The sequence below is a fragment of the Zea mays genome, chromosome 8 (assembly GCF_902167145.1).
Source record: "Zea mays cultivar B73 chromosome 8, Zm-B73-REFERENCE-NAM-5.0, whole genome shotgun sequence".
Lineage (NCBI taxonomy): Eukaryota > Viridiplantae > Streptophyta > Magnoliopsida > Poales > Poaceae > Zea > Zea mays.
In genome coordinates this window covers 142,105,063-142,175,805 of record NC_050103.1, presented here as the reverse complement: position 1 = coordinate 142,175,805, position 70,743 = coordinate 142,105,063, and the positions used below count along the sequence as shown (strand labels likewise).

Here is a 70,743-nt window from a genome sequence, read left to right as displayed (position 1 = left end):
CTTCCGTGATCTTCTCCTTGCCGTTTTGTTCCGACTGCTCTGCTCCTTGGTGTCAGGGGTGGGGCCCATCATTCCGGGGGGCCCGGGGCAACCGCCCCGCGCCCCCCCTCAGGGCTGTCGCTGGACGTGCGCCGTGGTCGGCATACACTAGATAACGCACCAGCTGACTACGTTGACAGGTGGGTCTGCCGATGCGCCATCTGGTGGGCCGACGACGTAACGGGTTGACTTGTAGCTTCCGCCACCTTTGGCGTCTCTACGATGCGGATCCCTTCGCTGCGCCTATAGATGTCCAAACGGGCCACCCGGCACGGACCCGGCCCGAACCCGTTTCGGCCCGGTACGAATAGGGCCAGGCCAGGCACGACCCGTTGATGCTTCGGGCCAGATCGGGCTGGCCCACGTGCCTAGGGACATGCCCAAACCCGGCACGCACAGGAAAAAATCGTGTCGGGCCGACCCGTTGGCCCGGTGGGCCTCAACGGACCGGGCCAGGCACTAGCCCGAACCAACAGTAGAACGGTATATAAATACATATATTTAACAGAATTAATCATATATAATAACATATTATTTATATATATTAAGACAACAAAATATTTATGTATGCATTTTATATTTATGTATGCATTTTATATATGTTTGGCCGCGTATTTAGTATTTACATACTATGAGAGAATTAAATGTATTTACATATTTAGTATTTACATAAATATGTGGGCCGCCGTCGGGTCGACCCATTTATCAGGCTGGGCCGGGCCAAAGCACGCGGGCCGCTGTATCTGCCCATACCCGGCCCGCTAAACGGGCCGTGCCGGCCCGGGCCCGTAACCGACCGTGCCGGGCCGTGTTTGGACCGGGCTAAATTCGTGTCGTGCCACGGGCCAAACGGGCAGCCCGCACTGTTTGGACATCTATAGCTGCGCCTGTACGGATGTGTGGAGCAGAAGGCCCTGAGACGTCTTGACGGTGATGGGCCTTGGTTGCTAACTATTGCATCAAGGCTTTCATTGTTGTTGTTGTTGTTTTTCGCTATGATCGACCGTATAGTTAGCCAACATAAAAGAAAGATTAGAAAGATTAAGCTTTCGTTATATGGTCGAGGTCGCGATATGTCTCCTCCCGATAGTCTCTACCATCATTTCTAAAAAAGGCAAAGACCGGAAATTCCCACGGTAACTTCGTATTTCATTTTGGAATAATTGTCTTTTTTACCATGACGGCAGTGCAAAGTAATAAAAAACAAATTTTCCTTGAACAATTTGTCTTTAAGATGGAACATTTTTCCAGAAATCAAAAGAAGACGAACAGTGCGATCGAGTAAAGCTCGAATGAACCAGAGAGACGAAAAAAAGAAGAAAACGAAATGTTTTTTATCCGGCTCCCTGCAAACAAATCACGAAAATGCCCTTCTCCCACATAGAAAAAAAAAAGGAGAAGGCCACAGTCCCGCAACGGCGACGGCACACGTGTTCTGTCGTCGCCTTCCACCAGTTGTTGACGGATGACGTGGTCGGGGAGCCCAAAACGCCACGCAGCTGCAGCTCTGGCTGAGTTCACACTTCACGGGAAGAAAGACGTAGAATATTGGATGGGTTCAGATTAAAAAGGCAGTTAAGCTCGATGGATGCGTGTGATGATTATATAAAGGACATTATAAATCAACGGGAGCAAAGGAAAGGAAAGGGAGAAAATTTCATATAGCAATTGTTTCGCGTATAGGAGGGAGAACAAAGGTCGCGTCTCGAAAGTTCTTGCCTTGTTGGGAAGGGATGGCGTCGGAGGTGGAGGACGACGCGGCGGTGCCGGGCGCGCCGCTGGTCGCCAATGGTGCAGCCGACGTCCGCCGGAGGGTTCGTCGCCGGGCCGCTGCTGCTCTGTCGTTTAATTTTCTTTTTTTCTTTCTTTCTCGGATTTGCTTCTGGCTACACTTATGAGTGCTGATCTTGTCCTGCGCAGAGGGATCAGGCTAAGGCGATTTTGTCCAAGCAGGCCGTCAAGATCGCCACCAAGGCCGAGCAGCACGAGCGCTTCATCTTTAAGGTCATTTCCCCGACCCTGCCTCCGTTTAATCTCTTTATTACCGCCTTTCTTGTGCAGTTGACGTCCACAAATCTTGCCGCTCCCGTGCTCCCTTTCTTTTGTGGAGGTCATTGTGTGATGTAATAAGTACCTGCACATTTATTGTTCGCACTGTGCTGCAGAGATTGTGGCAATAATTGGATTCGCTGGATTGGGTTTAGGGAATGTTCTCATATGGTGCTGCTGGTTTTAAATGTTCATCAGGTCACACACTTGCTGGGTGTTCTTGGATTTGGGGGATTTTGCTATCTCTTGGGTGCCAGTAAGCTACTGCAACAACATTGATCTTTTGGTTGGGTGTCGCATACTGTACATCATAAGATTCTTGTTGATTCCACCTCTCAATGCTATGGTGTTGCTTGCAGGACCACAGGATGTGCCATATGTGTACTGCCTGTTCTATGTCATATTCGTTCCGCTCCGCTGGATTTACTACCGCTACAAGAAATGGCATTACTATCTCCTGGTGAGTATGTTACTGTCTCACATTTTTTATGTCCTGGAGATGCGTCAATTGTCAGAAATGTGCTTCCACATATTTTTACATCATAAATCATAACTTAGCATTGTTTGTTTCAGTGTCCTACTTTACTCTAAATTTATTTGTTATCCACACCACAAATTCTCCAATAGAAAGCTTTGTTGAAAGGATAAATAGTTGTAGATAGCACATACTAGTATGATGAGTGGATGATGGGCTGTTTTATGACATTGTGCCAACATCTTGCAGTTGCACAATGTGTGTAAGTGGTAAACCTATTATCACATTTTTTTTCCACCACGGACAGACCAAATATCGTCACTTAATAAACCTATTGTCACATATCTCATGTATTTATCCTTTATAAAAAATTAAAAAGGAGCCACTCTATTCTAACGATGTGTAATGTTGATGATATTCTTTTATTGTACCGGGAATAGCCTTTTATCTGATTTACCTGATAAACAGTATGCCTACATGTTTGAGATAGAGTTTTACAATATTGGAGTACATGTCAAGTAGTACAACTCTAATACTACATTATATCTTGGTCAATATTCTAGGTTCTGTTTCATTTTACATTTCAAATGTTGTCACAAATATTAGTTTGCTAGACAGCAGCCTTGTGTTCTTTTGATGGGATCTTCTTCATTTCTAAAGCCATCATCTTGTGTGTAAAACCTTGAGGTTTAATTTTTTTTCTTTTTTCTGCAGGACTTCTGCTACTATGCCAACACCTTTCTCCTTGTAATGATTCTCTTCTATCCGAAAGATGAAAAACTTTTCATGGTTTGCTTCTCGTTTGCAGAGGTATGAAAAATACTCCTGTTGATTTCCAGAGCTTGTCCTGGATGTGTTTAATCATTTTAAATCCTCACAGGGTCCACTTGCTTGGGCATTAATTGTGTGGCGTTGCAGCTTAGTTTTTGGTTCATTTGACAAACTTGTTAGTGTCCTGATACATCTCTTACCTGGTAAGTGATCTCAGACATGAATATCTGGATTCAATACATACACAATTTTACTTTTTCATGTAAAACATCATTTTGATATAGTGAAACTATGTAACCGTTTCAGTTTACTGACATTTGAGTAATCTATTGGGACTTTACATTATTTGAATTATAAGTAGTGTTCTCGCTCATCTTTCTTTAACCAGCACATCCCATTTTTGTCTGGCTGAACTTCTTCTTTCTTTATCTCTGAAAGTTCCAAAGAAACTACAAATGGAATGGTGATGCCAAAACATGAAACAATGAGGAACACAAAGTTATGGACACTTAATCTGAGTATTGGAGGAGAATAGAATAGTATTAACCAGAATATGTGTGTAGATACATATAGTAGGACCATAATGGGCTGGATACAAGGCCTAGGCCCAACAGGTAGCACCATAATGGGCTGGATACAAGGCCTAGGCCCAACAGGAAACAACACTGAGGAATTCAACAAAAATGTGCAATTGGGCCCTTAAAGATTCAGTTGAACTACAGAAGGCCTCATCCTGAAGTTTGGTTTTGTATATGCCTTATCAAATTTCCTATAGGTCATTGGTATACTAGGATTATATAGTTCTGTTCTGTAGCAATTACATTTTGTTTCTGAATTTTGGTTCAGCTTCAGACTGATTGAGTGTTTCTGCAGGGATTGTTCTATTCACTATCCGGTGGTGGGATCCACAAACATTTGCTGCCATGCACCCGGAAGGAAGAGATGCCAGAGTCACATGGCCATATGTGGAGGACAAATCATATATGTGGACATGGCTTTTTTTTGTTCCACTAGCTGCTTACACCCTGTGGCAACTTATGTATTTCCTCATAGTTAATGTCCTGCGCCGGCAGAGGTTGTTAAGGGATCCTGAAGTCATGACATCCTACAGGTACATGTTTGCATTTTATTAAGGTTTACCATGCACTATACGTATTGGATTTCTTTGTTTTGCTTGCTATGCATCTGTATTTTCACATGCCGTCTTGCTTTGTACTGAAAGAAATGAACTGAATAGCCAGGGGGGGAGGGGGAGGGTTGAAATAGAAGAGGAGGAAGGATGGGCTTGTGTTTGCCCCTGACACACTTACTGCATTTATCACTTTGTCGCCAATGAATAATGATATTAGAACTAATTAATCTAGTTAATCAAAGGTGAAGCTGTATTTCTTTTTTTCTCAAACATGCGAGAGAGTCGTGTATCATCATTTAAAGAAGGGAAAGGATACAAAGGGAACCATCCAAACACTATGCACATGTACACACACCACAAATTTACGTACGCTAGGTAATTAGAATAAACACGGAAAAGGCATTAAACCAGGGAGGGAGACATAGATGAACCCGGTGACCAAGTTCCTGAGATCCCTGGCCTTGACATCACATAATCACATATGGAGACTGGTATTACTGGATACAAAGTCGTAACAATGCTTACGCTGCTCCCAAGCAACAAGGGTAGTGTTGAGGCCTTCTCTGAGTTGCTTGCTGGGCTCCCAACCAACAAGGAAAAAAAATATAGGTGCCGTTTGGTTCACGAAATGTAACGTAAATTGTAATGGTAATGATTCACACTCGAATACCGGCGATAACAGGTTTAAATAAGCCGGTATCCATTTCTACTGTGGTATCGATTACGATTGGACTTAAACAAACATAATTTAACGTTATGGGTTACCCATTACGTTACCAATATATGAACCAAACGGCACCATAGTTCCTTGCAGTAATGACTGTCTCATTTACATTAATGTACTTTGGATGGTTGAGTTAGACTCTGAATTTGTATACAAAAACTCTTGTCATGCTGTGTGCCTTCTGTTTTTCAATTTGCCCACTTGCATTTCCTGGGTTCATGAGTCCTTGTTTCCTACTGGTTCGAGTAACTGTTGGTATTCCGGAATCCCGAATATCCTTGATCGCAACATAGAACCAAATGTTCCGATGAAAAAACATAAAACTCAATGTTTATCTTATGAACTGTTTGTCAGAGAGCTCTCAAAGAAAGCACAGAAAGCAAACAACATCTGGTGGAGGCTGAGCGGACTGCTGGGTGACCGGAACCGGCAGGTCATGTACATACTGCTCCAGGCGCTGTTCACAGTGGCAACAATGGCCCTGACGGTCCCTATATTCCTGTCCTACCGGATGCACGTGGTGTTCCTGATACTCAAGGTGTGCGCCTCGACATGGAACGGTGGCAGCTTCATCTTGGAGGTGATGCCTCGACAAGTAGAACGGAAGCAGCAGAAGAAACTGGGCATGAAGCCCATCGAACAGGGGAGCTGGACACAAGGGGCGCCGGCTGATGGTACGTACATTGGGTAACCACCACCAAGCACACATCTGAGGAGAAAATCCAGGAGTGAGGAAATCGAAGCTGGATGTAACAATAGATTTTACTGTTTGCAAATGCAACCTTTGTTTTTTTTTTCTGGGTGTTCTTCGTGTTGGAGGTTTTTTTAGCTCTGCCCTAGTTGTGAGTTGTGACATCTTTAGTTTTAGGCTGAAGTCTGAACGATATGGGGTGAGAGATCATGCGTGCCCATGGTTGTCTTGGGATTGGACATGCATAAGTTGAGATGTTCTCCTTTTCTGTAGGAGTTTTCTTTTCGATGTGACCGTTGTGAATTGCGTGAAGCTTTTTTTTCATTGTTCGTTTAATTTTTTTTAGAGAGAGGCCCCGGGGCCTATTCAAGCCCGCGACATTATATTAAGTGGAGTGACATTCTCACAGACACTATACCAACCGCGTTTATGGTGAGATTATCACCGTGTATTAGAGCGAACGAGGCTTACACCAACCATGTTTATGGTGTGATCATCACCGTGTATTAGAGCGAACAAGGTATTAGATGATCATCACCGTGTATTAGAGCGAACAAGGCTTACGACGTTTTAATTGGAAGCTCGATATTGAAGACGACGTTTTAATTGAAAGCTCGATATTGAAGACGGCAGGAGCGTGACGTTTTAATTGGAAGCTCGATATTGAAGACGCTAATTGGAAGCTCGATATTAAAGACGACAGGAGCGTCTGAGAGAAAGCCGCAACTCTCTACGTAGTTATCTGTCCGGGTGCTTTGCCTTGTACTTTCATTTACGTAAGGGCACCAACAAGAATTAGTCAGACATGAGTTTGATTTCTTTACCTTTGTCTTTAAGCTTCCACATTTATATTGATTACTTAAGTTGCAATCTTTTTCATCCTTTGCAATAGAGATAGCAACACTTAAACAAAACATATATTGCACATTATTGCTCAGTTATTTGCATAGGTTTTGTTTAGGAGAATTATTTGTGGCCAAGATTGGCGCGAGAAATAGAAGTCCTAATTCACCTCCCATTTAGGTGTACTTGTTCCTTTCAATTGGTATCAAAGCCTAATTTGGTTTATTTAGAACGTTTTAGCTTAACTGCTAATAGAGCCGACACTTTTGATCGAAAAGATTGTGGCATTTGAAAATGGGTCAAGAAGAACCAACTTCTTCAAAGCCTTATGCTTTCACTTGTGATAAGCATAAAATGATGAAAGATAAGAAGAAGGTGAAAAGCTCAAGTTACTCAAGTGAAGAAGAGGAATATGAAAAAGAAGAGCTAGATGATAATGATGATGATGATGATGATGATGATCAGCCCTCTATATTATCCTTCGAAGACGAAGAAACGGTCTGACGTGTCGGAAAGATAATGAGGATGATTCGTAAGATTAATCTAATGGGTGTGCCCCTGCAGGTAGAGGATCTTCTCTTTAACATTTATAGGAAAAACAAAGAAAGAGATGATGCTTCATATGTGGGGAGAAGGGACACTTTCAAGATAATTGCCCAAATATGATCGAATCCAAGAAAAGAAGGAGCAAAGGCAAGGCACTCACCACTATCAGAACTTGGGATGATTCTCCAAGTGAATATGAACCTCTAAGGAGCCACGACCATCGCTCTTCATCACATAAATGACTTATGACAAGAGATAAAACAAGTATTCCATCCTCTAGTGATGATAGTGATAGTGATAGCAATGATGATAAGCCCTCTTTAAATGACCTTGCGCATGTTGTTAAATTGTTTGAGGATGTATGCACTAAACAAAAAGCTCAATTAAAAGTGCTAAAACCTAAGTTTCTTAGCTCCTAAAATGACTATAAAAGTTTGCTAAAAAGATTAAAACCTTTGCAAATTTGAATTGTGAGCTAACAACTAAAATTGAGTAATTAGTGTCTAAATCTCCATCCTCAACTACCAATGATAACCTTATTAAGAAGAATACAAAACTTAAGGCTGAATTAGCTAGTTCTCAAGATGCTATTGAAAACTTGCTAGAAAAAAATGGAAATTCTTAGCATACATAATAATGAGCTAACTACTAAACTAGAAAGCTTCGATAGCACCCTAGGAGCATCTTTAGTTGAAATTCCTGATATTATTAAAAAGTATGCTTCTACTTCCTGCTTAGACTTAATTGATGTTAATTTTATCCCATGCAATCAAGTTCTTGTTAAGAATGTTAGTGTAGAATCCTGTTCTGATGAGATCGCTATGGAGAATAAATTATTAAAGCAAGAAGTGGCTTACCTTGGTAAGGCTTTATATGATAAGAAAGACAAAGCCAAATAAATCCAACGTCATCAGGATAACACCATTGTGGGAGTGCACAAGTCTGATGAGGGTGAAACTGTGGTTTGTTGGTTGTGTCATAAAGAAGGGCACAAGTCTTACCAATGCAGGCTGAAGACCGAGAGAGATAATAAGAAGAAGCCAACAAGCAAGATCTCCAACACTTACACCAACAAGGTGGACAAAAAGGCGGCTACACCATACTTAATCAAGAAGAACAAAAAAGTGATAGTCATCAAGGCCAACAAGCAAGCCAACAAAGAAAAGAGGCCAAACAAATTTGGGTTCCTAAGGATATTATTTCAACTATGAAAAGCGCCAAGAAAGTTTGAGTCCTGAGAGGGAAGTAAGAAGTCCGAAGAACTTTAGGGAATTTGGAGACTTGTCAAAGTTCAAAATGTATGTCATGGGATACATCATACCAGATCAAGTTTATTTTCATATGGGTTTGTGAATACTTTGGACCCAAATTCCCCACCCATGACTAAGGTAACTATATTTATTGATATTCCTGTTTTTACATATGTGTATCTATTTTCTTGTATCTAGTTTACCATTCATGTCTAGTTTTGCTTTCAATTCTAGAATTTTTCAATTGATATATTTTATGCTTTTATCTTTTCAATTGGTACTTAGTTTTGATTGAATTGTATACATACTAGGTATATCACATGGTAGGATTGCTCTGCTTAAATTCATATCTTTGTTAGCAAACCTACATGGTTTAAAATGTTTAGTAAAGCACGACACATAACTTAATTAAAATTCCTAAATAGATGATACTATTGGTTGTTCTTAAAGTAATATCCTTCAATTGGTGTCATTTTGAATTATATGTGCCAAACTTAGGATTATAGATAATTTCCCAATACTCGATCTCAAAAGTAAAAGTGCATGTCTCCTACAATTATTCAAAACTTGTATGCACAAATTATGGAGAGGTTACTGTAACAACCCAAGTGTTACTCAGGGTTTGTACTCTGCACCCACACCCTTGACCTGTTATCACATGTGGTTTAGTTGAGCCCAAGATAACTAAAACTTAGCAACCAAATTCTAAGTATTTATTATCTTAAAATGCCTACCTTAACCTTATGATGCATATAACAGGGAGAAAAGTTTCTAAAACCTTAAGTCTATTCACATGGAACACTTGAAGCAATGCAGAGATTAGGTAAAGAGAAAATGATGATAACATTATCATGAGTTGAGCTAATTATACAAGTTGTAGATCACCAAAATATCTACCAAAGATAGTAAGAAAGTTTCCCAAAAAGAGTCTAAAACATCCCCAAATTGATCACTCAACTAGAGAACTTAAATGGAGAAATCAACCTTTTCTCTAAGTCTTTTTTAGCCCTTTTTAAAGATCAACCGTGTTCACCTAGTTCCAAAGCTCAAAACCAAATGGTCAAATGGACAAAGTAGCGCCAAAATACCCCAGACACGCCCTGGTAAAATTTGAAACCAAACCAAAACCGTTTGACACGTTTTGGCCTAGTTTTTGTCGTGGTTCGAGCTGAGAGACAAACCCGACTTGACACAAGCTTTTCTCCTCACCCCAAGCGTATAATCATAAAAAAATATTTAGATAATAAAATCCACAAGATGCTAGTATTCCTTCCCCTTCACTTCCACTTAATGTGTAAGTTACACATGAAATCATTCTAAATATACAAGTTTCAACATAATCAATACTTCACTTTATCGTTTTTATATGTGGACTTGAGGTTATTATAGAATTTCTTAGTTTTGGTAATTTATTTGCATTTTTTGGTTGAAACAAGAATCATTTATGAATTAATTGTATTTTGGTGATTTCTACATAAAAAATTAAAAATACACAAATAGCTTTAGAAATTCATGGAATTTTAAGGAGACATAACATATATTCACATATCGTCCTAAAAAACATTTGGACCATAAAATTTACAAGATGTAAGTTTTTATTCCATTTTACTTCCACTTATTATGTGAGTTACACGTGAAATCACTCTATTTATTCAAGTTTCAACATAATCGATACTTCACTTTATCTTTTTCATGTGGGGACTTAAGGTTATATGCGAACTAAAATATAGTGAATGATAAGCAATTCATACATTATCTTGATATCCGACCAAATAACACTTATCCCACGAATAAATATCTGATCCTTGTATTCGTATCTGTCCCCTTTCTAACTATTCGTATCTGATCATGTATCCGATTAGAATCCATTAGGATAGGATAGAGGATGGCCTACTATTTATCTGTTTTCGTCCATTTTCACCCCTACTCTAAGATCAGGGGTTATCAATCCATTTTCATCCCTACTCTAAGATCAGGGGTTATGTAAACTTATTCTCATTCATCAATTCATACTGTACTCTACAACGAAGTCAGAACTTTATGAGAATAATAACTTTAGCACACATCATGTGACACTGCCCCGCAGCACAGAACACTTAAACGTTGTACAGTGCTACCCATTAATTAATCCTTGACACAATCGTTTGTTTGTACAATTGTAGAGCACACAGTGAAAGAACACGAGACGAGAGACGGGTGTGCCAATGTGTGGTCATCTAAGAATCTGATAACATGCATACGGTACATGTATGTCGCACAGTTTCGTATGCGACAATGATACAATGTAAATCTCCACAAAGAATATGATAGTCATCAAAATCGCAGTTGGGAAGCCTTATTGTGGATGCTCATCACCCTAACTAACATTACAGAGTACAACTACATTCGCCCAATACCAATTCTGTCTAGCTATGCTTGTCACCGATACGATCTGGATGCCTGTCCTTGCGCCATGCATGCTGCAGGTGCAACCGTAAACAAAATAATTCATATGGGATGTTGTTTTGGCTCGAGCTAGGATCACAGTACATGGAAAAGGAAGACAGCACTAAGGGGTGGTCTGTGCCGCTGCTTGTAAATCTGCCGAAGCATCGGCAGTCTGGAAGTAATCTTGCAAGGCGAGGATCTCAATCGACTTGTCCTTCAAGCTCTTGATGGCATCTATGGAGGCACGTGCGCCGTCGACGGTTGTGATAATTGGCACCTTGTAGGCGAGGGCAAGCCTACGAAGCTGGAGACCGTCTTTGGAGTCAAGAGCATCACCAGAGCTTGTTATCACCATGATCTGTATCTGACCATTCTTCAGCATATCCCTGGCATTCGGTCGCCCCTCATGTATTTTTAGCACCGGCTCCACTGGAACGCCCTCGAGCTGGAGAACTTTGGCTGTTCCAGATGTGGCAATGATGCTGAAGCCAAGCTCCCGGAATCCACTCCCAATCTCAGCAAGATGTCGTTTCGTCAAATCGTTCAGGCTAAGGAACACAGTGCCACTTAAGGGGAGCTTCTGCCCAGCGGCAATCTGTGCTTTTGCAAAGGCACCGGAGAACTCATAGTCGATGCCCATCACCTCTCCAGTGCTGCGCATCTCTGGTCCAAGAAGAATGTCGCACCCTTGGAATTTCTCGAATGGAAGAACAGCCTCCTTAACAGACACATGCTTAGGAATCACTTCTTTAGTGAACCCGAGCTCCGGCAAGGTCACACCAGACATGATCAATGATGCATATTTAGCTAGCGGATGGCCAATCGCCTTGGATACAAAAGGGACTGTGCGTGAAGCACGAGGGTTCGCCTCAAGTAGGAACACATCACCAGAAGTAGATATAGCATACTGACAGTTCATTAGTCCACAAACATTCAGACGCTTAGCGAGCTTTGTGGTCCATGAACGGATAACTTCCAGGCATTGGGCTGAGACTGTTCTAGTAGGAAGAGAACATGCTGAATCACCGGAATGTATACCAGCCTGCTCAATATGCTCCATAATTCCACCAATCACAACATTCCCAGCTGTGTCAGCCAATGCATCAACATCAATCTCAACTGCATCAATTAGATATTTGTCCACTAAAACAGGCCTTTCTGGATCTACTTGCACCGCGGTTGCGAGGTACTTGATCAGTTTTTCGTCGTTGTACACAATCTCCATTGCCCGTCCACCAAGAACATATGATGGACGGACCACAACAGGGTAACCTACTTCTGAGGCGATTGCCAAGGCATCAGACTCACTTCTTGCAATCCCTCCCTTTGGCTGTTCAATTTGAAGCTCCTCGAGAATTGCATTAAATCTTTTTCTGTCCTCAGAAGCATCAATGGAATCTGGTGATGTTCCCCATATCTTAACATTCCCAGTGCCTGAAGCAGACACCATTTTGTTCTCCTCTATGTACTGTTGAATAGGTAGCGCAAGCTTTAGAGGAGTTTGCCCTCCAAATTGCACGATTATACCATCTGGGCGCTCTAAATCAAGGACATTTGATACATCCTCAACTGTCAGTGGCTCAAAGTACAAACGATCACTGGTATCATAGTCAGTTGAGACTGTCTCAGGATTGGAGTTCATCATAATAGTCTCGTATCCAGCCTGTAAATAGATATGAAAACATTTATATAAGGTCATACGATAGAATGCAGTTGACTAAGAAAACTCACAATGTCACAAACAACCCAGAACTGAGGAAAAAGAAAAAAAATACTGGAATAAGATGAAATAAATGATGCAAAAACAAACCTCTCGAAGTGCAAATGATGCATGGCAACAACAGTAATCAAACTCAATGCCCTGGCCTATGCGATTTGGCCCACCACCCAATATCAGCACCTTCTTCCTATTGGTTGGAGATGATTCACATTCGTACTCATAGGAAGAGTACATGTAGGGGGTGTTGGCTTCAAATTCAGCAGCGCAAGTATCAACACGTTTATATGTCGGAGTGACGCCTAATGTCAAACGCCTTGATCTCACATCACTTTCTGATGAAGAAGTTGCAAATGCAATCTGCTTGTCGCTAAACCCCCTCTTCTTCACTTGGTAAAAGTCATCCTTTGACAACTGATCTAGGCTCTTTGATAAAAGGAACTGCTCTACATCCACTAGCCCCTTGAGCTCTGTAAGAAACCATTTGTCAATGAAGCTAATTTCATGGATATCTTCGACCCTCATGCCTTTCTTGAAAGCTGCATAGATAGCATGGATACGATCTGGATTAGGTACCCGCAAGCTATATTTTATCTTTTCCCAGTCCCAATCAAGTTCCTTGATAGGGCCACAACCCCATCCCGCAAAACCAGTCTCCAGTGAGCGGACAGCTTTCTGGAAGGATTCCTGGAAGGTACGCCCCAATGCCATCGCCTCACCAACAGACTTCATCTGTGTGGTTAATATTGGCTCAGAGCCAGGGAATTTCTCAAAAGCAAAACGTGGTATCTGCATAGTAAATGCCAGGTAGATTAGAAAAGCATGTCAAATTAGCTCTGCTAGAAGTGTAAGTGCAAATTCCAAATGAAAAAAAAAAACACAAAGATATAAGTATGGGTTTGTAACAGAACAAAGAATGTGTCTAGACTGGATTGTAAGTGATTAAAAAATCATTTTATTGTGCTAGAGCATATTCGAACTTTAAATGTCTAGGTGGAAACTGAGTAGCAGAGTAATGTGCTGCAGATAATGTATGATGATGTCTAAGAAGACAGCAAAGAGATCTAGAGAAATTCACAGGTAGAGACAATGTGACAAGTCTCAGGTATACTTTAAAGAGAGAAAGGTAGGAAATAGTCAACATACAAATCTTCACACAAGCTCATAACAATAGAAAAAACTATTTATTGTGATGCTTATGCCCCTTCTATTAACAAATACATGAAGAAAATGTTGCTCTGCTTTAACATGATGAGAATGAAGCAAAGGTGGGAAAAATAGCATGCAAAACAAATTATAACTGGACAAATGCTACTGCATTTGCCTTTAATTATACATGATATAAACAACCACTGTTGTATAAACTAGTATGCATATATTATATACCAGAGCATAAACCAGTATACCACAGTTTCAGTCTACCAACATATACAACAGTCAGACAACGTATGAAGAACAGGATAGGCAATTGGACAGACTTATCCTGTTCAATTACCACAAATTGAACAGGATAGGCTATTATACTTGCAAAAACAACAATTACCAGTATATGGCTGACAACTAACAAGTGAGAAAAGGAATATAGAGAAGTTAAATATGTACTGCAGATGCATATTTGCAGGAAAAACTTCATTCACACAATTAAGAAAGCTAAGAGACAGATTGGAATAATACCTTTGTAACCACATAATCAATGGAAGGCTCGAAGCTAGCTGGAGTCTTCTTGGTAATATCATTGGGAATCTGATCTAGAGTGTAGCCTACTGAGAGCTTCGCAGCCATCTTGGCTATGGGGAACCCTGTCGCCTTTGAGGCAAGTGCAGACGACCTGGACACCCTGGGATTCATCTCGATGACCATCACCTCCCCATCAGCAGGATTGACTGCAAATTGCACATTGGAACCACCACACTCCACACCAATCTCCCTAATGATGGCCACCGAGTAGTCCCTGAGCCTCTGGTACTCCTTGTCAGTGAGTGTCTGCGCAGGAGCCACGGTAATGGAGTCCCCCGTGTGCACTCCCATGGGATCGATGTTCTCGATGGAGCAGATGATGACGACATTGTCAGCCATGTCGCGCATGACCTCCAGCTCGTACTCCTTCCAGCCCAGGAGCGACTTCTCGACGAGCACCTGCTGAGTGTGCGACGCGGCGAGGCCGGCCCTGCAGATGTCCTCAAACTCGGCCTTGTTGTAAGCGATGCCACCGCCCGTGCCCCCGAGAGTGAAGGCCGGGCGCACAATGAGCGGTAGCTCCCCGATGTCCTCGGCGATGGCGAGGCACTCCTCAAGCGTGGTGCCGATGCCGGAGGGCGGCGTTTTGAGGCCGATGCGGTCCATGGCCTGCTTGAAGAGCTGCCTGTCCTCGGCGGCGCGGATGGCGGGGAGGGATGCCCCGATGAGGCGCACCCCGAGGCGGTCGAGCGCGCCCGAGTCCGCGAGCGAGACCGCGAGGTTGAGCGCGGTCTGGCCGCCCATGGTGGGGAGCAGCGCGTCGGGGCGCTCGGCGTCGATGATGCGCTCGACGAGCGGCGGCGTCATGGGCCCGATGTAGGTGCGGTGGGCGAGTCCCGGGTCGGTCATGATGGTTGCCGGGTTGGAGTTGACGAGCACCACCTCGTAGCCCTCCTCGGCAAGCGCTTTGCACGCCTGCGTGCCGGAGTAGTCGAACTCGCACGCCTGACCGATGACGATGGGCCCCGCGCCGAGGATCATGATCTTCTTGACGCCCGCGAGCCGCCCAGCCTTGGTCGGCGCGGCCGGGAAGCGGCGCACCGTGACGGCAGCGTCGCCATCAGTCGAGGCGGCGTTGGCGCGCACGGAGAGGGCGGCGGCGCGGCGGGGAGCCGGGCAGCGCGCGCAGGAGACGCGCGGGTGGAGGCCGAGGAGGCGGCCGTAGCGGCGGGCGTGGCAGTGTGAGGTGCGGAGCTGCGACGGGGTGGAGAGCGAGGTGGCCATGGCGGCGCGAGAGGGGCAGAGGAGGCGGCGGCAAGGGGAGTGTCTGGATGAGGAAGGTAGGGTTTTTAGTAGCCCGGCGGATTAGGGGATAACTCAGCGAGCGAGCACTAAAAAATTTGTTCCCAAAATGTTTTATCAGAACTGCTGTAAAAAATCTAAACCCACATCAGATCGCTAATAACTAATCTCAAAAAAAATTTGAAATAAATCACGTATCTTTGCAGTTGGCGTGAGAAATTGGAATTGTTTGGGATCAAAACCGTGAATTCTTTTCTTCTTTGTCCTCAATTTGGTTACCTCAAATAGCCTGTGTGTATGCTATGCGCAGCAAAAGTGTCCCAGACATTTGCAGTATTGATATCTTGTTGCCTCATGGAACAGCACAGTTGAGCGTGGCTCACTCTCTAGCAAAGCTGACGCTAGAAAAAAAAATATTCGCATGGGTAAAATTTGACGCGGGCAACAGGTCGACTGACGCGTGATAGGGAACTGGGGAGATCTCAGCTCACACAAATATACAGTAGGCAACGACCAATGTGATGCCTAAAAATTGGGTGAGCTGTTGCAACCAGAAAAAACTCGCTTTTTCCCTAAAATCACTTTTCCGGGTTCTTTTAGCAGTGTTGTTGGAGTTGCTATTAGAGCATCTCCAACAGCTTAGGTATATCATATCTAAATTTAGAGTTTAGATGACTGTGAAAAAAAATAGATAAGGACTAAATGGAAGGATCTATCCAACAAACTCTTTAAATATAGATGTTGACTGGTTCAAATCTCAACAAACCAATAAAATTTGGCCTCTGGACGTTGCTCGCGCAGCCTCTGGACGTTGCTCGCGGGAGCCGAAGCCCACGCCGCCATTGCAGGGCCATCGCAGGACACTATATTGTTTCCTTCCATTGTTGCAGCTGATTTCCGAAGCCGCCATCGCAGTCAAATCCGGCACCGACGTCACAGTCATTCCATCCGCCGCTGTCGCGAGCAACTCTAGCCGCCGCCGAGGCAGGCACAAGAACGCCTGGCCGCCGTCGTTGCAGGTACATCATGCCGCCTCCATTTGTTGAGCTAGTCTGCCAGGCAGCCAGGACATGTAAGCTGTAGCGCGTGACCTGTAAGTCTTCATGCTGAAAGGCACGACGTGGAAGCTGAAAGCCAGGCACAGATCAGGACGTCTACTGTCTTGGCTCGTATTTGCTCCAAAAATCTTAAGGCAAAGCTGCAAACGGGACATCACCGTCGTGGTTAGTTGTCGCCGCAACGGTATGGACTCAGATGAAGAATTCAATCATTTTGTAATGAACGAGGTGATTGATCCCTCCTCTTCGGATGATGACAATGATCTGTTTTTTGGAGCCGCTCACATAATCGTTGATGATTTGGTTAATCATCCGGGTCGAATTGGTTCTGTTGTGGGACATGACGTAGTAGATCGTGAAAGACTACTACACCATACGCTTCTTTACAAAGACTATTTCTCAGCTAATCCTACATTCAAATCAAAGACTTTTAGACGCAGGTTCGCATGCTTTATATATTTGTTTTCTAATCTTAATTTAATGTAAATGTAGTCTTGCTAATTTTTTAATTGTGTCGTGACATAGGTTTCGGATGAGGCATTTGTGGCAACACCATCCTGATTTATACAATATTACTTAGTGTTTTCTTTATTTTTAATATTCCATTAAATAAATTAGTTGTAAAGCATTGGCACACTGCAGTTTTTTTTGAAATAAATTATGGTTGAATGTCACAACTGTCTCGAATGTGTTGTTTAAATTATGGTTGAATATCACAATTGTCTCTGAGTTCAATGGGAGGTTAGTATATCATATGATTGTTTATCTGGTACCAACAACGATGTGTGCTTTTGTCGGCGTTTCGAGACCGGGGGGTCCCTGGGCCGACGAGTGAAATGTCGCCGCGTGCCCCAGCCCAGATGGGTCGGCGCGAGGCCGAGCGCGAAGGGGGGAAGTGAGGTGGCCGGAGACGGGCGTGAGAGAGGTGGAAATCCCGCGACCTTCGTGTTCGTCCCGCGCCCAGGTCGGGTGCGCTTGCAGTAGGGGATTACAAGCGTCCACGCGGGAGAGGGAGCGAGCGGCTTCAAGCGAGCGCCTGTCTCGTCCTCGTCCCCGCGCGGCCAACCCTCTGTAAGAGGGCCCTGGTCCTTCCTTTTATAGGCGTAAGGAGAGGATCCAGGTGTACAATGGGGGGTGTAGCAGAGTGCTACGTGTCTAGCGGAGGAGAGCTAGCACCCTAAGTACATGCCGTCGTGGCAGCCGGAGAGGTTTTGGCACCCGGTTCGTGTGGTGTCGTGGCCGTCGGAGGAGCGCTGGAGCCTGGCGGAAGGACAGCTGTCGGGGCTGTCGAGTCCTTGCTGACGTCCTCTTGCTTTCGTAAGGGGGCGGAGAGCCGCCGTCGTCACGAAGCGTGCGGGGCGCCATCATTGCCTATCTGGCGGAGCGAGCCAGATGGGACGCCGGTCTTGTTCCCCATAGCCTGAGTCAGCTTGGGGTAGGGTAATGATGGCGCTTCCTATCGACGTGGTCGGTCCGCGCCCTAGGTTGGGCGATGTGGAGGCTCCTCCGAGGTCGAGGTCGAGTCTGTCTTCCGTGGCCGTGGTCGAGTCCGAGCCCCTGGTGTAGGATTACGGGGATGCTACACTAGCGCAAAACAAAAATTTCAACCCCATAATACCAAGAACTACTGCAGTTATAGGTCATGGAATTACCACTAGAAGCGCAGAGCAGCGGAAGACGTATCTATGTAGACGAACGCGTCGAGCAGTGTCGTGCAGTCGCCGGCGTCCTTCACGTCCTCGCACGGTTCGTCCAAGTGCTCCAAATGCAGCACCTCCGAGGTATCCACACGTACAGGGAGGAAGCGCCGCGTACCGAACTGCTAGGTTCGCGACGGCGGCTTGGCGAGGGCGAGAGGCGAGCGGCGGCTACTGATTTGCAGGTGGCGAATTAGGTTATCTCTTAACCGCGCCCTCGCCCCTCATTATATAGGCGTTATGGTGGGCTTCTGACGCCGAGGCCCATCATTAACCCTAAAGCCCAGTCTAATTTCGGATCTAATCCGAATTAGGCTTTCTTCCCCTTAAGTGTGTGACCCTATAGGTTCACGTACAAATAGACATAGCCCGAGTACTCTTACTTGGCCCAGTAATTGACAGCGGCCTCTAGCAAGACATGTCAACTCCTATGTGTACGTAAAGATCATATCAGACGAACCATTGCGACATTAAGTACATGCTGTTCCCTTTGTCTCACGATATTTGGTCTGGCTCTAAGCTGACCTCTCTTTCTCGATACTGTGAATTGGAATCCTTTCAATGGTTAACTCTTAACCCTAGCACGGCCATGCATTTCTTGATCCAATCACTCGAGGGGCCCAGAGATATCTCTCTCACAAAGAGAGGGACAAATTCCATCTTGACTGACCATGCCTCATAGCATGCTTCCTGACAAACCCAAAACTACCTTTATAACTACCCAGTTACGGGATAGCGTTTGATAATCCCTAAGTAAGTCAATTCACATCTTGAGAACATGCAACAATCTCAGGTCTAAGGATACAGTATTCATGTTGCAAGAAGAGAACTATATTACAATATCTCACGTTGGGTCGGTCTAGCCTCATGTCATACATGCGCCCACATTATTAATTTAACATCTCCATGTTCATGACTTGTGAAATGTAGTCATCAACTAATACATGTGCTAGTCATCGACTCTGACTAGGGACATCATTTAGAATAACCATATAAGTAAAGAATCTCACAAACAATTCACATAATTGCTAATCAATACAAGGTGCCTTCCATGGATATTCAATTAAGCAATATATATATCATGGATACAAAGAAATATGCTCATCTCTATGATTATCTCTAGGGCATATTTCTAACACCTGGGTCGGGCGAGGCGGAGACCGTCGGCTGAGGCCAGTGCTGAGTCCGAGCCCTGGGGTCGGGCGAAGCGGAGTTCGTTGTCTTCTTGGGTCTGAGCCCAAGTCCGAGCCCTGGGTCGGGCGGAGCGGAGTTCGCCGTCTTCAGGGGCCTAGCCCGAGTCCGAGCCCTGGGTCGGGCGGAGCGGTGTTCGCCGTCTTCCGGGGCTTAGCCCGAGTCCGAGCCCTGGGTCGGGCGGAGCGGTGTTCGCCGTCTTCTGGGGCTTAGCCCGAGTCCGAGCCCTGGGTCGAGCGGAGCGGAGTTCGCCGTTTTCCGGGGCTTAGCCCGAGTCCGAGCCCTGGGTCGGGCGGAGCGGAGTTTCCAATGGGGCCTGAGGCCGGGCCTGACTGCCTGTTAGCCTCACTCTGTCAAGTGGCACCGCAGTCGGTGCGGCGCAGGCGGCACTGTCCTTCTGTCAGGTCGGTCAGTGGAGCGGCGAAGTGACTGCGGTCACTTCGGCTCTATCGACTGAAGGGCGCGCGTCAGGATAAAGGTGTCAGGCCACCTTTGCATTAAATGCTCCTGCGATTTGGTCGGTCGGTGCGGCGATTCGGTCAAGGTTGCTTCTTGGCGAAGACAGGGCCTCGGGCGAGCCAGAAATGTATTCGTTGCTGGAGGGGGGCCTCGGGCGAGACAGAGATCCTCCGGGGTCGGCTGCCCTTGCCCGAGGCTAGGCTCGGGTGAGGCGTGATCGAGTCCCTCGAATGGACCGATCTCTGACTTAATCGCACCCATCAGGCCTTTGCAGCTTTGTGCTGATGGGGGTTACCAGCTGAGAATTAGGAGCCTTGAGGGTACCCCTAATTATGGTCCTCGACAGTAGCCCCCGAGCCTCGAAGGGAGTGTTAACTCTCGCTTGGAGGCTTTTGCCGCACTTTTTTGCAAGGGGACCAGCCTTTCTCGGTTGCGTTTTGTTCTGGTGGGTGCGCGCGAGCGCACCCGCCGGGTGTAGCCCCCGAGGCCTTGGAGGAGTGGTTTGACTCCTCCGAGGTCTTAATGCCTCGCGCAATGCCTTGGCTGGTCTGGTCGTTCCCTCATGCGAGCTGGCCGTAGCCCGGGTACACGGTCGGGTCCCAAATTCTCGGGCTGGTATGTTGACGCTGTCAACGGTTTGGCCGGAGCCGGGTTTGCGAGAGCAGCCCCCGTGCCTCTGCACAGGGCGAGAGGACGATCAGGGACAGACTCGGCTTCTTTACATACGCCCCTGCGTCGCCTTTCCGCAAGGAGGAGGGGGGAAAGCGCCATGTTGCCCTCGGTGGGCGCCAAACATGGTGTCTCCGGTGAGCTGCTGGCGGGTAATCCGAGCGGACGTCCGTGCCCCATTTGCTAGGGGTCGGCTAGAGGCCCAAAGGCGCGCCCAAAAGTACCTGCGGGTGATCTACCGGACCCGGTCCCCTGTCGAAGGGGTCCAAGGGCTCGATGCCTCCCTCTGATGGGATTCCGTTACAAGATCGTTCCCGCTGGTCTCGGAAATGTCCTAGGGTACCTTGGGAGCGTAGCCCGAGCCTTGGTTATGTATCGAATGTACCCATGGTCATCCCTCGCTCTGCGTCTGAGGCGGTTGTGAACCCTTTGAGGGCTAGCCTTCGAACCCCTGATCAGTAGTGGGCGCGGAGCCCGAGTAGCCTGAGGCGGTCGTTGAACCCTTCCGAGGGGCCGACCTTCGAACCTCTGACCAGTAGTGGGTGTGGAGCCCACGCGCTCTGAGGCGGCTGTCGAACCCCTCCGAGGGGCCAGCCTTCGAACCTCTGATCAGTAGGGAGGCTCGGAGCCTGGTTCCTTCACGGGGAAGGATCCTTTTCGGGGTGTCCCCCTTTCCCGGTCCCTGTTGTAAGAGAGAGAAAGAGGAAAAGGAAAAGGATGCGGAATTTGAACAACGTGGCGTACCTTTTTCGACGCGGTCATTATGGCGAAGGCGAAGCATCGCTCGCTTCCCCTGCCAGAGGCGCCGCCTGTCCCGCCGCGGAGTTAATGCGACGGGGCGAGTGGTTCGCAGGGCGACCGTTGCGCGTGCGCGGGCCGTTCGAGGAACGGAACACGGGCGCATCATCTTCACGCCGTGAGAGAGGGTTCTCTCGCTGCCCCCGGATGGGACGTAAGCTTGGCTGACGACGTGACCGCTGCTCCTGCCCGCCTGCCACCGCCATTACTGCCGGCCCATTTTTGGCCGCATTGACCGTCGCGCCAGGCTGGCGCTGCTGGGTCGTGCGCTGGGTCGCCTCGAGTCGCGGTATTGGTTCCACAGTTGAGGAGGCGCGGTAGTGGCGCGGGCGACGGTGCACTTGCTCGCACGCAGCATCCGGCACGCCGGTTGCATGACGCGTGGGCCTGGGCCTCCATACTGGGTGTCTTGGAAGTCGGAGAAGTGCGCCCACTTGGCGTGGTTGCATGCCGCCTGCATGGCTATCCGCCCTTTCGCCCGCTGGTCTGGGCAAAAGTGGAGGGCCACTTGTAACCGCTGGGCGGTTGCATGCACCGCGCGCGGCGGTTTGGCTTCTTCTGCTCTGGGCCGGCTTGCATGACGTGTGGGACCCAGCCCCCCGCGCCGTAGGGGGAGGACCTTGGAGCGTTTTGGAGAAGACTCAGCCCATGACGGCTGGGGACGCAAGTAGGGAGAGTCGCCTTTAAAAGGAGGGTGACCCCCTTGAAAGGCGACCATGTCTTCGTGCTCCCTTATGCATCGTGTCTTTCCACCTTCCGAGCCCCCGAATGGGGGATGCCCGCAGTCCTTTCGCCTTGTCGTTGGGGGAACGCAACTCCGTGGGAGTTGGTACCTTTCAGCCATCGTTCGGCTTCAAGGATTTTCATCAGTCAGCCCGGCTGCATCCCCTCGCCGGTGGTCACCCGAGACGGTGACCACCAGCTCCTGGGTGGGGAGAAGCAAGCCGGGCTGCGATCTTGGTCCCACCCTCAGCTTCAAGGATGTTCATCATCCTCGCTGGGGTGGAGGCCGGACTGAGCCGGAGCTCTACCTCCCGCGCGGTTTCGTGGGTCAGCCTCTCCTTCATCATTCGAGGGAGAGGGCACTCACTGGCCCTGCGAGAGGGGCGGACTTCGACAATGCGGGGCTGGCCGACTGCGGGCGTCGTCAGCCTCGGCGCGTTGGACTCGCCGGCTTGGCTCCTAGTGCCCCCTCCTGCCGCGAAGGCGGTTGTAGCGCCGTGCGCACGGGAGGACCGCCCAAGATGTCGCGCGCTGCCAGGGCGGCGTTCGTGTTCTGGGGCGGTCCTGCCTATGCACCGGTACGACGCCTCCACGCGGAGGTCGGTGCCCCACTCGTCCGGGAGGATCTGAGTGGGGATATGCCGGAGGGCTGACGGCCCCTGTCGTCGGTGCCGAGGTGGAGGCGGCTCGAGAAGTCCCCGTTGCCGACGGGATCACCGCCACCATCCGCGCTTCGGGCCTCCGGCTCTTTGTACTTGTCCTCGCCCCTCGAGCGTCGGCGTAGGCGAGGGCAAGGTTGCAGCAGCATCCGCCCTGAGGCCATCGCTGCTGCAGTTCGGCCACCCGGAGCGGGGGTCGTTGTTGTTGCTGCCGGAGCGGGCGACGGCGAGCCGCCCGTCGGTCTTCTATTGCTCCGCAGGCTCCCCCCTGTCGAGTGGGGTTGTTCGTACCTGCGGAGGTGGAATCGGAGTTCCGTTTGTAATGGCACTTTGAATGCCGGTGTTTTTGTTCATTGTGGCTGTTGAGGCCTGAACATGTATGTAATTTTGGGCACAGAGCCGTGTTTTTCCTCATTTTCGAGCACTAAGACTCGCCTGTTGGTTGTCTGAACCGCTTCACCAAGCGTGAGTTGCCCCGTGTAAAGGTGACGAGTGAGGTATCCGTATCCCGGAGGCGTAGGAGTCCCTCAGCTCGGTCAGCCTTGTCGTCCGAGGCTTCTCTTGCTTAGTTAAAGGAACCCCTCGGCCGCTCTTCGATGAGCCGAGGCCAGGGGTAGCGGTGTCAGCACGAACAGAGGCAGAGTTGGCTCGAAAAGAAGACCTGGTCGGCCGGAGCCTGGCCGGGTCGTCCGTTAGCGGGACCGACGCCGGAGTTGATCTTTCGAGGCCTCGGGCCGGGCTGATGTCTTCGGGGAATAGCTGGCCGAGGCCTCGGGGTGACCAGCCGAGCCACCTGCTCGGGCCGGATTCTCGGAGAAGACCCTGGCGGCGATGGCCCGGGCGTGGTGATGACGTCGTCCTTCAGAGTGGAGATCCTCGGACCGCGTCGCCGTCCGAGGCCTGGTCGGACCTCGCCGAAGGTGTAGTTGACGCCGAGGGTGCTGCTGCTCCCTTCAACCGTCAAGATCCGAGCCTGTGGGATCGGATCATCTTGTAGCGTGTGTTTTCTGCGGCCGCCGAGGCCCAAACACACCCTCGCCGTGTTGTAAAGCTGCGTCTCTTTTCCTCTTGTTTCGAGTATCTGGACTTTTTCGTCGATAACAGAATTGTCTGTGTGAGCGAGAGTTGCTTCTCGCGGAAGGTGATGAGTGAGGTATCTGTATCCCGGAGGCGTAGGAATCCCTCGGCTCGGTCGGCCTTGCCGCTTACGCGCACTCTTGTCCGTCCATAGGGTTCTGCCACCGACACAGTTGAGAAGGCTCGAAGAATCGCTTCGGCAGAGGAGCTTTCGAACGTGGAGACTTTTTCGGTCCGCGGAATCACTTATCCGAACGTGAGTTACTTATCGCAGAAAGGTGATGAGTGAGGTATCCGTATCCCGGAGGCGTAGGAGTCCCTCGGCTCGGTCAGCCTTGGCTGCTTACGTGTACTCCGTCGTTTTCAGGATCCACTTTCGAAGTAGTCGAAAAGCACGAAAGACATTCTGGCAGAAAGGATCTTTTTTCGAGGAAAAAATTCGACGCAGAGGGGGTTCCCCCCTTTTAGCCCCCGAGGGAGGGTCGGGCTTTGCCGAGGCAAGGCTGACCCTTCCTTGATGACTAAACTTTGCGTGGGAGCGAGGTATATGAACAACTTGAAAACATCTTAAGGGTAGAAGCGACATAGCTGTTGGATGTTCCAAGCGTTGTCGTAGACCTCGCCTTGACTGTTGGCCAGCTTGTACGTTCCGGGCTTCAGAACTTTGGCGATGACGAACGGCCCCTCCTAGGGGGGAGTGAGCTTGTGCCGCCCTCGGGCGTCTTGTCGCAGCCGAAGCACCAGGTCGCCCACCTAGAGGTCTCGGGACCGGACCCCTCGGGCGTGGTAGCGTCGCAGGGACTGCTGGTACCACGCCGAGTGTAGCAAGGCCTTATCCCGAGCCTCTTCCAGCTGGTCCAGCGAGTCTTCTCGACTAGCTTGGTTGCTTTGGTCGGCGTAGGCCTTCGTCCTCGGGGAACCGTATTCTAAGTCTGTGGGCAAGATGGCCTCGGCCCCATAGACTAGAAAGAACGGCGTGAAGCCCGTGGCTCGGCTCGGCGTTGTCCTCAGGCTCCAGACTACCGAGGGGAGTTCCTTCATCCATCGCTTGCCGAACTTGTTGAGGTCGTTGTAGATCCGAGGCTTGAGTCCTTGTAGAATCATGCCGTTGGCACGCTCTACTTGCCCATTCAACATGGGGTGAGCCACGGCGGCCCAGTCCACCCGGATGTGGTGATCCTCGCAGAAGTCCAGGAACTTTCTGCCGGTGAACTGGGTGCCGCTGTCGGTGATGATGGAGTTCGGGACCCCGAAGCGATGGATGATGTTGGTGAAGAACGCCACCGCCTGCTCGGACCTGATGCTGTTTAGGGGTCGGACCTCGATCCACTTGGAGAATTTGTCGATGGCGACCAACAGGTGCGTGTAGCCCCCGGGTGCCTTCTGCAAGGGGCCGACGAGGTCCAGACCCCACACAGCAGGCCAGGTGATGGGTATCGTTTGCAGAGCCTGGGCAGGCAGGTGGGTCTGCCTCGCGTAGAACTGACACCCTTCGCAGGTGCGGACAATTCTAGTGGCGTCGGCCACCGCCGTCAGCCAGTAGAATCCTTGCCGGAAAGCGTTTTCGACAAGGGCTCGAGGCGCTGCGTGATGGCCGCAAGCCCCCGAGTGTATCTCTCGTAGGAGTTCCTGACCTTCGGTGACGGAGATGCATCGCTGGAGGATGCCCGAGGGGCTGTGGTGGTAGAGCTCCTTCCCATCTCCCAGCAAGACGAACGACTTGGCGCGTCGCGCCAACCGCCGAGCCTCGGCTCGGTCGAGGGGTAGCTCTCCTCGGTGGAGATATTGTAGGTACGGGGTCTGCCAGTTTTGATTAGGCGTGACCCCGCTTCGCTCCTCCTCGACGCGCAGTGCCTCACCCTCGGGGGCCGTGGGTGCCTCGGGCTGAACCGAGGGCGCCTCGGGCCGAGCTGAGGGTGCCTCGGGCCGTGCCGAGGATGCCTCGGACTGAGCCGAGGGTACCTCGGGCTGGGCCGAGGGTGCCTTGGGCTCGGGCGTGTCGTCGATTTTGATGGAGGGTTGATGCAGGTCTCGGGAGAAGACGTCCGGGGGAACCGTTGTTCGCCCCGAGGCTATTTTAGCCAGCTCATCCGCAGTCTCGTTGTAGCGCCGGGCGATGTGGTTGAGCTCGAGCCCGTAGAACTTGTCTTCCAGGCGCCGAACCTCATCGCAGTAGGCCTCCATCTTCGGGTCGCGTCAGTGGGAGTTCTTCATGACTAGGTCGATGACGAGCTGCGAGTCACCGCGAGCGTCGAGGCGTCGGACCCCTAGCTCTTTGGCGATCCGCAACCCGTTGACCAGAGCCTCGTACTCAGCTACATTGTTGGACGCCGGGAAATGGAGGCGTAGCACGTAGCGTAGGTGCTTCCCGAGGGGCGAGATGAAGAGTAGGCCTGCGTCGGTTCCTGTCTTCATCAATGACCCGTCGAAGAACATGGTCCAGAGCTCCGGTTGGATCGGAGCTGTTGGGAGCTGGGTGTCGACCCATTCAGCCACGAAGTCCGCCAAGACCTGGGACTTGATGGCCTTCCGAGGGGCGAACGAGATTGCTTCACCCATGATTTCCACCGCCCACTTTGCGATTCTACCCGAGGCCTCTCGGCACTGGATGATCTCCCCCAGGGGGAAGGATGACATCACAGTTACCGGATGAGACTCGAAGTAGTGTCACAGCTTCCGTCGCGTCAGGATCACCGTGTACAGCAGCTTCTGAACTTGTGGGTAGCGGATCTTGGTTTCGGACAGTACCTCGCTGACGAAATAGACTGGCCTCTGAACGGGCAATGCATGCCCCTCTTCTTGCCTCTCGACCACAATCGCGGCGCTAACCACCTGAGTGGTTGCGGCGACGTAGATCAAGAGGGCTTCTCCGACAGCTAGGGGCACCAAGATAGGCGCATTCGTGAGGAGCGCCTTCAGGTTCCCGAGGGCTTCCTCGGCCTCAGGGGTCCAAGTGAAGCACTCGGCCTTCCTTAAGAGGCGGTACAGAGGCAGACCTCTTTCGCCGAGGCGTGAGATGAAGCGGCTTAGAGCCGCGAGACATCCCATGACCCTTTGTACGCCTTTTAAGTCTTTGATGGGCCCCATGCTGGTGATGGCTGCGATCTTCTCCGGGTTGGCTTCGATGCCCCGCTCGGAGACGATGAACCCCAAGAGCATGCCTCGGGGCACCCCGAAGACACACTTTTCGGGATTGAGCTTCACGCCTTTCGCCTTGAGACATCGGAATGTCACTTCAAGGTCGGAAAGGAGGTCGAAGGCTTTCCTCGTCTTGACTACGATGTCATCGACGTAGGCCTCGACCGTCCGGCCAATGTGTTCGCCGAACACATGGTTCATGCACCGCTGGTACGTCGCGCCCGCATTCCTCAAGCCGAACGGCATGGTGACATAGCAGTACATGCCGAAGGGCGTGATGAAAGAAGTCGCGAGCTGGTCGGACTCCTTCATCCTGATTTGGTGATACCCAGAGTAGGCATCGAGGAAAGACAGGGTTTCGCACCCAGCAGTGGAATCCACGATTTGATCGATGCGAGGCAGAGGGTAGGGAACCTTCGGACATGCTTTGTTTAGACCAGTGTAGTCTACACACATTCACCATTTCCCTCCTTTCTTTCTCACAAGCACAGGGTTGGCAAGCCATTCGGGATGGAATACCTCTTTGATGAACCCTGCCGCCATTAGCTTGTGGATCTCCTCGCCTATGGCTCTGCGCTTCTCTTCGTCGAATCAGCGCAGAGGCTGCTTGATGGGTCGGGCTCCGGCTCGAATGTCTAGCGAGTGCTCGGCGACATCCCTCGGTATGTCGGGCATGTCCGAGGGACTCCACGCGAAGACGTCGGCGTTCGCGCGGAGAAAGTCGACGAGCACTGCTTCCTATTTGGGATCGAGCTCGGAGCCGATCCGGACTTGCTTGGAGGCGTCGCTGCTGGGGTCGAGGGGGACGGACTTAACCATCTCCACTGGCTCGAAGTTGCCGGCATGACGCTTCACGTCTGGCACCTCCTTAGAGAGGCTCTCCAGGTCGGCGATGAGGGCCTCGGACTCGGCGAGGGCCTCGGCGTACTCCACGCACTCCACGTCGCATTCGAACGCGTGTTTGTACGTGGGGCCGACGGTGATGACCCCATTGGGGCCCGGCATCTTGAGCTTGAGGTAGGTGTAGTTGGGGACGACCATGAACTTCGCGTAGCATGGCCTTCCCAGTACCGCGTGGTAGGTTCCTCGGAACCCGACCACCTCGAACGTCAGGGTCTCCCTTCGGAAGTTGGAGGGCGTTCCGAAGCAGACGGGGAGGTCGAGTTGTCCGAGGGGCTGGACGCGCTTCCCGGGGATGATCCCATGGAAAGGCGCAGTGCCTGCCCGGACCGAGGACAGATCGACACGCAAGAGCCCGAGGGTCTCGGCGTAGATGATGTTGAGGCTGCTGCCTCCGTCCATGAGGACCTTGGTGAGCCTGACGTCGCCGATGACGGGGTCGACAACGAGCGGGTATTTCCCCGGGCTCGGCACGTGGTCGGGGTGGTCGGCTTGGTCGAAGGTGATGGGCTTGTCGGACCAGTCTAGGTAGACTGGCGCCGCCACCTTCACCGAACAGACCTCCCGACGCTCTTGCTTGCGGTGCCGAGCCGAGGCGTTCGCCGCTTGCCCACCGTAGATCATGAAGCAGTCGTGGACCTCGGGTAACTCTCCTGCCTAGTGATCTTCCTTCTTGTCGTCGTCGTGAGCCCTGCCACCCTCCGCGGGTGGCCCGGCCCTGTGGAAGTGACGCCGAAGCATGGCGCACTCCTCAAGGGTGTGCTTGACGGGCCCCTGGTGATAGGGGCATGACTCCTTGAGCATCTTGTCGAAGAGGTTGGCACCTCCGGGGGGTTTCCGAGGGTTCTTGTACTCGGCGGCGGCGACAAGGTCCGCGTCGGCGGCGTCGCGTTTCGCTTGCGACTTCTTCTTGCCCTTCTTCTTGGCGCCGCGCTGAGTTGACGCCTCGGGGGCATCTTCCGGTGGGCGGCCCTGGGGCTGCTTGTCCTTCCGGAAGATAGCCTCGACCGCCTCCTGGCCAGAGGCAAACTTGGTGGCGATGTCCATCAGCTCGCTCACCCTGGTGGGGGTCTTGCGACCCAGCTTGCTCACCAGGTCGCGGCAGGTGGTGCCGGCGAGGAACGCGCCGATGACATCCGAGTCGGTGATGTTGGGCAGCTCGGTGCGCTGCTTCGAGAATCGCCGGATGTAGTCCCGGAGAGACTCTCCCGGCTGCTGTCGGCAGCTTCGGAGGTCCCAGGAATTCCCTGGGCGCACGTACGTGCCCTAGAAATTGCCAGCGAAGGCTTGGACCAGGTCGTCCCAGTTGGAGATCTGCCCCGGAGGCAGGTGCTCCAACCAGGCGCAAGCGGTGTCGGAGAGGAACAGGGGGAGGTTGCGGATGATGAGGTTGTCATCGTCCGTTCCACCCAGTTGGCAGGCCAGCCGGTAGTCCGCGAGCCACAGCTCTGGTCTCGTCTCCCTCGAGTACTTTGTGATAGTAGTTGGGGGTCGGAACCGGGTCGGGAACGACGCCCGTCGTATGGCCCGGCTGAAGGCCTGCGGACCGGGTGGTTCGGGCGAAGGACTCCGATCCTCCCCGCTGTCGTAGCGTCCTCCACGCCTGGGGTGGTAGCCTCGGCGCACCCTCTCGTCGAGGTGGGCCCGACGGTCGCGGTGATGGTGCTCGTTGCCGAGGCGTCCCGGGGCCGCAGGCGCTGTGTTGCGCGTGCGCCCGGTGTAGACCGAGGCTTCCCGCATGAATCGGGAAGTCGCGGCATGATGTTCCGAGGGGTGCCCCTGCCTTCGGGAGGCGGAGCTTTCGGCCCGCCGGACCGCGGCGCCCTCCAGGAGATTCTTGAGTTCTCCCTGGGTTCGCCGCCCCTCGGTGGTTGATGGCTCTGGCATCGCACGGAGAAGCATTGCTGCTGCAGCCAGGTTCTGGCCGACCCCACTGGAAGCGGGTGGCGGCCTCATCCTGACATCGTCGGCGATGCGGTGTTGGAAGCCCTAGGGTAGATGACGCATTTCTCCGGCCGGAGGTTGGCCCGCCCATTCCTGCCCGACGTCCCGGTGGATCGGCTCAAGCGCTCCTGCTCCCTCGTCGAGCCTGGCCCGCACCCTGCGGACTTGCTCGAGCTGTGGGTCATGGCCCCCCGCCTGAACGGGGACCACAACTAGCTCCCGTAGGATGTCAACGCGAGGCACCGGCCTAGGGAGATCATCGTCCTCCGGCATACCGAGATGGTTGCCTTCGGAGGGACCCCCTAGATCGACGTGGAAACATTCACGGCTTGGGCCGCAGTCCTCGTCGCCGAGGCTGCGGCTTCCGTCGGAACAGTCGGAAAGGCAGTAATCGCATGCGGTCATGAAGTCCCGCATGGCACTGGGGTCGCCAAGTCCAGAGAAATCCCAACAGGAGTCGGGCTCGTCATCTTCCTCGGACCCCGAGGGCCCGTAGGTCGAGACGTCCGTCATCCGGTCCCAGGGTGACCGCACACGAAACCCCAGAGGGTTTGGACTCGCCTCTACGAGAGCGTCCGCCGAAGCGAAACCGCTTGGCGGGTCGAGGCTGAATCCAAAGGGCGTGAGATGGGAATCGGTCGGTACCTCTTGGTCGACGGGCGGTGATGAAGTCACGTCGGGAACTGACTGCACCGTCGTCTCAGGTACGAGGGTGACATCCAGCAAGCCTTTCGCGAGCGTGCTGGCGTCGTCCGTTTGCTCGGAATCGGCGTGTTGCGGGGAGACGGCGCTCGTCTTCGTCTTAAACGCGAGGCCGATGCCCGACGCGCCCCCCGTTGGGGCAATGGCACCGTCGACTCGCCCGATAGCCGACGAGGCGCTGCCTCCTGCTTGGCCTTGGTTGCCCCGCCTGCTCCTCCGTCGGTGAGGGAGAGGACGGGGTGAGCTCGAATGTTGTTCTTCCACCACGCGGGGAAGACGTCGTCGATTCCGCCGGCGGCGGGCGGGCTGTCGGCCGCCATTGTCGCTGTCGCACGGCGGGGGAAGGAGTATCATGTCGTAGCTGCCGTCGAGGGACATGAACTCAAGACTCCCAAAACGGTGCACCGTCCCGGGCCGGAGAGGTTGCTGGAGACTGCCCATCTGGAGCTTGACGGGAAGCTGTTCGTCAACATGCAGCAGGCCCCTACCTGGCGCGCCAACTTTCGGCGTTTCGAGACCGGGGGGTCCCTGGGCCGACGAGTGAAATGTCGCCGCGTGCCCCAGCCCAGATGGGTCGGCGCGAGGCCGAGCGCGAAGGGGGGAAGTGAGGTGGCCGGAGACGGGCGTGAGAGAGGTGGAAATCCCGCGGCCTTCGTGTTCGTCCAGCGCCCAGGTCGGGTGCGCTTGCAGTAGGGGATTACAAGCGTCCACGCGGGAGAGGGAGCGAGCGGCTTCAAGCGAGCGCCTGTCTCGTCCTCGTCCCCGCGCGGCCAACCCTCTGTAAGAGGGCCCTGGTCCTTCCTTTTATAGGCGTAAGGAGAGGATCCAGGTGTACAATGGGGGGTGTAGCAGAGTGCTACGTGTCTAGCGGAGGAGAGCTAGCACCCTAAGTACATGCCGTCGTGGCAGCCGGAGAGGTTTTGGCACCCGGTTCGTGTGGTGTCGTGGCCGTCGGAGGAGCGCTGGAGCCTGGCGGAAGGACAGCTGTCGGGGCTGTCGAGTCCTTGCTGACGTCCTCTTGCTTTCGTAAGGGGGCGGAGAGCCGCCGTCGTCACGGAGCGTGCGGGGCGCCATCATTGCCTATCTGGCGGAGCGAGCCAGATGGGACGCCGGTCTTGTTCCCCGTAGCCTGAGTCAGCTTGGGGTAGGGTAATGATGGCGCTTCCTGTCGACGTGGTCGGTCCGTGCCCTAGGTTGGGCGATGTGGAGGCTCCTCCGAGGTCGAGGTCGAGTCTGTCTTCCGTGGCTGTGGTCGAGTCCGAGCCCCTGGGTCGGGCGAGGCGGAGACCGTCGGCTGAGGCCAGGGCTGAGTCCGAGCCCTGGGGTCAGGCGAAGCGGAGTTCGTCGTCTTCTTGGGGCTGAGCCCAAGTCCGAGCCCTGGGTCGGGCGGAGCGGAGTTCGCCGTCTTCAGGGGCCTAGCCCGAGTCCGAGCCCTGGGTCGGGCGGAGCGGTGTTCGCCGTCTTCCGGAGCCTAGCCCGAGTCCGAGCCCTAGGTCGGGCGGAGCGGTGTTCGCCGTCTTCCAGGGCTTAGCCCGAGTCCGAGCCCTGGGTCAGGCGGAGCGGTGTTCGCCGTCTTCCGGGGCTTAGCCCGAGTCCGAGCCCTGGGTCGGGCGGAGCGGAGTTCGCCGTCTTCCGGTGCTTAGCCCGAGTCCGAGCCCTGGGTCGGGCGGAGCGGAGTTCGCCGTCTTCCGGGGCTTAGCCCGAGTCCGAGCCCTGGGTCAGGCGGAGCGGAGTTTCCAATGGGGCCTGAGGCCGGGCCTGACTGCCTGTCAGCCTCACTCTGTCAAGTGGCACCGCAGTCGGTGCGGCGCAGGCGGCGCTGTCCTTCTGTCAGGTCGGTCAATGGAGCGGCAAAGTGACTGCGGTCACTTCGGCTCTGTCGACTGAAGGGCGCGCGTCAGGATAAAGGTGTCAGGCCGCCTTTGCATTAAATGCTCCTGCGATTTGGTCGGTCGGCGCGGCGATTCGGTCAAGGTTGCTTCTTGGCGAAGACAGGGCCTCGGGCGAGCCGGAAATGTATTCGTTGCTGGAGGGGGGCCTCGGGCGAGACGGAGATCCTCCGGGGTCGGCTGCCCTTGCCCGAGGCTAGGCTCGGGTGAGGCGTGATCGAGTCCCTCGAATGGACCGATCCCTGACTTAATCGCACACATCAGGCCTTTGCAGCTTTGTGCTGATGGGGGTTACCAGCTGAGAATTAGGAGCCTTGAGGGTACCCCTAATTATGGTCCCCGACAGCTTTCACAGCCATTGTATATGTCACGGAACCCTTTTTGCCTTATGAAACCAGGGAAAGCATAGAAAGCAGACAGTAGAGATGAATTAAGTAATTTATTTCTAAACTTTCAAAGTGCATTCATGACCAACATACTGACCTTCAACCAGTAAAACATGTATCAAAGAATTATTGTTTAACTAAAAACAAATCTAAAAATAGCATATTGAGCTAAAAACTAGACAATTCTATATATTAAAGCATCTGCCAAGAATCTCATTCTGACGCCTTTCATAATATTGTTGTTGTTTGTAGTTCATGGTGCTCAAATCCAAACCAAGAATTCTCTCCTCTTCCATTTGTCTTTGGAACTCAAACTTTTCTTTCTCTAATTTGATCCTTTCCTCCTGGAGAGCAAAGGCTTTGTTGCACCTCACTTCTTTCTTCAACTCTTTATCGTGATCAGCTTCTTTCTTCTTTTCCATTAAATAGTCCACTGCTTCTATGGTCGAACGTTGTCGTAGCTTCTGTTTCTCTTTCTTCTTACCCTCAGGTTTTGCTGCTTGTTCACCATCCTGATTTATAACAGCAATAGGGCCATCTGGAGCGGCAAATGGTGTAGGAGAAGTAGCCAATGTCTTCTGTTTCTTACAACTTGTCTTCTTTGCATTGCCAATTTCTTTGCGCCTATCCATCCACTTGGGCTTGTCCTTCAGAATCTTCCAGCAATGCAAGTATGAGAACTTCCTCTCCTTCGGGTCTTCGGCCTTGAACATTGCACAAGCATTTGCAATCTGCTCAAATGAAACCAAAATAAACAGTAACATGTTGTGCTCACAAAATATTATACTAGACTAATAATCATTTACCATACACTTGAACTACAACCTTGTCATCAACTGACCAACCACTATGGTTTCGAGCCTCAATCCTGGACAGACAACCACAAAAAACATTGACATCATGTTGTATAACGGACCAACGATTCATCAAAGATCCTTCAGAACGATTCGACTCGAACGTCTTGTTATCATTGAAATACTCATGTATCCTTGTCCAAAGTGTTCCATGACTTTGATCAACTCCTTGAATAGGATCCATGCCCACATTCAGCCAAGCGGACACAAGCAAAATATCCTCCTCGTCTCTAAAATTTTTGCTTCTACCCTGAGTACTCTTGGCTGTTGCACGTCCATGATGGCTTCTTGCATCAATAGGAGGTGTGGGATCTTGAGATTAGGGCTGGAAAAATAGCTCGCGGCTCGCGAGCCAACTCGAGCTCGCCACGGCTCGGCTCGGCTCGTAGTGGCTCGCGAGCTCAGACCGAGCCGAGCCGAGCCTGTTCTGCAGGCTCGCTGTACCATCGAGCCGAGCCGAGCTAGCTCGCCGGGCTCGCGAGCGGCTCGCGAGCTGAGGCAGGGGCAGATTCACGCAGTCGCTCGTAACTGGGCCTGACCGTCAGACCGTGAGTCCGTGAGACCATGACCACCGAGTCACTCGCCCATCGCCCTAAGCCCCTAACCCGACGAGGCGACGACAGCACCGCAGCTAGGCCGCTAGGGTTTGGAGCCGCCACACCGGCGCACGGCGCACCGCAGTCCGCAGCCGCCGGAGGCCCGCCGTGCCGCACTCCCTCCCGTCTTGCGGCCAGTCGCCCTCGCCCCTCGGGCCTCGGCCGTCGGCCCCTCACCCGCTCGCCGAGTCACCGTCCGTCGTAGCCGAGTGCCCGAGTCGCTGTCGTCGCCGAGGTCCAGCGCCCAGCGCCTAGCTCCAGCCATCGGCGCCCGGCCGCCCGCCCTCCTCCGCCGAGACGCCGACTCCGAGTCTCCGACTGCTAAGCACCGTACCCCAGCGCCCAGCAGCCAGCACGCTAGCAGGTATGCGCTTGCGCTCTTTGTTGATGCGTCCTGGACTCCTGGAGTCCTGGTATTGTTTGCACTTTGCAGCCAGCACGCTAGCAGGCTAGCAGCCAGCAGTGACGAGCCTGCGGAACATTTGAAATAAAATGCAAACTGCATCACGATTCTTATGTTTGATAGTTTCTCATATTTAAATTAGTAGAGCCCAGCACGCTCTGTGTTGAACACTTGAACCAAACTCTATCACGATTTGTTATTCACTTTCTTGTATTGTTTGCAGATTGCTAAGTGATGGAATCCTTAACAGTCCATTCAACTGCGCAAGGGAAAGGGAGGAGTGAAAGAGATGAGACTGATTCAGAGAGTAACTCCTTCGACAAGAATGATGAAATGTCTGAGGATGAGATGACGGTGCTAGGTGGGAAAGATGCCGATGTTGTTAGAGTTGATGAATCTGATGGTAGTGGAGATGTGAATAGAGTCAAGAAAAGGCATAAAGGGGTGAATAAACCAGTTAAGGTTGAGGGTGGCAGCAAAGGCAAATCCAAGGTTTGGGAGGTTTTTGATAAGGTGAATGTGCCAAACCCGGCTGATAAGGAGAATCCATTACTAAAGGCAAAGTGCAAATATTGTAAAAAGCTTTATAGTTATGCACAAGGGTCAACAACAACGACATTGTCGAGGCATATGAAGAACTGTGACAAGTATCAAAAGCATATCGAACAGAAGCTTGATCAGTCTCTATTGAACTTTGCTCCTTCAATGACAGGTGAATCTGGATCTGGTCTCCCTACTATCTCATCACCTAAAGATTATAATCATGAGCAAGTAAAAAAACTGATTGCCAAAATGATCATAGTTCATGAATACCCATTTAGAATGGTTGAGCACACATGGTTTAATATTCTCATGAAGTATATGAATCCGTTGTATGAATTTGTTGGTAGGAAGACTATAAGAGTTGAATGTTTAAAGATTTATGAGTCTGAAAAGGAATCATTAGCAAAGGTCCTTAAAGGTGTGGATTTCATTTCCTTAACCACTGATTTGTGGACATCTAATCAAACCTTGTCCTATATGTGTTTGGTTGCACATTACATTGATAAAGATTGGAAAATGCAATATCGTGTGCTGAATTTTTTTGAGTTAGACCCTCCACACAAAGGATATGTGATAGGACAGGCTGCTTATGAATGTGTTACTGCATGGAAAATAGAAGATAAGATTGTTTCCTTCACTCTAGATAATGCTGCAAACAATGATAGTGCTATACGGGGTTTGAGGGCTAGATTTGCAGCTAGACAGGGGAATGCTTTCATTGCAAAATACTTTCATGTCCGTTGTTGTGCACACATAATCAATTTGGTTGTCAATGATGGAATAACTGCATTAGCTTCTTTGATAGAAAACTTAAGGTTAACAGTCAAGTACCTTAAGAAGTCTCCATCTCGCATGCATAAGTTTGTAGAGATATGTAGATCTCTTGCATTGCAAATTGGAGAAGGGATGAGACTTGATGTGTCAACTAGGTGGGGTTCAACATACAAGATGTTGCGCACAAGTATAGCTTACAAAGAAGCTATTAAGACATATGCTGATTCAGATTTGAACTATAAGTGGGAACCTACAACTGAAGAATGGGATTTGTTTGTTGCAATTGAGCCAATTCTAGCCTCTCTAGCTAAAGTAACCACTGCATTGTCAGCTTCTTCTTACCCCACTGCAAACCTATTCTATCCTCACATTGTGGATGTCAAAATTGCATTGAGATCAGCTATGGGTTCTACTAATTTAAATATGAGAAAAATGGGTAATGCAATGATGGAGAAATTCAATAAGTATTGGGAAGAAAAGAACAATGTTATGGTCATTGCTACTATCCTAGATCCAAGGTATAAGATGAGATATATTGAGTGGTGCTTTGGTAAGATTTTTGATACATACCAAGTTGGTATTGAGATAGAAGAAGTTAGAGGTGAATTAGAAAAGTTGTTTGAAGACTATGAGATGCAACATAGAGAGAGAAAAGCTGCTCAAAGCAAGCCTAGTGCATCTTCATCCTTGACCACAGATAGATCATGCAGTTTGCCTTCTGCTTCATGTGAGTTTCAGTCATACTTATCATCTACTGAAGCGAACCCATCAAAGAGTGAGTTGCTCATCTATTTGGATGAAACAAATGTGAGTTTAGCTGACAAGGAGTTTGATTTGCTTAACTGGTGGAAGGTTAACTCACATAGATTTCCAGTGGTGTCGAGGATGGCAAAGAAGTTCTTAACTGTTCCAGCTACATCTGTTTCTTCTGAGTCTACTTTTAGCGCTAGTGGTCGAACTCTAGATGACTATCGTAGCTCTCTAAGCCCTTCTACGGTGGAGGCATTGATATGCTCCTCTAGTTGGATTCGAGGTGCACATGATGGGAGTTTTACATATGTGGTATGTATTGGTACTATGCTATTCTTGTATTGTTTTATTATAGTATGTTTCTTTAAACCACTCAATCAAATTACTCTATTTATTTTTAGGAGCAAGAGGACGATGTTGAAAACATTTCATTTCCAAAAAGTTTGGTGGAGAGCAACTAGATTATCCTTTTGTAAGTTTGTATTATGCTTAGCTAGTTGAGTGGTTTTTTCTTTAAAAGTGTCCATTCAATACTTATTTTAAGTTTACTTTGCATTTGGATCTAACTTGTTATATTTTTTTTCTATTGTGATATCTATATGGCTGCACCTGAACCTGAAGTCCTGAATGGCCTGGACCTGCACGCCTGGACAGCATGGAATCATGGATGAACAATTGAACATGAACTGTTATTTGTATTTATTTATGTTCTATTTCTGGTGGACAGCAACAGCATGGATGAACTATTCTGTAATCTACTTTTTAGTTTTTGGATGAAGAACTATGCAAATGCAACTATGCAAGTATCTGTTCTGTTTAGACTTTAGACAATATATGCTATCATGTTGGCATGCTGGCATGCTGCTTATTCTGGACTTGAGAGTATCTGTTCTGGACAATATATGCTATCATATTGTTTTATCATGGAGATGGAGACTTGAGAGTTTGAGACTTCTTATTCTGTATTGTTGGATGCATCATACATACATATTTCATTAGTTGGATGAATAACTGCAAGTATCAAGTGCAACTGCTGAATTATTAATGTTATATTTCCTATAAATAGTATTCTGGACTGCATTACTATTCTGGCTCGCGAGCCGCTCGAGCTGGCTCGCGAGCCTATAACGAGCCGAGCCGAGCCTCTGTTCCCAGCTCGTTTGATGAACGAGCCGAGCCGAGCCGAGCTCGGCCTCTCACCGAGCCACGCCGAGCCGAGCCGAGCCGAGCTCGGCTCGGCTCGTTTCCAGCCCTACTTGAGATTCCTCAACAACATTCACTAGTAGATCAGTGTAATATCCAGAGTCCAAAACACCTGTGACAAACAAAAAATATAACGAACATAACAATTCTATCGAAATGGGTTCATTCTAGAAGGACATCAGAAAAAACTAAAAATATAAAGTCATGACATATTTGGATGTGTCAACCTGTTGAATGATTATCTGGAACTAAAATCAAACACAATCATTACTTTTGGTTGGTATGCACTATTCCGGATACATGAAAAGATAATGAAAACTCACTTCTCATCTTACAGACAACAACACTCTGAGGAGGACAGTTAGCAGTAAGATACAAACCATCAATCTAAAAATCGTATTGGTTTATGAACAATATAATCCAGTCGGGTATGAACAATACCATTGAGCCCAACAATACAAACCCAAAATTATGTCTGATGTGAAAAATAACAGTCATTCAAATAATACCAACACCTAATTGATTCGGGTATGAACAACCAGTGTTGCAATAGACCATATTTGCAGTCAGATATGTACATTAGAGACCAAAAATTGTAAACTGCACGCACAACTTCAATTGAGATTCATTATTTTCAATCTATACATTCAAACAATGAACATACAGTGTACAAATTGATTACTTGAACGGACTTACTAGTGTAGGGTTGCAATCCATCAAATTGAGAACAATTTTCCATCGATCCGACCACACAGTCCTCTATCTCCTCGATTCGGCGTCCTGGCTCCAAATCCGCCCGTCGTGGTGGCATCTGGGAAACGGGAGCAGAGCGGCCTGAAGAATGGGTGAGCAATCAGCGACCTGCAGAGGGTTTAGGGCACAGCCGTCGTTGGGGTCTCCACTGCGCACGCGCGCGGATGCGGGAGGCCGGGAGCAGAGCAGCGTGCGACGGCGGCAATGCAACAACAGAGGAAATTGCAGGAGGTAGGAGAGAGCGCGGGAGCGGAAATCTCAGCAGCGGCGGAAGGGCGCGAAGATAAATGGCGAGTCCCACAGCCTAGTCAAAGATGCCGAGCGATGGATACTCGATAACGAGCGAGATAAAAGTGCGACGATTATAGCGAGTCTGTTGGAACAAGTTTCGCCGAGTTTTTCTCTTTTTTTTTTGCCCAGTACGCTGTTTTGCCTAGGCTGTTGGAGATGCTCTTAGACGTTTACTTTAGCCCTCCATCAGACCAAATATAGATAGATAAAACATTGTTTTGTAATATAAACTGAGTAATAAATTTTGAAATGTTTAAGATAAAAGTAAAGATAGAAAAGCTGATGATCTTAACCCGACACCGTATGGTTCCGAATTTTGCAGAAAGGTGAACAAGAAAAGAATTTTGTATCCTCTTTCTCGATAACGACAAGGTTGCGAATATTTTAATATAAAATCTTCATGATCATGGGACGAAAGCGACATGTGACACTAATTGCTGCACTCAAGTCTCTGCAAACCCTTGCTTTCCTGTACTTCAAGTGGAAAAGGGGCCTGCATAACAAAGGTTCGACAGAATCACAGAGATTGTGCTGGACTTCCACCGGAATTAATTCATTTTGGCAGAAAAATACAGGAAATTTCCAATGATCCAGAGGGGGCCTAAGTTTGGGGACAAGGAACTCTCGAAAGAGAATGTCGAGCTCATACAAAGAAGCAGCAAATTTCATGGACTCAAAATCAAACTACCCCTACATCACATCGAAGTTAAACAGTAGGTCAATGATTTTTAGAATTCTGATAAAAAAATAATCATCTACACTATCCAGACAGAGGAGAAAGTAAGATACAAAAGCCTTAAAATCTCAGAATCCTTTTCATAGTAGATAATCCAGATTCCTAGAATCGGTAGCCATCCAAACGGTAAATCGATTATAAATGGCGTCGTTGTGAACACTCTAGTCAAAGCCAAAAGATAAAGTAGAGGACGATGCAAAAACTCACAATTACGACATATATAGTAGAGAGACACTAAAACGGTTCTCTAAGCATAAGAGACAATTAAAAGACTATTATAAATGAAGTGTCTATAAATATAATCTATTAATAAATACAAAAGTAAATGTATTTTTATAATACATATCGATAAAACAGACCACAAATTCGTACAGTGAGAAGTGAGGTGTTTATTGCTACTTGGGTTACGAGCCAGAGATGTCTCTTCACGGAGAGACGACTCCATAATTTTTTATAAATACCTCATTTAAACACCTCAAAGCCTCTACAATAAACACCTTTGTTATATAGGCCGTTTGTATTTATTAGCTAGAAAGTGATCATGTGAGCACGCGACCGGCGCCGGCCAACGGTGGGCCTAGAGGAGATCGATGCCAGGACAGTGAGGTAATACCGTCTGAATGGTCCCTCTAGTGGATAAAGCCAAACAAAGCACATGGAGAGGCATCGAGGCAACAATGTGGCCAATCAGTGATCATGTCATATTCGTTACAGTACACTTGGTTGGTTCTAGCTGAGATGAATGTTAGCCATATCGTGTGCTTGATTTTTTTTCCTGGAAAGAGATATCCTGTGTTTGATTGGAAATCTTTTGTGATGATTTGGCAGGTTAGATTTAGCTCATTGCAGAAAGACTCTTCGTGCCATCTAAGGCCTTGTTCGTTTGTGTCGGATTGCACCCGGAATCGTTCTACCTAATCAAAGTTTATATAAATTAGAGAAGCAATCCGGTTCGGAATCATTCTGACCCACCAATCCGGTAGAAACGAATAAGGCCTAAAGGTTAGAACGGTAATGAGCTAGCTCCAATCTTGTAAGGCTGACACCTGAGACCGTGTTCAACAGTTTACTTACGTGGTTATCCAAAACACTGTTTTATACTGTAGACCACACTTTCACATAATGGAGTTCGAATATGGAGGCGATGCTGGGTAAGCTGCTAAATATAGTCTTTCAAAACTCCCTTGATCACAACTCTGAATTTGCTAAGGAAAAGCTACGATGTGACAGCCTGAATGGCTGAAGTGCCTATCGCGCGATGCCTCGCTCCCATCAATTAGTGGCGCCAGCGTAACTATATATGTTGCAACCTTTTCTCTTATACATCTCTCTTTGTTAGAAAAAGTTTAATAATACAATCGGCACGTGCAATGTGGTAGATATTATTTTTTGTAAAGGCTTTCCGGCAGATGCAAAAACGTGATGAATGGTTGCAAGAGGCCATGAATCCCTTTGTGGCTTGGGGAAAGCAGATAGTGGCACTTGGAAAAATAAGTACGTTAGTAACCTTCGACCATGTAAACAATACCAGAACAGAATATCACATTTGACATAGTTGATATGGAATACCCATACAGCACAATCATCGACAGAGGAACTCTGATGCTTTCAAAGCCATTCTACACCAATATATCTGTGCATGAAAATACCATCAACCCAAGGCCCAATTTTAGTTCACAGTAGTCAGGAAGCTATAAGAAAAAGCTAAAGGAGCCAATAGGGGAACCATGGACCTTTGTCACACATGTGAAAAAACTGAGTTGTGTTGTGCTGGTCCTACTTGCCTGCCCGAGGTGCCACCCAAACACAAACATATGCATTGGTTTATGCCAGACTCGACCGACACTACATCGGATCGTGCCATGTTTAGGCCATGACAAAAAGTGTGCCTTGGATCGGGCTATGCTTTGGATTGCATGTACATCAATAGTCATGGCCCTACAAAACTTTGAAGGTATAGTATTGTAGTTTGCAAAAAAACTATATAACCTATAAAATTTCTAGAATTATGTGTTTTCTGTATTTTTGAACCAATTCCTGTGAAATTCATATACCATTCCTCTTAATTTCCTGCGTTCCAAAGTAGCCCTTAAGGATTTAATGGCGTTGTGTGCTTTTGGTTATAAGTGACGGTCTTAGAGCGTCTTCAAAGGACTATCTATTTTTAACTCTCTACTAGTACAGTACCCGTGCGTTGCGACGACACACAAATTATTCGATAAAATGTTACATATTCAGTAAAGACAACATGGACCTAAGCAACCAACTTCACTACTGTCAGAAGAATGTGGATACAACAACTATAGTGCTCTAAAGAAGATTTAGTTCAAACGACATCATACCCCGTATTCGCATATTTTAAGAGTTGTTATAATATCATAGTTGTCTCGGAAGGCCACAAAAATGATGTCCAAAAAATTCCAGCTTCCTTCTTCAACTCCACGTTCACTTCCTTTCCGCCACACTGGATTCAATAAAACACCTTCAGCACAAGCACACAAAACAAATTTAACCTAAGCCTTTGTTTTAGTAGTTGTTTACCGGTGCAACAAAAAACAAGCCATCATGTTTGGTGACTTGTGCACAACAAACATCCATTTCTTCCTCACATCCATACATTCAACAAAATGATTGTCTGGTCACAAGATGTCAATGAAAATCTCAACCGACTCATCAGGCAAAAGAGGAGCCTGCAAAACTGTCGAAAACTTTAGATAATTCTATGGCACAAAGCTTGAGTGTGTAGTGGGAAAAACCCAAATATATTGTTTAAAATGTCAGACCAATGTTGTTTTCCATTACACTTTGTTCTCAGCACAACTTTAGGTCATTTTGCGATAATATTGGTTCATCCATCAAAAAACATGGTTCCATTTATTGGTCCTAAGCAAGTTTTTGGTTTGTACAAGTGCTTATAAGAATCAAAATATAATCTGAGTAAAATGTCTAGAAAGGCCTGTCATCAAAATGAGCACCATTTCAGCAAGCATTGAAGTATATTTACAATGCCTTATACTGTTGACCGTAAATGTTTTGTATTGTGAGTACATGCAACAGAATTCTGATTTTTTTCTATCTTCTGTGCAGTTTTTCAAATTAATAAGACTGGGATATGTTGGGCACCAAATTGAGGTGCGGACAGTCCGGCCCTGAGGCCGGACGGTCCGCAGTCCGGACGGTCCACGCCTGTGGGCCGGACGGTCCGCGCATGAGCAGAACAGATTAGGGTTCCGAGTTTTTCGCTGCGTTTGTTGGCGAAAATCGCGGGATTTGCTCGGAGTTTTGGTGGTAAAGGGTCCAGCCCTCCTCCTCTATAAATAGAGAGGTCTACGGCTGATTTGTAATCATCATCAATCGAATCAATACAACTTCTATTCGCATTTATTTCCAGTACAATTAGGAGTAGTTCTAGTCTAGTTCTAGTTTAGCTTCTCGATCCCCAAATTCTTCGCCTCTCTTCGACTCTACGTCGATTAGAGGAGTCTAGGTCGACCGGCCCGAGCCTAGACAACCCCTAGGATCTCTCCTCCCCGATGGGGTCCCTCCCGGGAGTGAGATCCAGGCGCCGCCGGCGATCTTCCGCCACCCCTGCACACGCGCGGACCGTCCGGCCCTAGGGTGCGGACCATCCGGCCGTCAGGCAGGAGACCCTAGCCCCTGCGCCAGGCCGCAGACCGTCCGGCCCCAGGCCGCGGACCGTCCGCCCCTAACCAGAGAGCACTGCCACGCCTCGCACCAGACCGCGGACCGTCCGGCCCCTGCGCGCGGACCGTCTGCCCCTGTGCAGAGGGCACCACCACGGTTCTTGTTGAGTGTTTGGCGCTCCAAAAAGGCGTCAACATACTTTTTGGCGACTCCGCTGGGGACAACATATTTAGACCTATCAAATCGGTCCTCAATGGCCGGTTCAAGGGATAGTTCTGAAGTCTCTCCAAGCAACATCATAGAGCCGACTTGGGAAACCTTGCCGGCTGACGAACAGCTCCAGTTCGAGGAGCACAAGGAGCAGATGATCCAGGAGGCAAAAGCAAGGTTCTTGGCCAACTTCAAAGTGGACAGGAACAACAAGGTCGTCCAACATCGGGCGACGGATCCAGCTTCACTGCGACACACGCCAGATATCCCCAATGTAAGTAATACAAACGAGCTGCAATCTCTTAAGAATTATGTAGATGAACAGCGTGAACAAATGCAAAATATTATAGGGGGTATGCAGAACGACTATAGGAGATTAGCGCGTGCATTTGACAAATCTAGCATTGCAAATTTTCCATCACACGAAGTAGAATTAGGGGGTAACACGCGTAATACATCGGCTATAGGTTGTCACGACCAGTCACGACCCCTTTACGGGATGTCGATGGACACGTACCCTGAGCAACCGCAAATCGGCACTAAATCAGCCGATCTGCACATGTCCGGACCGTCCGACCGTGAGCGCGGATCGTCCGGGGCAGCCACGGCCGGGCCCATTTTTAATGAGTTACCTAGACATGCACCCGAGCCACCACATACGTCACAGAACCCAAACTACCCTATCGGACGGTCCGCATACAACGACGGACGGTCTGCATATAACCACGGACGGTCCGGGTACATATCCGGACAGTCCGCGCATGAGTCTTTTGAGGAGGATTATTACCTGAATCCTCACCCGTCCCAGCAACACTTCCCATCACATAATGCAATGCACCAGCCCATTAATTCAAGATCCAGAGCCCAGGAAAGCTTTCCGGCCCCACCTAGAAGGCCGGAAAGAAACGATCAAACCTATGAGCCATATAGGGCAAATGGAAATGCACCACGTAGCTCAAACCAATGGGGGGAAAGACAATATGCTAACATCCAGCCAACCCCACCTATGTTTGACCAGAGAGCCGGTGGTCTCGCCCCGGCTGCCATTGATATAGTGAGGGAAGAAATAGCCGGGGCGTTCCAAGATAAGCTCGGAGTAAGCATGGTCCCCGGGGGGCAATCATATCAGAAACCTTATGACAGCCGATTTGATCACCACCCATACCCACAGGGAACCAGGATACCCGAATTCGCGAAATTTTCGGGTGATCAAGGAAAGAACACGCGCGAACACATAGGCCAATTTTTAGCACAATTAGGAGAATTGGCCGACACAGAGGCATTTCGCGTACGTTTATTTTCATTATCTCTAACAGGAACCGCGTTTGCATGGTATGCCACTTTACCTCCTAATTCCATTTCATCATGGGGGGATCTAGAACAAAAATTTCATGATCATTTTTTCTCTGGTGACTATGAGTTGGATTTGGTAGATTTAGTGTCATTGTGACAGGCAAAAGATGAATCGGTTAATGATTACATCCGGAGATTTCGAGATACAAGAAACCGATGCTTCCAAATTCATTTAGCAGAAAAACAGCTAGTAGGATTAGCCTTTAATGGTCTACGATATTATTTAAAATAAAGATTAGAAGGCATCCAATTTTTTACACTAGCACAGTTACACCAGAGAGCTTTGGCTTGTGAAAGCCGGAGCAAAGAAACTGCTAAAACAATTCGTCACAACGTACATATAGTAGAATGCGACCAAAGTAGCTCAGATGATGAATCAGCAAAAGTGTATGCTGCTGAAATGGTTTGGCCAAAGCAGGCCAAATCTTCGGCTTGTTCCTCCTTACAGCCGGTTCAAAAGAAACGGCAAGAGGAGGTTAAGTTTACGTTTAATGTTGGTAAGTGTGATAAAATATTTGACGAATTACTAAAAAATGGTAATATTAAAATAAATCACACTGCTCCATCCACCGACGAGCTAAAACGTCGTGCGTACTGCAAGTGGCACAACTCATTTTCTCATGCCACTAATGATTGTAATGTGTTTCGGTGATAGATTTAATCGGCCATTAACGAAGAACGATTGAAATTTCAGGAAATGCAGGTGGATACAGAGCCCTTTCCGATGAACATGATCGACTTTGAGGGCAAGAAAGTCCTGGTTCGGCCAAACACAGCCGATGAAGGCAAAGGCAAAGAAACAATCATCGGTGATGCTAAAAAGGCCGATGGGGATTATAAAGTTTCTTGCAGGAAAGTGGTGGCCGAGAAGACTCCCGATGGAGGGGAGACTCTGAAGGTGACCATCACAGCCTCTAGCACTGGGGGGCAAGCGCAGACAGGGAGACAGTTGTGGGAACCCATGCTGCGCATCGTGGACAGTCCGCCATCCAGACGCGGATGGTCCGACGCTTCTCCGGACGGTCTGAAGAACTCCAGCGGACGGTCCGACCGTGCTCAGGACTCGCAGCGGCCACGTACCTTCAAACCACGACGACCAGAGATAGGTACATGGAAAACAAATACATTTAGAGCAGCTGGTCGGCTGGTCAAGCCTGGCCCGACTTTTCGATCAATTGTTGTCTAAATACGTGAAAAAGAAGGCCGGCCCCAGTGACCGGCCAGCAAAGCGACCCCGCTCACCCATTCATGAGCAACGTCAGGTCAGGCCGATTGGACCACCCCACCAATCGGAAGAAATGAAAGGTCATACTGTACAATTGAGACCTAACATACCGACATGGACACCTCCACCCCCTTATCTGTCTATGCCATATCCATACACATACTTACCTCCACCATATGTCCCAAATCAAATGTGGGGCATGCCACCATATCCATTTGGGATGCCACAGTACCCCGCCTGGGGGCACCCCAAACATCTGTTTTTGACAGGTTGGCGCCGCCAGTACAAGACCGATTGAGCGATGCTGAATCCGGTCACCAGGCATAGGCCCAACAAGATTGCCGGACTACTCGGCCTCCAAGGCCGACCAATCCGGCAGGGGGGCATATGCCTGCAGCAACTCAAAGAACAACGAAAAAGGACATCATCAAAATAGGCACTGCAGATGTTGTCATACAGGAAGACAATAAAGGGCCGATGATTTTTGGCGAATCGGCCAACACAACCAAAAAGGATACGGCTACCATCAAAACAACCGATCCAAAATACTCCATGCCTCGATGGTGCTCAGCGGGATTGACACGGTCCCAAAAGCGGAAATCACAGCGCCTAAGAGCAAAGGAGAGCCAGGAGAAGGAGGCGGAAAAGATATTCAATGACACACATCCACAGTACCCGCCACCACAAAAGAAATGGAGACCAAAGGCCGTTGAGGAAAAACAAACGGCCACACTTGTGCAGCACCCTGCAGGTATGGCAGATAGCTCGACCAGCAAGGCTGGACAATCTGCACCAGGCGTGGACCGTCCGGCCCTTGTGCGCGGACCGTCCGCCGTTTGCCAGGAAGCCTCCGACGACATGCCGACATCAATGGAAGAGGATGACCTGCTGGGAGAAGACCTGGTCGACTACGAGCCTTCTCCAGAACACCCAGGTATGGATGTAAATGTTATTACATTTTCTGCTGATTGTACTATTATCGGCGACGATGAACCTGTTGTTGCCCAGTTTGATTTTGGTCCTAAAGAAGCCGCCTTTACTAAACCAAAGGAATCGGTAAATCATTTAAAGCCGCTCTTCGTGCGCAGTCACATTGATGGGATACCGATTGCTAAGATGTTGGTAGATGGAGGGGCGGCTGTAAATCTAATGCCTTATTCATTGTACAGAAAATTAGGTAAACAAGATGACGAACTTGTCAAGACCAACATGACCCTCAGCGGTGTTGGAACTGATAGTTCGATCAAAGCCAGGGGAGTCACGTCCGTTGAATTAACCATCGGGACTAAGACCCTTGCTGCTGCATTCTTCGTCGCTGATGTAGAAGGAAATTACAGTTTAATCCTAGGCAGAGATTGGATTCACGCCAATCAATGTATACCTTCTACATTACATCAAATGTTAATACAATGGGTAGGCGATGACATAGAACAAGTACATGCTGATGTATCGGCCTGCATCGCTGTGGCCGATGCCCCTGTACTCTGGACTTATGAGACTGCTACATGTCTCACAGGAGTAGATTTTTCTGATTATCAATTCATAAGTATAGATAAGAAAGGTTTCATTCCTGTAATGCTAGAGCCGATGGAGAATCGGCTAAATCCTAAATAAAGTTTAAATGATGAATACACACAAAGTTCATGAGTCTTTGATCACGGACAGTTCGGCTTCCAAGGCCGGATGGTCTGGTCTTTCACAAAAAGGTTCGGACTTTAAGACCGAACATGTATCACAGCAAAAAACAGTATTACAGATGATCCGGTCCCCGAGACCAGAAATTCCACCGTCACACAAAGATCATCTAATTCCTCTGTGGGGAACATGATAGAGGAATTCAGAGATCTTGATAAACTAGGACAGGGGTTTACATCGGCCGATCCTTTGGAGGAGATTGACATAGGAGATGGTAAAACTCCAAGGCCGACTTTTGTAAACAAAACCCTGGAGACCGGTCCTAGAGATGAGATGATCGGTCTATTGAAGGAATATTCAGATTGCTTTGCTTGGAATTACACTGAGATGCCTGGATTAAGCCGAGAGATCGTAGAGCATCGGCTGCCTATTAAATCTGGTTTCAGACCTTTCAAGCAGAGAGCTAGAACATTTCGTCCAGATCTTCTCCCACGCATCAAGGACGAAATCCACCGGCTGCTAGAAGCTGATTTTATCAGACCTTGCAGATACGCAGAGTGGGTCTCCAATATTGTGCCAGTGGAGAAGAAGGAGTCAGGTAAGCTTAGAGTATGCATTGATTTTCGCAATTTAAATAGAGCAACTCCTAAAGATGAATATCCCATGCCCATAGCCGACACATTAATCAATAATGCATCAGGAAATAGAATTATTAGCTTCCTTGATGGTAATGCCGGATATAATCAGATTTTCATGGCCGAAGAAGATGCGTCTAAAACGGCCTTTATATGTCCAGGCTTCATTGGTTTATTTGAATGGGTTGTCATGACATTTGGTCTAAAAAATGCTGGTGCTACTTATCAGAGGGCTATGAATTTGATCTTCCATGAATTGTTAGGAAACACTGTGGAAGTTTACATTGATGATATTGTAGTCAAATCGGCTGAGTTTAGTTCTCATATAGCTGATTTGCGCAAAGCCTTTGATAAAATGCGTCGGTATGGTTTGAAAATGAACCCACGTAAATGTGCTTTTGGAGTGTCGGCTGGTAAGTTTTTAGGATTTGTCATCCATGAACATGATATAGAGATAGACCCTGACCGAATCAAGTCTATTCGGAATGTGGGACCTCCGACCTGTAAGGTCGAGGTACAGAAGTTTCTCGGCAAGGTGAATTATTTACGAAGGTTTATTTCTAACCTAGCCGGGAAGATTGATGCGTTCACCCCTATTCTTCGGCTTAAGAATGATGCCGAATTTGCTTGGGGGGCAGAACAACAAGAAGCATTTGATCTCATCAAAAAATACTTATCTTCGGCTCCCGTATTAAAAGCACCACGAGCAGAAATACCATTCCGATTATACATTGCAGCTAAAGATAAGGTCATTGGGGTTGTTCTGACACAAGAAACTGAGGGGAAGGAGCATGTGGTGACATATCTAAGCCGAAGGTTGGTGGATGCTGAAACAAGGTACACTTTTATTGAGAAGTTATGCTTATGCTTGTTTTATGCATGCACCAAATGTAGATGTTATTTACTGTCTAGTCATTGCACTGTTTTTGGTCAAGCCGATGTGATCAAATACATGTTGCATAACCCAATTATGAGTGGTAGAATTGGTAAGTGGGCTTATGCACTCATAGAATATGACTTGGCCTATGAACCATTGAAATCTATGAAAGGCCAAGTCGTAGCGGATTTCATTGTAGAACATCGGATTAATGACATTCATAAACTAGACATGTCATACCTCACTATTACTCCTTGGACTTTATATTTTGATGGATCAGTTTGCAATGAAGGGCAAGGAATTGGCATCGTACTTGTTTCACCAAGTAATGTCTCCTTCGACTTCTCTAGCCGATTGAAAACTTATTGCACTAATAATCAAGCCGAATATGAGGCCCTCCTATTCGGCTTGGAACTTTTAAATGGTATGGGAGTAAAACATGTGAAGGTATTTGGTGATTCTCAGCTGGTTGTCCAACAAGTGTTAGAAGAATATCAATGTCTTGATGGTACTCTAAATAGTTACCTTGAAAAATGTTGGGGTATAATTCATTCTTTTGACGAATTCAGTATTCGACATGTCTCTAGAGTTGAGAATTATAGAGCTAACAATTTGGCACAAGACGCATCAGGTTATCGGATAAAGCGAGGGAAATTTCACAACACTGAAAATCTGATAACCGGTGCAGGGCCAATTCCCCAGGTCGCGGACCATCCGCGTCGAGACGCCGGACCGTCCGGGGTTACTAGAAATGTTCTCTTAATTGATTCGGCTGATAATGAAGCCGATGCAAGTTATTGGAGGACACCTATACTTAATTATTTACGAAATCCCAATATCAGGACAGATAAGAACATTCGGCGAACAGCTTTCAAGTATGTCTTGATGAGTGATGAACTCTACCGCCGAACAGTCAACGACGTCCTGCTTAAGTGCTTGGGCCCAGATGATGCTATATTGGCCATGGCCGAAGTACATGAAGGAATTTGTGGTACCCACCAATCGGCTCCAAAGATGAAATGGCTGTTGCGAAGGTCTGGTTTTTATTGGCCTAACATGATAGCTAATTGTTTCAAGTACTACAAGGGTTGCCAGGTGTGTCAAAAATTCGGCGACCTACAGTTGGTCCCTGCAGCCGAATTGCATCCTATCATCAAGCCTTGGCCTTTCAGAGGATGGGGATTAGACTTTATTGGAGAAATTCATCCTTCATCATCAAAAGGGCATCGATTCGTGTTAGTTGCCACTGACTACTTTACCAAATGGACTGAAGCCGTTGCTCTGAAGAACATGACACACAAGGAGGTAATTGAGTTCATAACTGAGCATATTATTCATAGATTCGACATTCCCCAGACCTTGACTACAGATCAAGGGAATTCTTTTATGTCAAAGGAGGTACGTGAATTTGCTGAATTATATAGAATTAAGTTGCTTAATTCATCTCCATACTATGCTCAGGCCAATGGACAGGCCGAGTCTAGTAATAGGACATTGATCAACTTGATAAAAAAGAAGATATCTGATAATCCTAAGCATTGGCATAAGATTTTGTCCGAAGCTTTATGGGCTCATAGAATATCTAAACATAGTGCTACTAAAGTGTCTCCTTTTGAGCTTGTCTATGGGCAGGAACCAGTGTTGCCTGTGGAAATAAGTTTGAATGCTGTCAGGTTCGCCAGAAAAAATGATCTAACCGTCATGGATTATTATAATTCAATGATGGATAATATTGATGAGTTGACCGACAAGAGGGTGATAGCTTTGGGAGCAATAGAAAAGGACAAGATCAAAGTAGCCAGGGACTACAACAAGAAGGTCAAAGCAAAGTCATTTCAAGTAGGGGACCTGGTGTGGAAGACCATCCTGCCTCTAAGGAGTAAAGACCGAAAGTTTGGTAAATGGTCGCCAAGCTGGGAGGGTCCATATAAAGTAAAACAGGTAATGTCTGGTAACGCCTATTTATTGCAAACATTACAAGGCAAAGATTTACCCAAAGCCTTGAATGGGCGTTTCCTTAAGCAGTACCATCATAGTATGTGGCAAGATGCCTAAGAGAACCGATGTAATCACATCGAGTTATTTGCTTTTGGTTTGCTCAGCTCCACCAAAAGGCAGGGGGCATATGTTGGGCACCAAATTGAGGTGCGGACAGTCCGACCCTGAGGCCGGACGGTCCGCGCCTGTGGGCCGGACGGTCCGCGCACGCGCAGAACAGATTAGGGTTCCGAGTTTTTCGCTGCGTTTGTTGGCGAAAATCGCGGGATTTGCTCGGTGTTTTGGTGGTAAAGGGTCCAGCCCCCCTCCTCTATAAATAGAGAGGTCTACGGCCAATTTGTAATCATCATCAATCGAATCAATACAACTTCTATTCGCATTTATTTCCAGTACAATTAGGAGTAGTTCTAGTCTAGTTCTAGTTTAGCTCCTCGATCCCCAAATTCTTCGCCTCTCTTCGACTCTACGTCGTTAGAGGAGTCTAGGTCGGCCGGCCCGAGCCTAGACAACTCCTAGGATCTCTCCTCCCCGACGGGGTCCCTCCCGAGAGCGAGATCCAGGCGCCGCCGGCGATCTTCCGCCGCCCCTGCGCACGCGCGGACCGTTCGGCCCCAGGGTGCGGACCGTCCGGCCGTCAGGCAGGAGACCCTAGCCCCTGCGCCAGGCCGCAGACCGTCCGGCCCCAGGCCTCGTACCGTCCGCCCCTGACCAGAGAGCACCGCCGCGCCTCGCACCAGGCCGCGGACCGTCCGGCCCCTGCACGCGGACCGTCTGCTCCTGTGCAGAGGGCACCACCACGGTTCTTGTTGAGTGTTTGGCGCTCCAAAAAGGCGTCAACAGGATAGAAGAATCTTGGGTAGATGTACAGTGATCAGATGAGTTGGTTCTATATCTTTTAGATTCCCACACAAATCCACATATGAAGAGTTCTACATATTAGAATTCTAGGATATAGCAAATGAAACCCTCGACTCATACAACAAGAACTAATAGAGTGGTAGTATATATTATAGGTTATGCCATACAAAGTGGATCACATATAAGCTAGTTAAAAATGATTGTTTCACAGGTACAAAAAGCAACTATAAAGGGAACTAAAAGACTTCTAAGCCCAACCCATATAATGTCATTAGATGTGTGTCATATGTAAGGAAACAATAGAACTACATATTCATGGGACATGAAGAGACTTCATGTACATTTTGCCATACATTTCACCCTTGTCTATGCAAACAATAAGCAGGAGATGTTTTTTGCGCAAAACATACTATATGAGGTAAATCTATCTATCAACCATGTCAGTGAAAGGGTAATTTCAATATTTCTATTTGTATAAATATTCAAAAACATGAGAAATGTGAGTCATGGGATGTGGCCGAAGTTGACGACGAAGGCACCAGGCATGGGCTGGACGCGGATCCAGTCGCCACGGTAGGACACTTAAAAAAGTGAAGGTATTATAGTAACATATAAAGACGACAAATTGAAGGAATTTATGAAAAAAGGGCTGGCAATCAAAGCTTAGAGTTTCTAGCCACTATAAGTCAGTAACTGCGGAGAAAAGTTCAAAGTAAGAAACAAAATGTTAGTAGTTCTTGGGAAATCTACATAAGCACAACTGCAATCAACACAGTTTTGAAAATGATTGTTTTTTTGAACTATCTATCCCGCTGTGTAAATGACATTTATCACTTATCTGAACAACATGTCTGGGGTGAAAGAATAAATAGGGGATATTCAACAACAAAAATTACAGATCACCAACTATAGGTTTCATCTCAAACTAAAATTTACCCTCCTGTCGTGTCATCTCACGATCTTATTCCCCTTACCCTTACCCTTACTTCCTCCTTCCTGCACAACCTCCTTCCCCTTGCCACTCATGCACCATTGCCCTTGCTAGGAGAAATTACAGCTGCAACTTCAACATTACCCTAAGGTGGTTTTGGCTTTGGCGATGGCTAGCATTGGTGCAGACACCAATCCTTCAGCATCAGTGGCTTGCTTATGCATATGTGCCACAGGTGACGCCTCAGCCAAAGTAGTTGATCTTAGCGTTTGCACCATAAGTAATGCCTCATCATTGTCAGCAACATCAGATGGATGTTACATGTATGGTAATATTCAAAATGGGCTAAAAACAAACGATTTATGTTGCCCTTCCACACACTATACATGAACGTGCATCACTGCCCTAGCTCCAGCAAATCCGAATCAACGAAGGATCATAATTTCCGCACAAAAACTGTGCACAAGTAAAATTCGCGTCAAACAGGAGCGACCATCCACGGATCCGCCCCTCACGTACTTGCTCACCCGACGATGAGGCGGCGATCACCATGCCAGAGATCCAAGAGGCGAGGAGCACAATTGCAAGCAAGCATCACCCACCCCCGGTAGCCATATGTGTGACCACCGCGTCGGAGATCCAAGTAATTAGGGGGCGACCACCGTGCTGGAGATCAAAATGGTGGCGAGCGTAATCACAAGCAAGCATCGCCCCCATCTGTCACACCCGGTTTTGGAAGGTAAACCGAATGCGAACCATGTACGTGCCAGGATCATAACTCACGTACACAACGATTACATAATTGGACATCATCACATAATGCTCGAATTAAATAACGGAATGGTACTTAATTACATCAAGATGTCTGAGACATCCACAGAGTCTAATACATATCCATAGTGTTTAACATTAACATCAAAGTGCGGAGTAACGAAATGTAGAAGATAAGCCTACACAGGCAGCTGACTGGGGGTTTGCCACTAAAGTAAACTAGAACTCGTCGTAGTCCTGGAACTCCTCAAAGTTCTCCATGTTGCCACTTCACCTCCTGAGCACTGAGTACAATGGGGACAACCTGGGGTGGGGTGGTTTGTAAAACAAGGGTGAGTACACATCAACATACTCAGCAAATGTCTCGTTTGGCTAAAGTGGACTAGCTGTATGTAGAGTTAAGGTTAAGCAGTTAGGTTTCTCTAGTTTGATAAACATAGTACACCTCCCCAGAGGAAGGGTGACTAACAAAACCAAATCAAAGAACCTCTGCAACCAGCCTCGGCAGAGCAAGTACCGTGCCCGAACCCCATTGACGGCCCTACGGCGAAGCCAACTACTCCTCTGGTTCCTCTAATTAATCAGCTAAGGGCGTCCCATTCCACCCTCATGGTTGCACTGTTATCTCGGGTTGTCACTCCCCAAATAGGTACTTATGGAGAGGTACTCAGGAAACAACCTGAGCCCCCTAAAGTAATCACAAGAACCTCATCGGGATAACATCATTGTATCATAAAAGATCACATCATGTTCATTGATCAAGTTAAAGCAATAGCATAAGCTAACCATGATTAACCCAAAAAGGTAAACAAGGGTAAGGTAAATACAGACTAGTCAATCCTTAAGTTTCAATAATGTAATGCGGGACAATGAATTATAAAGTAAAGTAGGACATGATAGGTCTGAGGACACTTGCCTTCACCAGGTTGTTGCTTAGAGGGATCTTCGGCAACACACTCAAGAACCACGAGCTGCCTGCTGTCTAAATAAAGTGAGCATACATTCAATACATTTGAAAGGTAAAAAATGAACATCACATCAAACATGTACAAACATTGGCACACAACTCAAAAAGGTATAGTATTAAGTACAGGGGAATGAGATCAAGTTACAAAATGGACTAATCCTAATTGGGGATTAATTACTCTCTAAGTGTTGGAACATATCTAAAAAAGGTAAGTAGTGATTAAACAAAGAAAAGATAAAATTATAAGATGAACTACTCTCATTTAGGAATTTGATTATCCTTTAAGTGTTATCCATAATTACATACCTAATTCTATTTATGTCATTAAGACCTAAAGGTTAAACCAAAAATGAATTCATGAAATGCATGTCACTAATCTCACAAGATTAAATAAAATTTAACTCATAGGGTTTCATTTTATTTATTTTATTAAATAAACAAACTAACATAAACATTAATCCTATATTCTAAGTGTAAAATTAAGGTATACATATTACAATCCTCATATTTTATTTGAACAGAGAATAATCTTGTGAACATTTTGCAATTTGAACCACTAAATTTGGAGTTCATATAAAAAAGATATGAAATAAACAAGTTTTGAAGTTTGAAATATGAAATTAGGGCTAAATATGTAATTAAATAAAAGTACAGGGGGCTAATCTAAAGAAACCAGGGACCTATGCGCTAAAACAGAGGACGTCGGGTTGATTTCCTAAAACCAGGGGCTCTTAAGCAAAACTCACACGCGAAGGGGTACAGGGTAATCTCAGCCATCAGATCAGAGATCAGCGGCCCAGATTAGATCGCGTGGGCTCGGGCGCGCGGGCGTGACTGACAAGCGGGGCCAGGGCTTTAGTGGGTCAGGGCGGGTTGACCAGCCGGGCCTAGAGGTAGAGACGCAAGGGAGGGGGAGAAGAGAGAGACGGTTGGATCCAGATCGGAGGGCTAGGATTATATCCGCTTGGGTTAGCTCTAAACTGTCCGATCTCGGACGAACGGTCAGGGTCTAACGTTCAGGGGCGGACTTGGGCGCGGTGGTGCCGCTCGGTCCCACGGTGAGAGTTCACCGGAGACGAGAAGGCTAGCCACGGCGGGGCTCCCGGGGCTTGGGGACTGGCTTGGGCGCAATCAGGGCGATCTGGCGGGCTCAGACATGGGCTTCACGCTAGCGCGGGAGCACCAGGGGGCGCTGCACACTGCGAGGCGGGCTAACGGCGGCGCGGGGCAACTCCGGCGAACAATTGTGCGCTAAACATGGCAACAATGGCCAAATTAAGGGCACAGACAGGTTGCTCACCTCGAGCAGAAGCGCTGGCGTCGCGAAGCAACGACGGAGGCACAAGGGCTCGATGGGGCGACGGTGGTAGAGCTCCGACTGCGCGAAGATTGCTCCGGTGAGCACGGACTGGATGCAGCATGGGGAAAAGGGCACACCGAAGGGTGTCTCGAGCAGCTAACAGTAAGGCAGAGCTCACCGTGGCACTGGACGAGGCACGTGCGCGACGGCGGCCACAGAACAGGCAGTGGTCGACGGCGGGCGGTGGCGGAGCTCCCTGCATGCGTGGGCAGAGCGAGAGAGAGGGCGAGAAGGTGGGGCAGAGGGTGCAAATGAGAGAGGAGAGGTGGGCGAGCAGGGTGCGAGGTTCAAAAGGGGCGTGGGGGCGCGGACGTGGCCGGAGAACGCGCGGTCGTGGGCGCGTCCACTGCGGGAAGATCGTGGGCGGGAGGTTGAGGACGAGCTGACAGGTGGGGACGGTGGGACAAAGAGAGAGTGGGCGCGAGGGGAAAAAGAACGGCGCCGACAGCTCTGGCCCACGGGGTAGCGAGAGAGAGGGGGAGAGAGGGCGCGTTGGCGAGATAGACTGACAGGCGGGGTCCGCCTGTCAGCGCGGGCGGGCGCGCGCGCAAGCTGGGCTGACTTGGGCTAACTAGGCCAACTTGGCTTTTTTCTATTTCCAGGGAATTTCTATTTGCTTTTCTATTTATTTTCTCTAGGGTTTTCAATTCAAATTCAAATCAAGTTTCAAATTCAAACCAAATCAAATATATGCAACAATTCAAAGAATATTTAGACTCAATATGATGCAACATTCCATGACTCATAGGTTTTGGGAAAAATAAAGTAAATAATCCTTCACTAATACCACTAACTCTAATTAAAAAGAAAAAGAGAGGGAGAAAACTAGAGAGAGAGTGAAGCTAGAGTGAGATAGAGAAGAGTAACACCTGAATTTAGATGATCATAAGAAAGAAATTTTATACACCCAAATTCAGGGTGTTACACCAGCCATATGTGCGACCACCGCGTCGGAGATCCAAGCGGCGACGTTGGCGTGTGCACGGGCGTTATGGCTGGTGTCGAGCGGGAAGCCACAAATAGTCCTCCAGTACAACACATTGGGCACCACGCCACCTCCATCGAGGCCCCACTACACGGACCCTTGTGCGTCGGTGGATGGTATCTTAGAGGATAGTGCTATCCCCTGTCACGTCAACCAGGGGCCCTCACGATACAGCGTAGATAAGGAGGTATGGGAAGGAGAAGACTACGGGAAGGGGAAGAGGACGGGGGCATATAAATTCGGCCATCGCTGACTCGTCGCTGGGCACCATTGTCGCGGAGCAGTAGGAACTTAACCATCAGGACACACAAAGTGCAGGCACCTCCGCCTCAGATTCACTGCCTTGCCTGCTCTTGCCACGACGCGAACGCTTACCACCAGCTTGGGGTTTTCCATATTGGGCACCACCGACGTGCCCCGGTAGGCGTCACCACCAGCCCTGCTATGCCACAATCCGCAACACGGCGCCGACGGCAAGACGAGGCGAGGACCGATCGGTGCATGCGCTTCATGGGTCACGGGGATTGCAGGCTTGGGTGAGGATGGCGGGGATTGTGGGATGCGGGCACGCCTTCCATGACCGAGCGAGGCGCGGGGCTGAGGATTGCACGCGGATGGAGGGGATTGCGGGCTCTGGGGTGAGGATGGCAGTGATGGCGAGATGCGGGTGCGCCTTCCATTGAGCGAGCGTGGCGCCAGGGTGAGGATTACACGCGGATGGTGGGGCGAGGTTGGTGTCCTCGGCAGGATGCGGGCGTCATTGGCTGTGTGGACGCGAATCATGGAGGCGGGGGCACGACGCAATAGTGTGAACACCCACAATATGACACAACATCACTGCACATGACTTTCGGCGGTCACTCTTATTTTTGGTGGTCACTCTTCTATCAACAACTTTTGACAATATTCAGATGTCTACTTGATTGTGGACCAGTACATAGAGGTAAAAATTTAATTTAGCAGTTCATTCAGATATGAATGTAATTTTGTGCTAACGCTTAGATGCAGGTAACTCTTCTATGGATGGAACACTGGCCGCAGGTTTACAAGGCTTTGTGTGAGATATGGGCTTCGCCAGAGTGGATTGAGAAGTCAAACAGGAATCGACATAGGCAGCGCCATCAGCAGGACGTGGATGATGATGAGGTCGTAGTCAACCATACCTATGGGGTTGATGGACAGATTTGGTTAGCGAAGCGAATGACGAGTATGTACTATTCTATTTTACTCAGAATTGGAATCGATTTAAACACATATATTTGCAGGAGGCTCAAACTGGAGTTGTCCCGAGCCCAATCGATGTTTATAGGCGAGGGCATAGAGCGAAAAACACTAAAATCTCCTATGAACTATGTAGTCAAGCGGACGTTGAGCGTATGGTTAGTTTGTGTTAGGATTAATGTTTTCTTGCCATATAGCTATACATTACATGTGTGTTGAACCTTCATATTGTATTGCTGGAGACTTATGAGCAGAAGATGGTTAGGAAGTATGGAGAAGACTATGATTGGCGAGGAGCGCCTACCATCGATGCTGAAGTTGTGCATTCTATTGGAGGAAAGGCCCATGGACGACATGAACTTGTGAATTTTTTCAATAATATTGAAACTATGCCCGAATAACTAATTTTGATGTTTTTCAAGATATTCTATGTTTACTGGTGTAATCGATTTAACGGAGGTACGGTCTCGTGGCGGCTCTTCGTCGCAGGCGGGTTGTGGTAGCAGCCATAGTCGACGCTCGAGCATGGAGGATGATATGAGGGAGCATCAAGAAAGGTTTCGTGAAGATCTATGGCAACAACAAATGACATTCCTGCAACAACAATCAGAGTACATGGCTGCTTACAACACACAGACGCAACAAGCAATGAACATGAGTGTCTTATTTATTCTCAACACGGTCGTATATTTGTCCTATAACTAATATATTGTATTTGCAACAGTCATGGTTTCCAATGTAGGCACAACAACAACCGTTCGTTTTCCCTCAATTTCAGTCGTTGATGTCTGTGATATCCTAGCCCCTGATATGGTGATTTCCTGGCCCAAGGCTTAATAGAATATCCATACCAACAAGGTGCATCTTTTTTTGGAAGCCTAGCTCAAAAGAACCTCCAAGTTAAGCGTGCTTGGCTTGGAGCAATTTAGGATGGGTGACCGACCGAGAAGTTTTCTCGGGTGCACATGAGTGAGGACAAACTACGCACAAAAGACTCGTGTTGGTCTGTGTGGACGATATATGATCCTAGAGAGCTGCTAGGAGTAAGTACCGCTGCTCCAGGGATTGGACGGGGTGTTACAAGTGGTATCAGAGCCGACCCTCGCGGTTTCATGGGCGTGTGTGGGTTAGGGGGTTCGGGTATATGGCGCATGACGCATGTGGGCCCATAGTGGTCACATGACATGGCATATGACGACACTAGACATACAGACATGGCCAAGAGGGGAGGTTCCTGGATTGGGGTTGATCGACGAGGACATCAGTCTTCTAAGGGGGGTGGATTGTGATATCCTAGCCCCTGGGATGGTGATTTCCTGGCCCAAGGCTTAATAGAATTAATAGAGTATGCATACCAACAAGGTGCATCTTCTTTTTCGGAAGCCTAGCTCAAAAGAACCTCCAAGTTAAGCGTTCTTGGTTTGGAGCAATTTGGGATGGGTGATGTTGGGGACTTGTTCTCAAATGCTATGAATCAAGAACAAGGCAACATAAAATGTTAAATATCAAAAGCCCTTCGTCCTTCGAATCATTATTCCCCTTTGGGTATAACGAATCTAGAACGAAGGTCATGAAGGATATACCTTCATGATCATGAAAAATAGAGAACATTCAAGTAAAATGCAGAAAGTAACATAATATCTGTAAACATTATTATTATTCTATTTCTATTCGCATTATTTATGTATACAAAGATAAATTACAAAATGTACCTTCGGCTTGAAGGAAAGAAAATACAGGTGTGACGCAAAAGTGAATGCCAAATCAGCGTGAACAGTACGGGAGTACTGTTCATCTATTTATAGGCACGGGACGCGGCCCGTGCAAAATTACATTAATGCCCTTTACATTTATCAATAACTTTATAGTAATTCTTCGAGGTCTAATTTGGATTTTCATCTTTAAGTCGGTTCCCTTTTCTGCTGTCATGCCGAAGCTTTTCTGCGCATGGCTTCGTGATCATCTTATCCTTCGTCATGGTCGCCTTCCGTTCCACTCAAGCTTCGTCTTGACCATACTCTTGTATACCCGTAACCCGACTCCGAAGATACCTGTTCACATATTTCACTTGGAAAACACTGTCAAATCATGTTTTTGAGGACCTTCGGAAGCCGAAGGCCCCCAACAGTAGCCCCTCGCAATATTAATTTGCTGGAATGATAAATTCATATTGCGACATGGACGAAGGCTTTAAGCCGAGGGTCCGAAAAAACACCTTCCCTTTGCTAGAATAGCAACAGTCATTGACAAACGGGACCCTCCAGTTCCCGACATAACGGGTGTATAAATAGGGGCTCGCCACAATTTATTTGGTACGCTCTCTTGCCATCTGTTTTGCCTGCTCAAATAGCTTTCTGCCCACAAATATTTGGTTGCCTCCCTAGTTTTAAGCTTCGGAGGCGAGAGGCAAGAAATCCGAAGGGATGTCTGAGGAGAAGAAGGTTGCTGCCGAAATGAAGCTGAGTCTTTCTGAAGAGATGCATCTGGGTTTTCTTCAATCTATGTCAAAGACTAATACAGAGAAGATCACTAAAGAAATTTTGGAAGGTTTATCTGAAGATACTGGTGACAGCGACAGCTATGATGTTGATAGTGGCGGCGAAGACTTCGAAGATCGACCTTGGCGACCAAGCCATGCGGTCTTCGGCAAATCAAGTATTAAAGAGAATCATCTTGCCAGCATGAGGGGAAGATATTTCCGGGATTTATCTGTTGTAAGGGCCGACGAAGGAGAAAAGACTTGCCCAACTCCTGAGGAAAATGAAGTCGTGGTATTTCGAAGCTTCTTGAAAGCTGGACTACGATTTCCCCTGAGCAGTTTTGTTGTAGAGGTGCTAAAGATATTTGAAATCCACCTTCACCAACTTACCCCCGAAGCAATCATAAGGATGAATATCTTCGTATGGGCCGTGAGGAGCCAAGGCTTGGAACCTGATGCAAAAAGCTTCTGCAACATACACGAATTGTTATACGAGACAAAACCCTGGGGTAAGGAACAATATCACAACAACTTTGGCTGTTACAGCTTCGGCTCTCGATCTGGGTCAAGCTGCCCAGTGCCGACCTTTCGAAAGAGATGGCCTGGCGACTGGATGTCGGAATGGTTTTATGTGAAGAATGACTTGAAATCTCGAGAAGATATAAAGAAGATCATTATGCGTCCCATCTGGCAACGCTTTGGCCTGCGAAGGCCGAAGGTGGAAATGAATGAAGCAGCCGAAGAATTCCAGAGAGCCTTCGGAGTTGTTTGCTCTTTTACTGGGACAAGGGATTTAACACAAGAACACATTGCCTTCAGAGTGTGGCCTCTTGCAGATAATTGGGAAATGCCGAAAGAAACTGTTAAAGAAACTGACGAAGGTGGGCTAGTCAGGCTGAAGTATACATTCAAGTACGGAGACAAGTTCGTTGAACCGGATGATGATTGGTTAAAGAGCATTGAGACTGTAAGTGATGAATTGCTTGGGGTATATTCGAAGGCCGAAGACACTGCATTGTCAGCGGCCTTCGGAGGCCGAAAAAAGAAGAGACTCAACCGAGTATTTGATGCAGTCGGGTTTGTCTACTCCGACTATCGCTATCCAATACGGGGGCAAAAAAGAAAAGGCACAACTTCTAAGAAAGAAACAGCTACAGCTGTTCTTAGCGAGCCAACGCCGAAGAGAAAAAGGATAAAAGTTCTCACACACCGGCCACGCTATATTGAACCAGCCACGGTGCCTGAGTTCACCGGTGATACCTCTTCGGCCATCGAGGCTAAAGAGCCAACCCTGCTACCAGAAGTCACAGAAATGGCCGAAGTGCCAGCGACAGAAAAGATGGAAGAACCAAAGACAGAAGAAGCGAAAGCATCTGCTGAGGGAGTGAAAATATCAGAAATTTTAAATCCTTCAGAAGAAATTGAAGCAGCAAAAATTAAAAAGGGGTCAACAGTGACCCCAAAAAGAAAAAGAATGGTTAATGTGTTAGATGTTTTGGAAACAATTAAACTTCCAAGCGCAACCCCAAAGAAGACTGCTGAAACTTCTGAGGCGCATGCTGAAGTATCCGTTGCTGAAGCTCCAAAGCAAGAGACTGGAGTTGAAACCGGGCCTTCAGAACCGTCCAAGGTAATACCTTTGGAAGCAGAAGAAGCAAAAATTGCAGAGGCAACCAAAGAAATAAAAGTACCAGAACCAAATTTGGTTGAAGAAACTGACACTGGTGCCCCCGAAGCACCTTCCAAAATGTGCGATTATATTGTACGGCATGCTTCGGGGAAGAAATTGTCCGAAGAAGAAATCTTTGAAGCTAACCACTATGCCAGAGAATTGAAATATCCGAAGGGGGCATTAGTGTTCAATGGGACAGACGAAGATGACTTCCTATACTGCCTCCCAGACAACAAAGAATTATCCGTCTGTCGGGAGATGGCTAGAAGTATGGGGTTTCCAAAGCTCGAAGCTGGATTATGTGCTATGACGAAGGAGGATCTCGCGGATAGTCTTGCGTACAATAGCCTGAAGGTATGGGAATTGGGCGTTTGGAAATTTTATAATACTTAACTCATTCTTTTATTCTTATACCAACTCTTTTACATATAGGGTTTAATTCTAAGCAACGCATTGAGAGCACAAAAGAATGCCGAAGATGAGAGCTATGAAATTGCGTTCAACAACCTACGATCAGAAGTTATTAAACTGAGAAACGAAGCTCTGGAAAAGGATAAAATTCTGCTTTCATTGGTAGACAAGGTAAAAAAGGACGAAGCTGCCTCAAAGGTCCAGGCCGAAGCCCAAAAACGTGAGATTAAAGATCTTCAAAAACAGCTAGCTAGAGCTAAAGAAGAACGTGTGCTTGAAGAAACAAAACGAGAGCTTAGTGATCAATTGGCCAATCATTTAGAGATAAGTGTTAAGGAGCTTCGTGCATCCTAGAGAAAATGCTATGTTAAATCCATAGAATGCGTCAAAAAGATAAAATCCAGCTTCGCCAGCGTTGGCGCATTCTCTAGTGAAGAGAATTTCTCAAGAGGCAATCCTGAAGGTCCAATGGAATGGATTAGTCACGAAGTAGAGGCCTTCGAGGAAATCCTGAATAGCCGCGGTGACATCTGCGCTTTTTCAAGTGCTAGAGGAGTTGCTACTGTTTTGGAGAGGAGAGGTTGCGAGGATGTAAAATCCTTAGCTCAGTCCGAAGCTGCCTTGTCCTCCGAAGACATCAAAGACCCCTCGGCCGAAGCAAGCATGGTTGGCAGAAAATTCTTCACTGGTATCTGGGACAACGGCGGCCGAGAAATGGCGCAAGAAATTATTCAAAAGAGTGAAAAAGGCATCCATGATGCTAGGAAAGTGACAGAAGCTGCCGAAAAAAGTACAGAGCCCGAAGGGAAAATAGGTATTAATTAGTGGTTCTTATTGTGTTGTAATTTTTAATTCCAGACTTTGTTCGCGGTTTGTAATAGTAATGTAGTCGTATCTTCTCTTCCCTCAGAACCTGCTGAGGCATCTCCGGGCCCCCACCCAAAGGGGGACGATGAAGTTAGAAAAATGGCCGAAGCCATTATGGACAAGGTTGTTGACCAGCTGCTGAACGAAGCTGCAGAGGTAGTTCTCAAGGAGAATTAAACGTTATTGTGGAAACATTTGGAACATAACATGTGTAATATATTGTAACTTTGAATGTAATATATAGTCTATTTATAATTTAATTCTTTACGATGCATGAAATTATGCATACATACCATTTTTTGAGCCTTCGGTGAAAAAACACCTTCCCTTCTTTTCATGCTTCGTGAAGAAAGTCTTCGTGAAATATTCTCCGAAATTATATCACAAAATTTTTGCATACTTCTCTGATGAAGATTATCCAAGCTTCGTGAAATACTCTCCGAAGGTATAAAAAAGTTTTGTGTTGCCTCTCAATGAAGCTACACTTCGTCTCGATTTATCTTGTGCCTTAGCACGATTTTCTCTCTTCCAAATTATTCTCCGAAGATCAACACTGTATCCCCTTCTTGTTCCACATGCAATATGATGTATGATGCTTATGTTATGCAAGAATGATGTGATGATGTTATGTTATGCAAAATGATATTTGTGCCGCAGATACATGTCCCTGTAATAGAGCACACATACTTTTTTATATCAGCGCTGACTTTTCGCTGTAAGCCTCCCTTAGGAGCTTCTTCGCCTTTTACTTTCAGCGGAATCAGCGTTTATTTTTCGCTGTAAGCCTCCCTTAGGAGCTTCTTCGCCTTTTACTTTCAGCGGAATCAGCGTTTATTTTTCGCTGTAAGCTTCCCTTAGGAGCTTCTTCGCCTTTTACTTTCAGCGGAATCATCGTTTGTTTTTCGCTGTAGGTTTAGAAAACTTACACTGCGCTCCCTTAGGAACGACTTTTTACTGTTTCGAACAATTTGTACTATATCCATTAGAACAAATTTTTGATAATACGAAGGTCTTTCAAGCCACCATAAATTCGTATGCTTCGGCAACTCAAGCCTATAGAAAAGACATATTTTTATTATGGTAAGAGACGAAAGTGTTACAAAAGATTAAAAAACAATAAAAGACACGTAAACTCCTCATAATTGTTCCTTATTGTCAAAAAGGTAATACTGAATGTAAAAATGCGAAAAAACACTGCTGTTGAGGTAGGATATTTATCAATAAATGTGCTTCGACTCTGGCACAGTGCTATTGACTATGCGAGCTTCGGACTCCTCTCTGAAATCCCGCTGAAGGTGATTGTGCTGACTCCCTTCTGGCTGCTGTCCTCGCTGGGTCGGCGGTGGCGGTGGAGGTTGCTGCCAAGATGCTTGAGGTTGGCTTGCCGAAGCAACAGAAGCTGCAGGGTGGTTGCCTACATATTTTGGAATATAAGGCGAATGATACGAAGCAGTATGCATGACCTGCTTCGGCTGACTCTGTTGCGCTGCTGCTTCTGCTATCTCCTTCTGCTTCTGGATGGTAACGTGGCACATCCTGGTAGTATGGCCCTTGTCTTCACCACAGAATAGGCAGTAGATTTTTCTTGGCTGATCTCCAAACCTTCCCCTGAAGCCCCTGGCGCCTCTGCCCCTTGGCGCTGGCGGCCGAAAAGAACTTTGCTGCTGGCCCGAAGCTTGTGAAGAGTATTGTGGCCTTTGCTGCTGGCTCCCTCGATCATCAGTTTGAGTAGAGTTATGAATTGACCTAACATGCCTCGGGTGGAATCTTCCTCCGAAGCCCCTGGTCATTTCAGAGAACCTGAATGCTTCCTCCCTTCTTTGGCGGAAGTCATTGTCAGCTCGAATGTATTCGTCCATCTTCTGGAGCAGCTTCTCCAACGTTTGTGGTGGCTTCCTGGCAAAGTACTACGCTGAAGGTCCCGGCCGAAGCCCCTTAATCATGGCCTCAATGACAATTTCATTGGGCACTGTTGGCGCTTGTGCCCTCAGGCGCAGAAACCTTCGGACATACGCCTGAAGGTACTCTTCATGGTCCTGGGTACACTGGAAGAGAGCCTGAGCGGTGACTGGCTTTGTCTGAAATCCTTGGAAGCTGGTTATCAACATATCCTTCAGCTTCTGCCATGAGGTGATTGTCCCTGGCCGAAGGGAGGAGTACCAGGTCTGAGCGACACTCTTGACGGCCATGACAAAAGACTTTGCCATGACTGCAGTATTACCACCATACGAAGATATAGTTGCTTCATAGCTCATCAGAAATTGCTTTGGGTCTGTATGACCATCGTACATGGGGAGCTGAGGTGGCTTGTAAGACTGTGGCCATGGTGTAGCCTGCAATTCTGTTGAGAGAGGAGAAGCATCATCGAAAGCAAAATTTCCATGATGGAAATCTTCATACCAGTCGTCCTCATTGTGGAAGCCATCCTGATGGAGCTCTCTGCGTGGAGGCCTTCGGCTCTGATCATCTTGAACAAGATGATGAACCTCTTCAGAAGCTTCGTCTATCTGTCTCTGAAGGTCAGCTAGACGAGCCATCTTCTCCTTCTTGCGCTGCACCTGTTGCTGAAGGATCTCCAGGTTTTGAATCTCCTGATCCAAGTCATCCTCCGGGGGTGTTGGACTAACAGCCTTCCTCTTCTGGCTTCGGGCCTCTCTAAGAGAAAGGACGTCCTGATTGGGATCCAGCGGCTGTAAAGTACCAGCCCCTGTCGCTGAAGCTTTTTTCGGCGGCATGACGAAGGTGATGCTTGCCGAAAGAGTTCAAAGCTCAAGAAATGGAAGTGAGTTCACCGGAGGTGGGCGCCAATGTTGGGGACTTGTTCTCAAATGCTATGAATCAAGAACAAGGCAACATAAAATGTTAAATATCAAAAGCCCTTCGTCCTTCGAATCATTATTCCCCTTTGGGTATAATGAATCTAGAACGAAGGTCATGAAGGATATACCTTCATGATCATGAAAAATAGAGAACATTCAAGTAAAATGCAGAAAGTAACATAATATCTGTAAACATTATTATTATTCTATTTCTATTCGCATTATTTATGTATACAAAGATAAATTACAAAATGTACCTTCGGCTTGAAGGAAAGAAAATACAGGTGTGACGCAAAAGTGAATGCCAAATCAGCATGAACAGTACGGGAGTACTGTTTATCTATTTATAGGCACGGGACGCAGCCCATGCAAAATTACATTAATGCCCTTTACATTTATCAATAACTTTATAGTAATTCTTCGAGGTCTAATTTGGATTTTCATCTTTAAGTCGGTTCCCTTTTCTGCTGTCATGCCGAAGCTTTTCTGCGCATGGCTTCGTGATCATCTTATCCTTCGTCATGGTCGCCTTCCGTTCCACTCAAGCTTCGTCTTGACCATACTCTTGTATACCCGTAACCCGACTCTGAAGATACCTGTTCGCATATTTCACTTGGAAAACACTGTCAAATCATGTTTTTGAGGACCTTCGGAAGCCGAAGGCCCCCAACAGGTGACCGACCGGAAAGTTTTCTCGGGTGCGCATGAGTGAGGACAAAGTGCGCACAAAAGACTCATGTTGGTCTGTGGGAACGATATATGATCCTAGAGAGCTATCATGAGTAAATACCGCTGGTCCGAGGATTAGACAGGGTGCTACAATGCCTCAGAGGGGATTACATGCTCCGGCACCTCCACCTCAGGTGCTTCAATTTAGTTTGGACTTGTCATTTGTATTAACCTTTTAAATCTTAATTAAACTTGATTTTGTAGGGATCCGGGGTTATGGGCCACAACACGCCACCACCGGTGATACCAGCACTAGGAGGAGCTTATGGAGGGGATGGAGGTACTACATGAGTGGTTAGTTTGACAAACAATTTGTTTGAATAATGGTCATGTAAACACTGTAGTTATTAATGTCTTCTTCTTTCTTTAGACTCCAAACCAGATAAATGATTTTGTGAACGACTTGTTCGCTTATAGAGGTAGTGGTCACAACTCAAACGACCCCTATATGTAATGATTTGACTCTTGTGATAAATTGTGAGTTTGTGTTATATTGTAATGGACTGTGTGTGGTCACAACTCAAATGACCCCTATTTGTGATGGAATTGTGAGTTTTTATTAGATTATGATGGACTTGTAAGGTATTTTTGGTGAACTGTGATGTATTTATTAGAAATGTGATATTTTGTGTTAAATGTGTGTAATTCTAGAATTACTGTTTCTATCATATTATTGTGATTATATTGTTGTTGAAGTTGCTGTTTTTTTCATTTCTTTCATATTTTTTCTCTGAAATTACTTATTTTCGGCGGCCATGTCTGGGTCACCGAAAATAAGCCTGGCAAATTTCCGACAGCCGCTATTTTCGGCGGCTTGTACGACTATTTTCAGCGGCTCTTGGCCGCCTAAAAAATTTAGCCGAAAATAGCTACTAGTTTTCGGCGGCCAGCGCTCACTCGTCGAAAATAACCTATTTTCGGTGGCTTGTACGTAGGTCGCCGAAAATAGGTTATTTTCAACGGGTGAGTGCTGGCCGCCGAAAACTAGTAGCTATTTTCAGCTAATTTTTTTTGCGGGTCTTATTTTCGGCGGCTCCTGGCTGCCAAAAATAAACTTTGTTACTGTAGTGCAAGATTATAGAGTAGTAGAGATTTGACTATCTATTTACCTCTTCATAAAAATTAAACTCTATATGTACCATCTCAATCCAACACTCTTCAATAGGCAAGTTAGTTTGGCTAGTGAGCAAACCAATTTAGAGAGCATAGCTTGAGAGGTTGAATGGTTAGTTCGTCGTTGTAGAGTTATTTTGTTATTAAGTAGCTAAAATTTAGTTTGGCGAGTCATTTGGCTAGTCACTTGAGATGCTCTTATCGACGCTAAGGAAGATGAATGTGTGTGGTGTGAGCGTCGTTATGTGTAACCTCAAGAAAAAGTTGTCAGATATAGCATGGGGTGTGCACTGCATGCTTCGGTTCCCATTGTTGAGAACTACGTTACCACGGATCACCAGATCCGCTCCCTTCCCTCCCGTCAGCAGTAGAGACGCAAGAAGCTGTAGATGACCCGTCTCCCTTCCCATTAGCACGACAGAGGAAACACAATAGACACGATGTAGGGTTGGGCCTCTGGCCTCTTTCTCTTCTCTATTCCATATGAGGGGGTACATGTTCTATATATAGAGACGCGATAGCCCTCAGGGCTATATTCGGTATTTGCCCACATAACCTGTAATTAGGGTTTCTCAACACTCCCCCTTGGGCGAATACCGCGACCAACTCATGCCTCGTTAAAACTCCAAAAAACCCAGTGGGAAAAATATGGAGAAAGAGCGCATGGTGATACAAATTGCATTTGCACTTTGTTGCCTCGTTAAAAACCTCATGTGAGAAACTTCAAGAAAACTCACCAAGGAAAAAGAGTACAACAGATGTCATCGGGACAGATTTCGATCCTCTCGGATCTAGATTCTACTGAATCTTCTACAAGGGCTAACTTTAGAAATGTGCTCCCCCTGATCCTTGCAAAACTATATCAATATGGCAAAACATTTTCTTCTGGAAGTATATGCACATATAGATTTAGCAAACAGATTGCATATCCTTGCAAGGATTATTTCAGGAACTTCACCTCAACTCACTTCTAGGATACACGAGGTAAGTGCACGTATCAACATAAATAAGCCACTTCGACTAGTGGTGTTCGATCGACTAGATCTACATATTTGATAGAAACTTCCATAAAGGTTCACATATTGATCATCAAGCTGACGCCTTCAGGGCATAGAATATGACATTTATTGTCTCACGATTGTGATCAATATAAGCATTCGCTCCCCCTGACGATGGCATATGTCAAAGTCGTTATCCCTCATAACTCAAGTATATTCTTCAAGATATATATCTCATTGTTCATCTGGAATAACGAGAATGGATGAGGTTGGGGTGCTATCATTTTCTATCTTACACCACAATTTATACATAGTTGTGCAAAGCAAGTAACATGTCCTTCTATAGGACTTAGGGGATAATATAGTTGCAATAGTACATATTCTAAATATGACACATCGCTCTAGGCGTTCATCCATTGCAACATCTATGATGGTCTAACAAAAGTCTATCAAAGATCGTAATCCATCAGGGATTTTTCATCGATCAGATACATCGTTATAGTCTGTCATTCTGGCACAATGGAGATATTTTTGCCAGTAACACCTAAACCTTATAGGTTTCTACCATCGGGGCTATAGAGGTGCAGCGTCCCAATCCTTTGGGACTCAAATGTGATACAAATACTAGTCCCAGGAGGCTAGTAAACACATTTCTTACTTCAAATAGTACAGAGTTTAAATAAAGGTTATTACAATACCGGGGTACAAGCTTGAGAGAGCCAAATTAAGGAGCGCAGACGGAAAATATACTAGCCCAAGCCACAGGCAGAACTGGGTGCAGACACAACCCCCCTCAATCAAGCATAGCAGAAAAGAAGTCTTCGGCTGCTGAAAAACATAAATAAATCTAGGTGAATACACTAGGTATTCCGCAAGCCCACCACGCTCCCGTAGAGAGAAAGAGATCTATAATATACATGCTTCATTTGGTGGAGTTGAAGTCACTCATCATTTTCTTAGAGAAAGGCAGTTATTGTAAGGTTTCTCCCAAAGACTTAAAAGCAGCAAAATACTCAACCACCACTGAGCTTCCCGCTCCCGTGGCCCTGTTTTCTTTCTCAGCACCCGTTTACCCACACACATCCCTGTTCATGGAACTCAAAGAGAAATCTCTAATTGCCAAACCATACCAGACTCGTCCATACCAG

General features: G+C 47.7%; 4 protein-coding genes across 4 annotated transcripts; 2 read left to right on the top strand and 2 right to left on the bottom strand.

Annotated features, from left to right (window-relative positions):
* Window positions 1-1,458: 1,458 nt before the first annotated feature.
* LOC103636017 (integral membrane protein) lies at window positions 1,459-6,205 on the top strand. The gene is made up of 8 exons (XM_008658382.4): window positions 1,459-1,853; window positions 1,960-2,043; window positions 2,287-2,344; window positions 2,448-2,548; window positions 3,278-3,373; window positions 3,444-3,537; window positions 4,208-4,445; window positions 5,545-6,205. Exons 1-8 carry the CDS (start codon window positions 1,773-1,775, stop codon window positions 5,879-5,881), a joined length of 1,089 nt encoding a protein of 362 aa, XP_008656604.1. The 5' UTR covers window positions 1,459-1,772; the 3' UTR covers window positions 5,882-6,205.
* Window positions 6,206-10,616: 4,411 nt separating this feature from the next.
* Window positions 10,617-16,090, bottom strand: LOC103636016 (carbamoyl-phosphate synthase large chain, chloroplastic). The gene is made up of 3 exons (XM_008658380.4): window positions 14,339-16,090; window positions 12,758-13,453; window positions 10,617-12,610 (listed from the first exon to the last, which is right to left on the bottom strand). Exons 1-3 carry the CDS (start codon window positions 15,623-15,625, stop codon window positions 11,069-11,071), a joined length of 3,525 nt encoding a protein of 1,174 aa, XP_008656602.1. The 5' UTR covers window positions 15,626-16,090; the 3' UTR covers window positions 10,617-11,068.
* A 17,028-nt stretch (window positions 16,091-33,118) lies between these two features.
* On the bottom strand, window positions 33,119-58,069 carry LOC111589966 (uncharacterized). The gene is made up of 7 exons (XM_023300888.1): window positions 57,662-58,069; window positions 56,242-56,349; window positions 38,380-38,443; window positions 38,110-38,168; window positions 34,145-34,164; window positions 33,759-34,074; window positions 33,119-33,664 (listed from the first exon to the last, which is right to left on the bottom strand). The coding sequence occupies exons 1-7, from the start codon at window positions 58,067-58,069 to the stop codon at window positions 33,119-33,121; spliced, it is 1,521 nt and encodes a 506-aa protein (XP_023156656.1).
* Window positions 36,484-37,419, top strand: LOC109941750 (zinc finger BED domain-containing protein RICESLEEPER 2-like). The gene is made up of 2 exons (XM_020542959.1): window positions 36,484-37,165; window positions 37,255-37,419. The coding sequence occupies exons 1-2, from the start codon at window positions 36,506-36,508 to the stop codon at window positions 37,312-37,314; spliced, it is 720 nt and encodes a 239-aa protein (XP_020398548.1). The 5' UTR covers window positions 36,484-36,505; the 3' UTR covers window positions 37,315-37,419.
* Window positions 58,070-70,743: the final 12,674 nt, after the last annotated feature.

What these genes read in the sequence shown, in the direction of transcription:
- LOC109941750 (XM_020542959.1), top strand. Translation starts at nt 36,506, where the DNA reads ATGGGTTCTACTAATTTAAATATGAGAAAAATGGGTAATGCAATGATG. An exon ending in ATGGGAGTTTTACATATGTG is followed by an intron (nt 37,166 to 37,254) that starts GTATGTATTGGT and finishes ATTTATTTTTAG; the next exon opens with GAGCAAGAGGACGATGTTGA.
- LOC103636016 (XM_008658380.4), bottom strand. Translation starts at nt 15,625, where the DNA reads ATGGCCACCTCGCTCTCCACCCCGTCGCAGCTCCGCACCTCACACTGC. An exon ending in TTGATTATGTGGTTACAAAG is followed by an intron (nt 13,454 to 14,338) that starts GTATTATTCCAA and finishes TTTACTATGCAG; the next exon opens with ATACCACGTTTTGCTTTTGA. An exon ending in CATCATTTGCACTTCGAGAG is followed by an intron (nt 12,611 to 12,757) that starts GTTTGTTTTTGC and finishes ATCTATTTACAG; the next exon opens with GCTGGATACGAGACTATTAT.
- LOC103636017 (XM_008658382.4), top strand. Translation starts at nt 1,773, where the DNA reads ATGGCGTCGGAGGTGGAGGACGACGCGGCGGTGCCGGGCGCGCCGCTG. An exon ending in CCTGATACATCTCTTACCTG is followed by an intron (nt 3,538 to 4,207) that starts GTAAGTGATCTC and finishes GTGTTTCTGCAG; the next exon opens with GGATTGTTCTATTCACTATC. An exon ending in GAAGTCATGACATCCTACAG is followed by an intron (nt 4,446 to 5,544) that starts GTACATGTTTGC and finishes ACTGTTTGTCAG; the next exon opens with AGAGCTCTCAAAGAAAGCAC.
- LOC111589966 (XM_023300888.1), bottom strand. Translation starts at nt 58,069, where the DNA reads ATGATTCGCGTCCACACAGCCAATGACGCCCGCATCCTGCCGAGGACA. An exon ending in CCGAGCCGTGGCGAGCTCGA is followed by an intron (nt 34,075 to 34,144) that starts GTTGGCTCGCGA and finishes TATTGATGCAAG; the next exon opens with AAGCCATCATGGACGTGCAA. An exon ending in GTTGGTCAGTTGATGACAAG is followed by an intron (nt 33,665 to 33,758) that starts GTTGTAGTTCAA and finishes TCATTTGAGCAG; the next exon opens with ATTGCAAATGCTTGTGCAAT.